The sequence below is a fragment of the Cheilinus undulatus genome, linkage group 6, assembly GCF_018320785.1.
Source record: "Cheilinus undulatus linkage group 6, ASM1832078v1, whole genome shotgun sequence".
In the NCBI taxonomy this organism is placed as follows: Eukaryota; Metazoa; Chordata; class Actinopteri; order Labriformes; family Labridae; genus Cheilinus; species Cheilinus undulatus.
Window position 1 is genome coordinate 38,663,552 of NC_054870.1, and position 52,136 is coordinate 38,715,687.

The window sequence follows — 52,136 nt, forward strand, 5'->3', positions numbered from 1 at the left end:
GGAAAACACTACCCTGCCATGATTAAGGGCTGTGTACTGCATTGAATTAAACTGAATAAAGCACGCTAACGAAAGTATGCCAGTCAGAACACACAATATGTCTGCTAATGCTGAGTTGTTTCTTAAAGACACTAACAACAATGTCATGATATTGGCTGATTGATTCATGTGTCATATTTTTTGGGCACCTTAAAATTTAAATCAAATTTATCCAGAACAAATGGCTTGAGCAAAAATAAAAAGTAGTCTCGGGTTGCAGTGAACCCACATTCACCCTTTAATAGAATTAGGCCTGCAGACAAAAGGAGGGAAGGGTGTGCATACAAGACTGCTCAGGAAGCTCTGAAACATCTGTTAACATCAGGAAAAGCTAATTTAAGAAAACTAAACAATAAATAAACATACCTACTCTCTGGCTAAAGCTGAAATAAAATGGTCTCTGCAATGTATACATCCAGATTAAACCCAGTTTTTTCTATTTTGGACTCCTTCCGCTCTGTTCTCCTGATCATTTCCATACAGAACAAATGTTTCTTTAACGTAATGCTCTTTATCTGATCTTCTGTCATTTTCTGAAAACCTTCATGGAGTGTTTACATTGTGCAATTGCTGTTTTTAGTTTAAATTTAGTGATTAGTGGTTTGAAGCAAAGGCAGAAAAATGCATTTGGATTATTCTTCCACATGGAGTGCATACCTACGCTCAATCCGGTCCAAACTCCCTTGAAAAGCACACGCTGAGCCTTGTGTCCCAGATTTCATTTTTCACAGGGACTTGTCAGCTTGCAGTTCATTTCAGCAGAAAGACACAGCTGGAGCTTCTGGGACGCAAACAATGCAGCAGCAGTGAACATGCCAGACGTACAAACACTCACTCTCTACACACACTAGAGGCATCTTTCCTTGGACTTCATTCAATGTCATACACTTAAAGAACCATACAGAGAATTTGTTTTAAACCTTACGTTGTCCTCACTGTAATCTGTTATTGTAATCACTATTGGATTACACTTTTTTTTTTAATTTGCAAAAATAAAATTGTCTGGAACAGTGCAGATTCAAAAGAAGACTTTAAATGTTTCTTATCAATGATAATAAAAATTTACTTTTGCAGTGGAAACATGTTAAGTGAATAAATAACAATAGGTATGCTCCATTACAGGTCAATGGTCACTGCATTTGATGGCGGTTACATCACACCAGAGCGTTGAAGGTTGTCCTCTTACCTGGTATGACTGTGGATCCACCCACTAAATCCCCCCGGGTTCAGGATGTCCCAAGATCCATTGAGCACTTTTTTTCTCCTTTTCTCTGAATCTTTACTTATAATCACAGTCTGACATTGCAGTCAGAAATTAAAATGCTAGTAAAACCCTAATTTACAGCATTGTTTAAAGTTGTGATATTTACTTCATTTTTAATTAAATTTTTTTTGGATATGATTGAAAAATGTAACAAATTTGAGTCTTGATTAGCAAGGTTATTGTAGTTAACAAAAGCTAACTGAATAACTTAAACTTCAGATCTGAAAATAATTTAAGTTGCCTGAAACTAAATAAAAACTAAGCTTTGCCGAAAAAACAAAAACTAACAAAAACTGTATAGTGCTCTTAAAAAAACTAACTGAAATAAACTACAAATAGAGACAGTGTGTAAAATGGCCTGATTTGATTGGTTAAGACTTCACACAGTGGTAGTTTTACTTCTGGAATTGTATTCAAACATGATCTCTGAATAAATAAAATGATAAGTGAAGTAAGTAGCCTGTTTGAATATTTTTTTTTAAACTGTATGATGTTCACTCAGACCCTGACATGTGTCTGAAAAAACTGAAACTAATAAAAACTAAACTAACAAACCAGCAGTGAAAACTAATTTAAACTAAACTGAAATTGAGCACAGAAAGTGAAAATGAAATAAAAATTAAAAACTAATGAAAAAATGCAAAACTTTTATAACCTTGGTGATTAGTCATTAAGAAGGTGGTAGTGGGTTCCATTGCGTACCGTCTGGGTGGGTAATAGAGTTGCTACGAGCCCCTGGTCCTGCTGTGGATGTCCCAAGGGCATGAAAACTGCCGGTGGTCACCAGCCATATTACCAGGTGTGAAAAGGCCTGAACAAAAGAGATGCCGTCAAGCTTGACCCTGATTGTAGAGCACCCCCAGGTTGTGGCACAACAGTCCTTACTAGAGGTGTAACGATTCATCGGTGTATATAGGTGATTTACACCCCTAGTCCTTAAATGCCTAAAACTTGTGCACATGATTTACATTTTTACTATTACATATCCTACTGCATTATATAGGTGCATATGTTTTAGGCATGTAAGATACAAAGGGGCTGGAACCCACTGCCACCTTCTTAATGACAAACCACGACCCAAATTTGTTACATTTTTCAACCATATCCAAAAAACATGTAAATGAAAAATGGGGCAGATTGAACCTGAGATGGAACAAAAGATGTGATGGAAACAAGAGACAGAGGCATATCCTTAAAAATAAAATCCCAACGTAGACTGTTGTCACATATTTTTTGCCAGGCAAATATCCTGGACCCACTGAAATCGGTTTTGCAATCCACTTTTGGGTCCAGACCCAACAGTTGAGAATCAAGGCCTTGGACCATGCTTACTTGTCACATCCATCTCTTACTCCAAACTTAAAGTGTGTTTTTTGTTACTTTTTAAAGAGATTATTTCCCCATGCTCCTGGTAATATGCAAGGACATCCAGAGAATGACCAGGGTTGTGTCAATCCTCCTTCTTGCACTCACCACGATTACTCACCACGTCTTGCTTCAGCCTCAATTTTTGGCCCAAACATGGCTAAAAAATCTGCACAGTATTGTTCATCTTAAATCTTGCCTATGAAGACATGAATCTTCTCCATCAATGTTTGTTCTCCTTTATTTTCTCCAGCATTACCTCAGGCTAGACTCCAGTTTGACACAGAAAGCTTAATATCTGAGTCTTGTGTAATTAAAACGAATTTGATCTGCATGTTTGTATGGGCATACTTAAACCTGTACTGTACACAGCATATAGTCTCACATAGCATGTACATGTAGTTGAGAGATGTTGCTAACAATCTTCAGTTGTTTCCTTTTCCTGTTCATAGACCTTGAAATTAGCTGAAATGTTTCAACCTATTTCAACACCTTTTTAGGAAAAGATACAAACTGGAGTCACACAACCATGTGTTGAACATGAACATTGTTAAGATTTTTGAGATTAAGAAGGAGTATGTGAGCAAAAGGGTCAAAACAGTGATGTCCTTTTTAAAGCGTGCACGTTTTATAATCACATGTGGATCTTATTGTTCATGCAAACTTTGGGCTTACACATCAGTCCTCTGTGATAAACTTCAAGAGCATGATTATAAAGAACTTTCATCTAGTCCTTAGAACATCTTTACTGTTGATCCTTGTTGACATATTTGTAGAGTGAACATTATAGAGTGTATTTACTTTTTCAAGTATCTCTCTTCAGTCTTGCTGAACTCTTCGCCGACTCTCTTTCCACAGATTCTTTGGCTTACACGCAGAGAGTATGACAACATCGTCGACGGTGATCCAGCAGAGATCCGTGGTGAGTCATTTTAATTGCTTTAACACATCCATCATCATTTGTTTATTAGTTCTTCATGCTCCGATGCCTCTCGGTCTCCATTAAAAACGTCTCAGAGAGACACAAGTCCAGTCTGTAAATCTCAGCGGACATGTTTGATATTTACAGGTGGCATCTGTGGTTTGAGTCCAACTTATTAGAGGACTCACACTGATGTCAGGGGATGGAGTTTGGTGCTTTTTCTTGGATGGAATGTGTGAGATTTTGGACTAAAAAAAACATCGAAAAAATATAACACTTCTCTCAGCGAGCGCTAGGGGAGAACAGAGGAATCACACAAACACTCACACAGTCTCTACCTCAAGAGGACCGTGCAGGCCAGCACTTGATGATGAATCTATCCCCTGCTGAGGCACTGATCGTGGGCTTACACTGGATAAATTTGGGGTCGTGTTGCAGAGAGGAAAACTGATGCTCCCCTTCAGAATACTGTAGAATAAAACACTGTCGGTTCCTGTGCTGTCAGCATGTTTTGAAGGGAAAGGTTTTCTGTTTTTGCTCATTTTTTTTCTGCCAAAATATTTATTTTCTCAAGACTTACAAGAAACATTTGGCACTGGTTGTATGATAAATGAAGGGTTCTGCGTGCTTTACTTCATTTTAAAGTGCAATTCATTGCGGGTTAACCGTGATGGATAATAAATCACTCAGCACACACATCTGGATCGTTAGGAGAATGAGGTTTGTTAAAGTTTACACAAAAAATTCACTAACTTCTCCTGAAAGTTCCACTCCTTCTTTCTGTCCCTATGCTTTTATCCTTAATCTAACTTGGATTGAATAAGAAAGGAGTCAAGTTAAATGTAATTCTTAATAAATCTGTTAATTTTTGAATAATTGAATTTTAGACCAACATAGTTCATTCAAAGTTAGAGGACATTATTCGTTTGGTCTACTGAAAGTACGGTGGATAAACCAAAACCTGCACTTTAGTTCTGTTTGGGTACAATTTAGTAGAGCTGCTGTTTCCAACACCTAAAGGAAATAATTTATCCTAGAAAGTATTTAAAAAAGGAAATTATATGTTTGTTTTGTTCATTTGGAGCCAATTGAACTTAATGCCATTAATATTAAAGGAATGTTAACTTGTTGACAGGATAATGCAACACATCAAAAGTCTTTTTTTTCCTCAAGATTATTTCTGACTTCACTCAAACAGAACTGCTGAAGATAGAGAGTGAATATGAAGTGAGAGAGAGTGGGGGAGGACATTCATCAATTATCATAAGGATCAGGAACTGAACCTGTGACTAGTGTGATGAGGACTGCAGCCTCTGTACATGAGCTCTACTGAGTAGGCAAAACCAGCACTGTGCCCATTACAGTGATACTGGTGATATTATTATTATAGCTTTGTCACAGTAGACAGTGAAATAAACAACCAATGGCAGTACAACTCTGATTCAGTGGTTCATAAACTAGGGTCTAGGAACGCTCAGTTGGGGCGCCAGAGATCTCAGGGGGGGCACAAGGTTTTGTCTGCTCTGAGGTTGTCCGAATTAGATTTGCAAATGTTAAATAAAATAATGACAAATTATTAATGAAAAGTGTATAAAATGGTCTTTTGGTTAGAAAAGCATGCATAGAGTCATTTGCTTATGGTTTTATCAATATAAAAATTAAATCGATGTTGAATTTTCTGAAAAAAAAAAGAAAATAATTAATGTGGGTCTTGATGGGCTCAGCTATATCATTTTTTGACTATGCATGGATATCCACGTTATTTTCTTATTCATCTTGTTTTTACTAAAGCCATTTTTATTTATTTTGTGTCTGCTTACCTTGCTTTCACTGTCTGATTGTATCATGCCGAGGTGTCCAAACTATGGCCTGTGGGCCAAATGCAACCCATGGTTTATTTTTAGTGACCCACAGCAAATTCTTAAAGTAAATTTAATATAGCCCGCATTAAATTGTTTAACTTGTGCTTGAGTATTGTACTTCTTAGTTTCACCACAAGTCAGTAGTGCTTTTTTTACTTCTGTATTCAAACATTTTGACCAGAATACCAATTGATGTGCTTTTTCATGACAACCTTGAGACAATGTAAATGGTAAAAATACTGACAACCAAGATAGCAAAATCTAAACCCCTGATGGCTTTATGAATAAAGACAAATTGACTGGGTCTGAATGTGGAGATGAACTATGTGAGTTTCCCATCCTGTTATTTTCACTTTAACCAGGACCAGACCAGAGCTGACCCAAGCCCCCCTAAAATGTGACTTTTCAGCCACTTTGCTGAAAACTCTAAATTTGAAACTTCTGATATTCTTCTTCTTTGATATTTTGATATTTTAAGTTGTATTAGGTACTTGGTACTTCCAGAGATTTCAGTGTTCGTTTCCCCTTTGAGAAGAGCACGCTGGGGGCACGAGCAAGAAGGCTAGGCCACACAGGGCTACTGATGACTACAGCTGCTTCACATAATTTAGTGAATTTTATGAAAAAAAAGCAGAAAAATACAGTACGTTGGCTCAAATGTATACTATATTGAAATATTTTGAAGCTTTTTGCTCCTCCCCCAGAAAGCCTCCTTGTTTGGCACTAGTTTGTGATGCACCTGTCATTTTTTTGTGTTCTTCCACTTCATCGTATCGCCATCCCCTGGTCAGCTGTTTGGATCTGCAGGCTTCAACAGAGACAACAACAAACTAAACTAAAACAACACCTTAAAGGTCACATATTATGAAAAATACACTTTGTCAGGCTTTTCTAGCAAAAATTTGTGCCCTTGGCTGGTCCACAATCACCCCAAGAATCAGAACCCCTCTCCCCCTTCTCCACCTTTCAGAAAATGTGTGCTGAAACAAGCTGTTCTCAGATTTCCCCCTATGATGTCATGTGGGGAGTTAGCACCGCCCCCCTGAGAGGAGGATCCTCAACCTGAGCAAACTCATCTTAAAGGGGCAAAGCACACTGAAATCTCTGGAGGCTAATGCAACTACCTGTGCCAAGTACCTTACACAACCCAACTTCAGAAATACCAGAAACAACTATCATGTTTCATTTTTGGTGTTCAAGACTGGCCACCTGTTATGGAAAATATGTTCTCCATGAGAATCCACATTCATGTCTTAGTTTTCCCCCTTCTCATCGGCCATTATTTTATTTAATTTAGGAAAATAAGCTCTAAATTCTAATCATAGAACAATCTTGTAGGCTGATATCTATTCTAAAGTTTTCCTTCAAGTAGCAAGTAATTAAAAAATTGCCAAGTCAGTGATGATGAGTTAATACTCACCTTTCAGCTTCTGTTCTTTAAAAAATGTAATTAGCTCCTGCCTGTTCTTGTGCTCTCACACACTACTGTGTGTTTACTCTTCACTCTGCTGTTTTTCTATTCATAGGTAACAAAATATTACCAAGCATTAGAGACAGATGGTCTGGCATATGTTCCTCCATCCAACTGCCTTTTTGGACGCAGCAAAACTCACTCACACAGTGACACACAAACACACAAAAACAAACAGGACCTAAAGCTTGGAGACCTGCTGTTTCTCAGCATCCCAGTTAGCCCATTATAAGAATGAGAGTGACATTGTAAGGATTAACATAGTGGCATTGTTGAGCTGCAGATGGGGCCTCAGCATGTCTCTAATCACTGTGGTCTGTGCAGCCAGTAGAGGGGTCTGCTGTGTGTGCAGAGGTTTATACACTGCAGCTCCGCTTATTGACTTGGCTTCAGTTCAGGTCCCACACAGATAAGTGCCAGGTGATGACGTGAGGGCTCTGCAGGCGTGACACAGTTAGCTCTGAACCTCGTAGCTCCCAGCGAGCATGCTCCCTGTTTGTGTCTTTATAGTCCAGAGGGGGCCGGGAGCCAAGAGGTGACACGTAGCAGCGATGAGGAGGGGTGAGACTGTAAATAACAGGTGGAAAAAAAGAAAAAGGTCCACAGAGAAGAAAGAGGAGGAGATGGTTCATGAAAAGTTTTCTCCAAGAGTTTCTGTACATCCCCGCTCAGGAGAGGAAGGAGTTGTGATAGGGAGAAGACAGCGACAGCTACAGTAGTCCAATCTGAAGATGAGTGGAGACGATGGGCAGTGCGAAGACCAAGAGCCGCCACAGAGAAAGACCAGGCCATTTATGTTCTCCAGAAGACCGTGTTCCTCCAAAGTAGGCCACCTGGGCTGCAGAGAAAAAGTCAAATGAGAGGATGAGGAAAAGTCAGCCAGCATCTAGGTCTCAAAGCCAATGGAAACCTAAATCCACAATAACCTCTAACCACACAAAGTACGGTCTTTGTACTTAGCAGTTACCATCAGAAATATTAGAACTCTGTTTGTGGCACTAGTTCTAATTGTGTTGTGTTTCAACCCTTAACCACAATGCATTATTGCTGTAATCCTTTTAAATTTGATATTTTGAGAAATTTAAAAAATGATTTACAGCTCCCATTAGCTTCCGTTGTTGTTCCATGCTCTCTGGGTCGGGATATTTCATTGTTTACTTGAGAGGAATTGAGTGGAAAAATGTACTTCCAGTTCTGCCAAAAAACGTAGGTGGTCACCGTTGAGCTCTGTGGTGGTGGTAGCTGGCACTACATGCTCCATTTGCCTCCATATCAGCCAAAATAAAAATCCAAATGCAGTGGCCAGGTTTAAGCCTATAGAAGATAGTAACTACATATATTTTTAGCACACTGGTTAATACAGCAATATGTAGAAGCTCTTTAACCCAAATAATATTTTTAATGCTAAAATAGAATTATTATTGTTATCCATGAATTTTCAAATTTACTGATTTACAAAAAAACTGAAAAAATAGTAAAGCACATTAATATTTCTTGATTATTATTAATTATAGTTATTTACTTGCATTCCTGAACAGAAAAATGAGTTTTAGTGGTTGAATGTTGTGCTTGATTCATTTCTGACTTCTCAGAGAAGCCCAGTGAGCCGGCTCAAATTTGAGTGAATTCAGTTTGAAATCCCTCATTCCTGTTCAAAATGGTAAAACGTGGAGAGCTGACTGAAAATGAAAGAGTCTGCATTAAAGCATTTCATGATGCTGGATGGTCTCTGAGACAAATATGAAAGGTGGTCTAATAAATTTGTTAAGCACGGTATCTGTAGCACTTCACTCTACTCTTCCATTCCAGCAAGAATCAGGACGCCCTACCCTGAGACAGGAATGCCCAAAACAAATGGGAGTAGGGCAACAGGGTAATTTATGCTTAACTTATGAAAATAGATCGCTCTGGTTCAAATATACCACATTGCCCTTATACAGACACACGTCTGTTATGTTGGGGTGGACGTTAAAAAAATTCATCTGCCTGAGTTTGCTGTCTCAGATGGAGGACCACCACAACTCCTTCATTGCTGCTCCATCTGCCCTCCACCCACCCAACATCATATTTGTTTATAGTTTCAAACAACTCACACAATATTCTGGGTATTTTCTCAGAAAGTGTAAGTTCTTCCATTTTTTAAATGATTCAGTGTTGTGTCCATCTTCTCTGGCTTGAACTGTTGGCTACATAGACACACACATAGACATAAACATAGAGGATAAATGAGCCTTGTGTGGTATGGTCAAGGGATGTATTGGGATTAGGCCATCATGTAGAATTTAAATACTTTGTACTCAAATTTCAAGACCTGGACCCTAATTGGTCAACTACTTGACAATTATGCACATATGTGTAGGGGTTTGTGCTGCACTGTCATCCTTTTGTTCATAATTTTGAGTCCAAATGTGGCTTCACAGCTAACTCTAAGCTAAATTCTGATAAAATGGTGACTTGAACCCAGTATTGTGTTATTTCCCCATCCCTTTCACCAATGAATGGGCATTGTTAATGAATCTTTCTCAGACAGCAGGACTTCTGTTTCCCGTTCTGCTTCTGACTCAGATGGCACAAACATAAAAGCCTAAACTTCTCTGACTGTCACATGGACTGTTGCTGTGCAGATGAACCATCTAGGTCCTCTATTGGTTCTAACTGAATTATCACTCAGACTTAGACAGAAGCTTAATGAGACTGCTAACTTGGATATCATTTATGCACTTTATTCTTTGCGACCCACATCTCTAGAGGCTTTAATGGCTGAGAGACAGCGTATTCACATAAGGGAGGTAGTCATGCAGGATAGCGGGGTGCAGCGAGGGGACACGGCCAGAGGAATGTTAGCACCTTTAAGCCTTTATTCAGAAACCTGAGTAATTAAGACAGCTTAAGGCATCTTATTCTCTGGCAGTGCTTCCTTTGTTCTCCTGATCTCAGTAATCCAGCTAAGTCTACCCAGGCTCTGCCAGGACCACTCACCCACGCAGGCAGACCCATCGTCGTTGGGCTCAAAGCCCTGGTTGCACCTCCTCTTGGCGCGGCACTTATAGCTGCCATAGGTGTTGGTGCAGACGGGACGGTCAGAGGGGCACACAGAGGGGAACTGGGTACACTCATCTTCATCTGAAGCAGGGGGAGGCAGGGGGGAAGAAACACGCTATTTGTCTTGATTTTAGACAAGGACAGAAGCAGAGACGGGGCATCACATTAATATGTTTTTTGACTTACCTGTGCAGCGGCCGTTCTCATTCAGAGCAAACCCATGACCACACTGAAAGACAAAGGTGGGCTGTTAAAAAAATAAGGTTTTCACTTAGAAATTTTTATTTACCCAGTGGATTTGGAGTTATTTACATGATTATGCAGATATATTTCATCAAAGGCCAAACATGACTGATAGAGTGACAGAAAACGCTGTGCCTACTTTGAGATCAATCAAAATGTGTCCTACATATTTCCTTTGTCCCAAGATTAAGTTCCTCCATGGTTTGATATTCTGATTATTTTTATCCAATTATATTTAATTTATGAGCTCCTAAAATTGTTGAGAACTTGTGTATGGATGTTAGAAGGACATATCATTTTGTTTCTTGCACAGTTACTGTAAGTAGATTTACATTAATAGCTCAATAAGAATTTTTAACTGGATTACCACCCTTCTCCCTGTCTACATGCATGACCTTTCTAGAAAGCAAGCAGTAAACTTTGCATGTTAAATGACAGTTTTGTTCATTCTGTTCATACTCATAATTTCTCCCTCTAGCTTATAGTGATCTCTGAAGGCAGATATCAACAGGACTTCTGTTATAGTTGGTATTTATGCTTCTTGCATTACTCCAAACCGTCACTGAGATGTTTGTCCCTTTGAGAAGTAACGTGTAGTTCGATTTCAGCCAGACTGCCATTTTGACATGCATTTTAAAAGTCCAGTTTAAGATGGACTAACAATAACTCCATGGTGGCTGTGGTTCATTTTGTGCTGTATTTAAACCTACAGTACATTCAGAAAGTTATCAGACCCCCTTCACTTTTTGCAGCCTGATGCTACATAAATAAATTCCTTTTTATTCTCATTAATTTGCACTCAGTACCCCATCATGACAAAGTGAAAACACAATTTTTGCAAATGTATGAAAAATTAAAAATGGAAAAATCACATTGACATATGATTTTTGCAGAAACACTTGATTGGGCATGATTTGGAAAAGCACACGCCTCTCTATAGAATCCTCACAGCTGACAATGTATATCAGAGTAAAAACCAAGCCATGAGGTCAAAGGGACTTCCTGCAGTGCTCAGAGACAGGATTGTTGCGAGGCACAGTTCTGGGGAAGGCTATAAAAATTATCTGCTGCACTTAAAGTTCAAGCACAGTGGCCTCCCTAATTCTCAAATAGATTTACAGTTTGTAGTTTGGTTCAACCAGTACTCTTCCAAGAGCTGGTCGCTTGGTCAAATTGAGTAAATGGGAGAAGGGTTTGTAAGAGAGGGGACTAAGAACGTAATCTTAACTCTGACTGAGCTCCAGAGATCCTGTGTGGTGAGGGGACAAATTTCCAGAGCTTTATGGCAGAGAGGCTAGAAAGAAGCCTTTCCTCAGTGCAAAACACATGAACGCTTCTTTGGCTCTTATGTGAAGTTTTATGCAAACTCTGAGAGAACAACAGATTTTTTTTTGCTCTGATAGCATTGACAGCTGTGAGGCCTTCTATAGAGAGGTGTCTGGCTTTCCAAATCATGTCCAATCAATTTAACCAGGTGGACTCCAATCAAGGTGTAGAAACATCTCAGAGAAATGGGAGACACCTGAGCTAAATTTCAAGTGTTGTTGCAAAGGGTCTGAATACTTATGTCAGTGTGATATTTCAGGTCTTCATTTTATACATTTGTTGAAAAAAAATATATATATATATTAGTCTTGACAATGATGTTGCTTAACTAGACTCTTGCAACTACAGAGTCCTATACCTGTAGGAGATTCCAAATGTCCTCAATTAAATAAGGGAGTTTTAGTTGTTCGTCTTACTTCTCAGAGCAGCACTACAACAGTTCACTGTTTGATATTTCCATTAGATAGACAAACACTTTTGTCAAAGTTTCCTAAAGCCTTGTGATCATTTAAGCCCTGAGAACTTATCACTGCTATGCTGTCATACCTCTATCTCCACTGTTGGCGTGACCTCCTCCTCATCTCTTGGGTAGTGGATCTCCAGCACTGAGTTGATGTCTGACAGTTCCAGGGGTCGGGCTAATGAGCGACCATCTGGCCAGTACACCTCCACATTGGTGGCCACATCCTTACCTGGTCAGCATCACACACAGACAGGAAAAAAATGTGATTATGCAGTTAAGTATTACTGTCAGGTATCATGGGTTTTTTAATGAGCGTCATCCTTCCCTGTGTTTATTCTCTGACAGTCTCACAGTGAAACACAGAGCGGCACTCTCTTCTTCTCTCTCCATTAACTACATTAATCAGGCAGAGAGGGAGCTTCTCTCCAGAGGGCCTCTGCAGCCTTAATTAAAGTGGCATTTCTAAGGTAAACAGAGCTTGAGTTACCTTGCCAGGCAGTGATGTACTCGGCAGGTGTGCTGCCTGAGAGCCAAAGAATAATTCACCTGTTCTGAACCCACATGACACACTTTCTCAAGAAGGAGTGTGTCCAAACAGTAGCCTTTTGAAGAGTGGAGGGTGATGCTGTGGAAAATTTGCTCCTAAGGAATTTTATAAGCAACAGGGCATTAAAATTGAGTCTCTCCAGAACAGATCAGGCAGGAGGGTGAGGTAGCAGTGCTGGATGACCACCAGCTGATAGTCCCTCTGGGGGAAGGGAGAGTCAGGGAGCTGGTTCAGGCTGGCTTCCAGCAGCAGCATCTGTCCCCCATCTGTCCCCACTTTGTCCAACCCACACCACCCTGCAGACAAACTCCCATGGGTGTCTAATTAAGCTGGAGGTAGTAAAACTTTTTTATTATATTCATTCTCACTGCTACTCTCTGTATAACTTATTGTATCCATTTCTCTTTTTCTGCCCATTCCTTACACAACTGAGGTAATGGAGGTGCTTAATTACATCGTTGTTCAATGACATTATTCTTCAATTTCATGAACAAAAGGTCATTAGAACTACCACCTATAAAACTGACAGATAGTAAAAGAACAGTGGTGGCTGGGGGTCAAGCTTGACTTTGTACCTCTAAAATGTGTTCAGTTGTTCCTTGAGTCAGAGTGGCCATTTGTGCAAAGTTTAAAGTTTGACACTTCCAGCTTCTGGCAGTGCGGCACTGCTGCAACACGGACTCCTGTCCTGTGTCGTTTATCACTCTGGGACTGAGAGATTTGCTTACTCATGTGATATTAATAACCTTGTGTTAAATGTTAAACAAACTGAGGGGAAAGTGTTTGATCCAAGATGCATGGGTGACCATCAGCCCGCTCTTACATGTACCTTGGAGTTCATGTTAACTACACACTCAGCAGGGGGACTCATGTTGAGAGTCGATGTTCAAGATCGCAACAGCGGGCATATTTTTTTACATTGGCTGAGAGTCTCTGTTATTGTTTTACACTGCTGTCCTTGAAAGCACCATTTATGGCTGTTATCCCGTTATGGGATAGCAGCCTGGGATGTTCACTAATCTGTTCAGTTGAAATCACAGATAGCATGTCTCATGGAGACTGTGATGAAAATCGTGGGTTTCAAAAAGCACCCATCTCTCCAAAATCTCTCTGAGCAGTCTGTTGTAAGGCAGGCACAGAAAATCATATCTGATCTGACCCACATTCTTTACTCTGAATATCAGCTTTTACCCTCAGGATGAAGATTTACGGTCCCTCAGACCAGGCTGAACTGATGTAAACATACATTGTGTCCATGCCCACTAAATTTCCAAACAACATGATAATGCAGGGTGAGCCAAGGGGCAATGCAGTATGCCACTATGTCACTGCTGCCCGTTCATTTTTATGTACATGTGTAAAAAAGTTAGATGGAATTGCTGCTGTAATGGGATGTACAATTATGTTTTTTGTATGATCTCTATGTATTTATTGATTTTGTAGCTGTGGGACGGAGTCCAGGACGTATTTACCTACAGGGCCATTAAAGTCTAATAAAGAAAATGCCTAAAATCATATTGAAATATTACATTCACAAACAAGAAATGTAGATGAGGCCCAATAAGCTTGACCTTTGACCAACAACCTCTGAATCTTATTAATTCATTTCTGTGTCATAGTGGACATTCCTGCAAAGTTTGAAAATAAAAAGCTCAATAATTCTTGAGGTTTCATTTTTACAAACAAATTCTTGAGTCGGAGTGAACATTTCTGTAAATTGAAGAAAATCCCTAAGGCGTTCTTTTGATGTGATGTTTATCAGGCCTAGCCAAAGAATTGGTTGGGCCCCTGAAAAACCCAAAGAATGGGCCGTCCCCAGCTGTGATTTACTGATGATGTCAGTGCATGTGTGTTGGATCAGTAGCATTGTTGCATGATCCTGGCTAACAGTTACCTCATTCTGGAGCTGAAACTCCTTCAAACTATTGTTGGGTTCTGATGTTGAAATTATTTATTTATTTATTTATTTATTTATTATTTTTGACCCTTCTAACCCATATTTGCCACTTTAATCAGTTTTGGCAAATTTTTGCCACTTTCAGTCAATTTTTGCCACCTTTATTCCACTTCTGACCCAAATTTGACACTTTTTGTGCAATATTTTTTGCCTTTTTTTCTTTTTTTTTTTGCCAATTTTTTTGCCTCTTTTTACACCTATTTTTTCCACCTTTTAACTAATTTTTACCACATTTTTTGGCCAGTTTAATCCATTTTCATTTTTTGCCCATTTTTGCCACTTCCCTTTGCCCATTTTGACCAATTTTTGCTACTTTATTGCCCCTTTAAACCCAATTTCACCCATTTTCTCCCCTTTTTGTGATTTAGTTTAGTGTGCTCATTCACATTGTTAACATTACCAAAAAATGATCATTCTGTTTTGTTTACAGTGCTTAACAAATTTATTAGACCACCTGTCATATTTGTCTCAGAGACCATCCAGCATCATGAAGTGCTTTATTGCAGACTCTTTCATTTTCAGTGAGCTCTCCATGTTTTACCATTTTGAACAGGAATGAGGAATTTCAAACTGAATTCACCTTTTTATACCTAAATTTGAGCGCGCTCACTGGGCTTCTCTGAGAAGTCAGAAATGAATCAAGCATAACATTCAACCACTAAAACTCATTTTTCTGTTCAGGAATGTAAGTAAATAACTATAATTTGACATATTGATCATGAAATAATAATAAGCTTTACTACTTTTTCAGTTTTTTTGTAAATCAGTAAATTTGAAAATTTATGAATAACAATAATAATTATTATATTTTAGCATAAAAAATATCATTTTGGTTAAAGAGCTTCTACATATTGGTGTATTAACCATTGCAGAAACATAAAAAATGATTTTGGTAATTACCAATGATGTTAATTTAGGGCAGCTGTGGCATAAACCTTAATTTGGGTGGTGGTCTAATAAATTTGTTAAGCACTGTACATACAGCATGAATGAATCAAATGCATTTTTTTTTTTTTTTTTTTTGCTTTGCTAAGACTGGTTATTATTTAGGGAAAAAATAAATTTGGTTATCACAGCTTAACCTGGACTATAGACTACTTCTGGAATGTGATTTTGCTGACCAGTGTTTGAAAAAACATCCTTCAAAGTGTTATTGAGATATTGCAGTACTGTATAAACCTATGACCTGAAAACATAAAACCTCCACTCCCTGGTTGTTACCAGTCTAGGGAATTTAAAAAAAAAAAAAAAAAAAAAAGGCATTTTTTTATTTTTTATTTCTCTAACTTAATATATTTTTGGGGGTTTTTAAAGAAATTGTTATAGTAAGAAAATGATAGTAACAATCTAAGAAACAACACTCCCATTTATATTCTTTGCTCTTGCAGAGAGCATGTTTAGTGTCTTCAGTGGTTAAAAAACAACAAATAAATTTTGATATAAAATGTACCAAGGCCAAAGTGTGCTACAGGTTCCATCTCACACAGGTACCCTGAGCCTCCATCAATGATCCTTGTGTGTGGCCCGCTTTTTTTGGTATACACCACCACTTTAGCTCCTCTGGCAAAAGCACCAAACTTGGTCCTGGGAATCACTCGCAGCCAGGCGTTTGTTGTGCCCTGAGACACAAACAGATCATGAGAGAAGGTTTGGTTAAGATTACACTTCACTGTCAAATAGTTGTGAGGACTTTAGGAAGTCTTACCAGATTGACTTTATAGATAGAGAGAGGCTGTGCTGCACTTTCACCATGAGACACCAGCAGCTCTAGACGGCCGTCACCATCGAAATCTGTGGCTACAGCTCCTGCAGATCCATCACAGTAATGATGCAAGTAAACACTGCAGGAAACAGCCTTCATAATGCGTATTATCACCATGCAGGGAAACATGGACAGATATTTAACTAATTATGTGAAACATAAGAGCACATGAGGGATTCAGAAAGATAGTGGAGCTCCAGTGCCATCTAATGGTAAGATATAGGAACTGCAGATTGTGGTCACAGATACTCACCGGTTCCTCGTCCATCAGGCTCTGATGCTTCTCCAACATTCAGCTCTTCTATCTGAGGGTCTCCGTGCTCTCTCCTGCTCACCCTGCAAAGCAGCATCACAGCAGTTACCACAAACTTTAACACCATGACCACTTAAATTAGAGAAGGGATGAACTCAAGTTCTTCAACTCAAACCTTCTGCTTTTTAAAGAGAATGGCAGCCATTATTTCTCTACTTGATATGCAGCACCTGTATGAACTAGTTACTCTACAGACTATGATTTTGATTTTTTGATTATGATAAATTAACATGTATCAATTTAGTTCAATTTAAGTGCAATTCTGTGATATATAATGTGCCATTCACTCACTGGCTACTTTATTAGATGCAGCTGTTTAACTGCTCAATAATGCAAATATTTAATCAACCAATCACATGGCGGCAACCAATGCATTTAGGCAGGAAGATGTATTTAATATGATCTGCTGAAGTTCAACCCAGGCATCAGAAAGGGAGAAAAAGGCGATTAAAATAACTCAGTTACTTGGTTGTACTGGCAGTTTTCTATGTAATTTATGGCAAATTCTGACTCAAACATTCAAATGTCACATCAGAAATCGAGTCTGTTTAGACTTTATTGTCCAATTTAGGTGAGCCTGTGTGAATTGTAGCCACTATTTCCTGTTTTTAGCTGACAGTAGGGGCACCCAGCATGATCCTAGCCAATGTTTTATTTTATTCAGTTTTATTTATTTAAATGTGTTTAACCAGGGAAGCCTCACTGAGGTCAAGAACCTCATTTGTAAAAGTGTCTTGGCCAAGACAGGCAGCAGTACAAACATAGATCAACCAATCCTGAGTCACAGAACAGAAAGCCATCCGTCAAAACATCAACAACCTGATGCATCTTCTTCCAATGTCTTGAATCTATTTTTTTACGTTTTAAAGAGACCAGCTCCTGCAACAAAGGAAAGTCAGATTCCAGGGTGCAAGAGCAGCAAAAGTAAATCTTGTGACTGAGTCACAGAGTGAAGACTAGCTTCCAGCACTTTTCACATGAATGGAATCACACTAGTATGAGGGAGTACGATCAAGTATAGCCTTGTAAACAAGGCTATGCCAATGATTTGTCTGTGTGTGGTCAATGTACCAACTCCATCAAACATAATACAACGATGACTTAAGATTGGCAGTGAACCTCGGTGCTCCAAGGTTTGCAGTATCTAAAGATCTAAGGCATTGGGAAGATGCATGCATACATAAAACATCACCGTAATCAATCAGAGGCGTAAAAGTCTATATGCTTCAAGCATTGACAGGTGTTCTTCTCCCCAGCTCAGTTGTAATGTGTGGTAAATTGAGTTACTGTTTCCTTTCTAATAGCTCTGACCCCTTATCATCCTCCTCTGACTCCTGCTTAACAAAGCATTTTGGCCTAGAGAACTGCTCACTGGATATTTTCTCTTTTTCAAACCATTTTTGTAAATCCTAGAGTTGGATGTGCATGAAAACCCTTTCAGATCAAAGTTGCCATATCGCAGTATTTCAACATGTCTCTTTTGCGAGGTGTTACTTAAAGAAATATAAAGATCGTTAGAAGATAACACACATTATATAATACCAGACCTTAAGTGGCAGTGTCTTTTTACTGCACATCCTTGTTACTTTAAATTCATACTTTGATTTGGAAGTGCATTAATGTGCTGATTCTGTCGTCAAAACCCCTCTGCTCAGCTAAATATTGATTAGCTGTATTGAATTAATTACCTAAAGCACAATAGTTTGAGCTTGTCTCTTCAGTGCCAGAGAGCAGATTAAAATGAGCTGATTCATCTTCATACTAGACAATGGTGGAGCCATGAGCTGTGGAGCAGTGACCCCTGTCAGCCCTTCATCGTGTGCAGGAAGACAAATTCTTCCTCCAGTGACCTGGCGCTGAGACATATTCTGATGCAGGAAATCTCTGGAGCTTACACTGATTATTGATATTCAGGATGAATTGACCCACCAGCTTGTGGCAATATTCATCATGACTTCTGCATCCTGTTCAGGAAAATACGCCAAATCTGATCTTTTTATTCAGCCAGGACGGGTTTATTCTACTAGTAAGTCCTAACAATTGAAACGTATCATATTTAGCATTTTGAGAGCAGACTTCATTAATATTATCAGGAGAGGAAGCCAAAGCATCAGCCAAAAAAGCAACCTAAAAGTGTCTTAATGAAAGATTCATCCATGTGTGGAGGTGGAGGCGGGATGCCAGACTAGATAAGTATCCTGGCTGAGGATTTAAAATTCTTCTCAGCTTCAGAATATTAAATCAAGACACAGAAGCAGTCTATTAAGCTCATCAACAGATTGCTACTTAGCATAACACTTGAGTGTATCTATGCGAGTGTGTATGTCTGTTCCTTTGTGAGTACCTAAAGAGCCTGTTGGCAGAGGGACCTCTGTAGGCGATGTTATTGAAAAAGACCTCCAGCTCGTTGTCATTGTCAAAGTCTGCTGTGATAACGGTGCGAACAGGGGATGGCATGGAAAACTTCTGGGATGCTATGTCCTTAGAGGAAAAAACATACAGAGAAACATCAGAAATGCACACATGCATAAGTGTAAAGTCATGAGGGATTTACTTAAGGCAACCTTTTTACCTGAAACCCATTTATTTGTAATGGACCCACACAAAAAAGTGGAACATTACGATCAAAATTTACACACATTTCAATTGTTTTTATTGGTAAAATCCCTAAAAGAGTGGGCAGACATGCACTTGTTCTTACCAAATCTTTGTTTCTTTGGCACAACCCCACAAATACCTTAAAGCTACGGTATAATACAACTAAAGCACTGTGCTTTTGATGCTACTGAATGTTGAAATTTTATGCAAGGCCCAACTAGGGACAAGAGATGGAAATCAGCAACAGTTATGAACTTTCATTTAAGCACCACTCATCTCTCAGACCAAAACAAACCACACAACTCCCACACCCCTCCCTCAGTGTTCCAACCAATCCGATGTTCACAGATATCCGTTGAAAGTCTGTTGGTTTTCCTTCAGCTGTACTCTTGAAACAAAAACACTGCCATTTGTGCCTTGACAAACAGCAGCCCCAAAAAGGCGAGGCCATGTTGCTTCCCCATTATAGTGGTCTTACAATTGGAGAAGGGCAGATTTACATGACATTAAAACACGTATGAAACATGTTTGTACCTCTAATCAAACATTAACTTAAGGAAGCATTGTAGTGTGAACACTGAGCTGAGGACAGCAAACCCGGATGAGGTTTGGTTTCATTCATTTGTGGAAAGTTATTTCTCAACAAAATATTAAAGTAGCATATATTTGATATCTGCAGAGATGGAAAAAGTACAGGATTATTGTATCCAAGTAAAAGTACAGCTCCTCTGGTTAAATTTTACTTAATACTGGTCTATAAATCTACTCAAGTAAAAGTAAAATGTATTTACTTTAAAGTTTACTTTGAGTACTATGAAGATACTGCAGAGCTGTACGGTAAAATGTAATCTTTGCTTATTTGCAGGAACAACAAGAGAATCGTTATCCAACCACAGGCAAGACACACCTCTATAATAAAATAAAATAAAATACACAACAGTATTAACAGTGTTAATTTCACTCTAATTGACTTAAATTTAACACTTTAGTGTCAATGTTGGCTCACACTACATGCAGTTAAACTGCACTTTGAAAGTGTTAAATATTTTGTTATTTGACCACGTAAAGTCACAGGCTTGAACTCGAACACGCTGGATAACTTCACTCATGGTGCAAAAGTTTCTCACATTAAAAACAACAACAAAGGAACCACAGCAGAATCACTGTACAACAGGAAACATCCAAATCCATATAAACACTATCTAAACACTCTGCCCAAAGGCATGATGGGGAGCTCCACCCACCCCCTTCAGATTTGAAATTGCAGTGAGTGGATCTTAGATTATTTGACTCTTTACAGAGTTGAGCTAACACTGGTGGATCAACACTGTCAGATAACTCTAACACTGGAGACCGTTTCACTCAGAATGGAGTTAAAATGTACTCTGAAATATTCAACCCTGAGATATCAGCACTCCATTTTTTGCTGTGTAGAATGGCTGTTTTGAAATGTGATCTGAAATCATTCTCTTGTTATGTGCTACTGTGTAGTCAACAGAGCTGGAAAAAATAAATGACTATTGTACTCAAGTAAAAGTACAGTTACTGTGGTTAAAATGTCTTTAAGTAGAAGTAAAAATACTGATTTCAAAATGTACACAAAAAGTACAAGTACAAAAAAACTACTCAACTGAAGTAATTTGAGTGTATGTTATTAGTTACCCCTGCAAATCTGCTATATAGTTTTTCAAAAGTCAAATCAGATGCCTTTGAAATATTATGAAGGAATGAAGGGGAGGTAGAGCATCAGCCCAGTCAGACCACCTCACCCTGACTCTGCTTCCCCCATCCTCTCATTAAGTTCTCTTCACACTTTTCTGTCTTTCTACTTGCTCCTGTTTTCCCTTTGCAGTCTTGTGAAATGTCAGCACTGGGAATAGTTGTCTTTTTGTGGTGGTATGAGTCTTGGTAAGGGAGAATCAGCATTGTTGCTGCCTGGAGCCTGGGTCTGTTGAAAGTGGCAGCACTGTTTGGGCTGCGATGGCCATGTGCTAGGGTAGGTTGGGTAAATAATATCTCTGTGTTGGCATGGTGGATGGTGAGAGCTAGCATGAAAGGAGGCAGCTGGGATGCTGGAGGTCACTGTTCAGCTTTCAGGAGGTGTCATGGGACTAACAGAACGAAACTTCAGTGAAGGGGGGGTTCCCACTTGGCAACCCTGGTGAAGTGTTGGCTTCTTGCTGCCTATCGGTCTGCACAGTTAACTTGTGGGGCTTAATTGGGTTTAGGGTCTCTTCAATGAGTGCTTATCCATTTAAAAGGGCACACTTGGTGAAACATAACCTGAAGCAAGCATTGTACTGTAAGTGTGAACACAGAACTGAAAACCACAAACCCAGAGGGAATTTGGCCCCCGTCTCTTTTGGAAAGTAATTTTTCAGTGATATTTTAAGTTTTACACACTTATATATTTGATTTTTTTATTCCAACATTTGAGTGTTCAACTTGTTTTACCCTGGCTTAATTAAGATCTGTTTATTTAGAGTCACTGATTCACCTAACAAGCATGCAGCACGAGAATATGCAAACTCCACACAGAAAGGTCCTGTCCACTAGGATTCAATTTTGTAATAATCTAATATCTAATAATAATAATAATCTAATAATCTTTTGTTACTCCGTAGTCATAAAAACACAGAAAATATCCTTTTTGCTGATGATAATGTATTCTACCTTTCTATTAATATGAACTTTGTCTTTAGTGTGACAAAAGGGTTGACACAAAAGTTTTATTTTGTCTTGTCTGATTGTCTGCTCTCCTAAATTTTAAGGTGGTTACTGTCTTGCTGAAAAGGATATATTGCTGGGTGCTGATTTATCTCAGTTGGAAGAGCAGGCACCTTGTGTACAAAGGCTACAGAGCCCATCACACTGCCTCCGGGTTCATCTGCTGATCTTGATGCTATTTGGAGCATGCCGTTTCCAACTCTCTCTCCCCTCATTTCCCATAAATTAAAGGCAAAAGCCCCTCAAAAAAGAAAAAATGTACAAATTTTTGCAGAAAATCTTAAAGGTCAGCTTATTTGCCAAAAGACCCTTACAACCCCTCCATAAGAACTCTTCCTAGACTGCTGTAAATCAGGAGATGATGTTGAAACAACAGAAAAGACTATTTTTACTGGAACCAGTTATAACAGCTGACATGCTGTATGTGTTCAGGCCAACATGTTGACAGGTGGAGCAAACTGAGCCCATGTCTTTAGAGACTCTTCCTTAGCTTGAAGGTCACGAGAGCAATTCCCTCAACATACAGCATGAATAATCAGCGTCCAGTCCTTGAGTTAGACACTGATCTGTCATCACTTCCTATAAGTCACGTCGGCTCAGAGTTTCCTCTAAAGCCTACAGATAAGAGCAGAGACCTTTTTACATCCTCTGGCATCAGAAAAGAAGACTGCAGCTTTGCAGGCCAAAAAAAGGGCTTCTCAGCAGAGGAGTTTTTGCACGAGAAAGTAACGGATATCTCCCCGCTTCAGTGACACGGTGATAAGTCGGGAAGAGTTATAGAGCGGCCCTTCACTCCCTCCAGTATTTACTCCCTGTTTTAATTATAAGGCTCATAAAGCCGCGGGGGAGGGGGAGGGGGGGGACGCACAGTGACCTTCTGCTGCTCAGGTGAAGGAGAGTAGATGGCCATTTGAGGCCACGAGAGAGGGAGGGATGGATCTGAATTTACTGTAGTACAAGGCAGGAGAGGAGAGAGGCCATAAGGAAAATGAAAGGGACTCTCACCAAACAGGGGGGCAGAGCCTTCTCCATAACTGCCCCAGAGGAACTTACTGAAAACTTATTTAAAACTTCACTCACCCATTAAATCATTATTCAGGATTTACCCATTTAAACAAGTTTAATGTGTGATTTTTTACATCAGCAATACTGTTATTAAAAAATAATGGATATGCAGGGAAAGTTCAATCACACATTAAAGAAGGTCAATTCAAAACTTCTTTTGACTTTTTATGACGAGGAATTATTTTTCATTGTCAGTAACTATCAGATCAGGACAATAATAAGCTGGAAGTATTGAAAGAAGGAAAAAAACATTTAAAAAGTACTTTAAAATGAGAGTAAACACCTCAACTTTCCATCTCTAAAAAAAGAGATTATTTTAATATTAAAAAAGTATTGACATTAGCATTAGTACTTTGTTCAAAATTAATATTGTTCTTCTGAAATACTATGGTTATTCCAAAAGTGTTAACTGATGGGTTGTGTAGGCACTGCAAGTAGCCCACATTTTTTCATAAATAGTCCTAAATACATTTTTAAAAAATTAAAATTCCTGTGAGGAAATTTTAGCTGCTTGTGAAAAAGATGGAAATTAATTTTGATGTCTGTTAATGTACTACAGAACAAACACGACCACCAGCAATAAGAGCCACAAAGTTGTTCTTAAATATGCACTACAATGGCTGTTTGTTAGGTGTCAGATGGTGAAGATTTTCTCCTTAAAGACTCTAAATAAGTGATGTGACTAAAGAAAGAAGGAAACACAACTTCCATATGTTGAAGACAGCCTAACTAAGGGAGGGGTCCCCACAGGACAGGCTGGGAAACTAGCACCCAACTCTATGGCCATCTGAGCAGACATCATCACTAATTAACCAAAAGGCCCTTTCTCCTCCTGTCTAGGTCAGCGCTGCTGTCAAATGTGTACAGTCGGCTTTGTGCTGGAATGGTCTGACTCACTATCATATGAGTTGTGCTGCAACTGGTCTGCCTGCTGAAGGTGTCTTTAAATCGATGCTTCACTTGTTTTATGTCCAGGATAGTAAAACAAAGCCTGAACAGTGCCATGAGATTGCAGGAATCGTGCACAAAATATTTCATTCTCTGCAGTCTGACATTCATTACGCAGAAAAATGCTTCATGAATTAATAGTAGACCTGTATGTCACACAGCAGAGGTTTGCATGGACGAGTAGAGGGCAAACTGGTCAAAAACAGAGTTAAATGAGCAACAGTTTGGATCATTGGTGCACAAACTCCCACTTAATTTACTGATCTTGATTGAGAAACAGGATCTTAAATAATATTCTATAATACTACGTACTAAAAAGCTGCTTGCTGATGTTAAAATAAAAAGGCTGGTAAAAAAAAAGTCAGTGACTGGTAGATGTTTGAATCCACCAGCTAAAGTGGCAGGTAGATGAAAATATTAATTTCCAGCCCTGCTATAGGAGCTCTAAAATGCCCTGTTTGAAACTTTTTCTTGCTTGACAGTTTGTAACATATCTGTGGGTTCTAATCAGCATTACATTCCTGTATACGTTTTTTGTTTATGAAGTAAATATATTGTGTAAATACTTTATCTTAGCTTTGAGTGTTGATCTGAGTTTTGTGATTATAGAAACATTTTTAAGATATAAATTCAGAGGGCACTGATGGCCTAGAGGTTAGGTAGCACCCAAGGTGTCTGAGTTCAAGTCCGTCCTAAGGCTCTTTCACCATGTCATTCATGGTCCTGTTTCCTGCTGTATTCACTGTCCTTTTTCTCAAATAAAGTAACAAAGTCCCAAATGTTTCCTCAATGTTTTATTTCAAACTTTTATTAATGTAAATCAAGAGCAAAAGACTTTGAATAAATTAAAAAAAAAAACTTATTTTGTCATTACGCAACACTGAAACCTTGGGTCAAAGATTACAGAAACTTTAAAATCAGCTCTTTAGTCACATTTTTAGATAAAAAGTACCTTTAGCAAAGAGAGAGAGCACTGTGTAAACTGCATAAATATAATGGCCGCTTTTTATTGCTGAGGCATTGCAGATTAATTTCTGTGATTTAGAAAGTGTGTAATGTGTAATAAATGGGATGTGTAATAAATACTAAAGAATCCATATGCACTTCAGCTATCACTGAATGAGTCAAAGTGGTGTGAGAGTATGGCAGTTATTTAGGCCAGTGCTTTTTTTCCTAAGGCACGCCTTTGATAGAGCCAAAATCTCAATGCACATTCATATCAATGCAACATAGCCTTTAAACATGTTATTTGTTGCTGTAGTGATAATGTGTGTTTGCAAATTTCCATGGCACACTCACTTGTTTAAAGCACACCTGTGCAATAGAGGGGCATCAGGCTGCAGGCTGCAGCTCTCAGACACCCCATCTTGTAGACCACTACTGTGAGATGCCACATCTATAAGGATCAAAATACATGACAAAACTTTAAAAATAAAATTTTGTTTAAGCTTTTGGTTAGTGTTTACCAAAGCCGAGTTAACAGTCTGCTTACAGGACAACACTGTAAGGCAGCTAATGAGCTAATGTAGCAAAGGCTAACAAAGCTGTGTTAGCTTCATAAGCTATGCAAGTAACAAAGCTGAAGACTATACACCTTTTACAGTTATGCAAATCTCATTTACTCATATTTTACTCACATCAAATAGCTACGTAGCTAATATAGCTAAAGCTAATGAAGCAACGTTAGTTACAGTAGCTTATGCTACATTTTCTAAAGCTAACTCAGCTCTAAAGCTACTTAGCTTCAATAACTATGTAGCTAACTTAGCTCTGTTAGCATTTGCTATGTTTGCTAAAGCTCACATTACTAATGCTAAAGTTAATGTAGTTAAATTGAATTTTGTAACATTAAGTATGTAGCTAGCATAGCTACATTAGCTGTAGCTAAAGCTAACAAAGCTAAAGTGAGCCAGTGTTCATGTAACTACCTCTGAAATGAGTCTATGCATAATTTCATCCCAGATTAGGCCTCTGATCTTTTTGTCTGTTATTCAATTGTAGCTTAATTCTTCTTTATTTGCAATGTAGTATTTCATGAATGTAATTGCCAGACATTGGGAATGAACAAAGCTGTCTTTTAAAAGAAAAACTTTTAAAGTGTAAAACACATTGTGCTGGCAAAGTACATAATTTCTGTCCTGACAGATGCAGGGTCCCACAGTAGTGGTCTGCAAGATGGGAGACCTGAGATCTGCCGTCTGCAGCCAGACCACCCTCAACCAGTGTGCCTTGGCAAATGGTTTGAGAACCCCTAATGTAGACCTCTATTCACCATGTTAAATATAGTTTACTCTGAAAGTAAAAAACATTGTTTCCATAAAATAATAATTCTACGTAATAACTCTGATATATGCAGACTTGTGGTTTGTTTAATACAAATGCTCATACTGTGATAAGAATAAAATTGTAAATTATTGTGCAGCCTGATTGTTTAGCACTTCTTTTGCTTGACATGATATCAAAACAGGTATCAAAGTTGTTTAATTTTTACTAGTAAGATGTTCAAGTTTAAATACTGGAATAATGAAGAGCTAAATACTGAGCACCTAACAGCAGACCCCCTGGCTAGGACCTTTTCTATCGCTTTAAATATGAATTAGGTATTTGTGTGCTTGGTGTGTGTGTGCCTGTTAAACCTATTGCAAGGGAAACCTCAGCAATAGATTTTAATTAAAGCACAAACGGGCCTAATCGGCACTTTCCACCATCCAGGCAGGCTGCTGTTTCAGCCCAATTTAATTAGCGGTTTAGTGGAGTGATACAACAGCTTCATTATGCATGCCAAAGGTCAACACGGCAAGTAGGAGTGTCAGCGTGTGGGGGAAAGGGGTCTTAAACGTGTTGTTGTGGGCTTGTGATTTAACAATCTTGGTTTAAAAAAACATCAGCTTGCTAATTCAATTTGTTTTCTGTGGGTTTGTGTGTGTTTGTGCTTTACTATGAGTGTGTGTGTCAGGCTGATGGAACTGTCTCTGGGCCAAGCATCACACATTAACCCCTTATTTGACCCCTATAAAGATGTCTCCTGTGACGTTTATCTCTTTGGTAAAAAATGCACCTGCAGGTGCTGAGAGATAGATCACTGAGCACCAAACCTCTACAGATTTACACGCTGTGTGGCCCGTCTCTGTCTCTCCTGCTCCTCTCTGTACTTTACAAACACAAGCACATGAAGCTGGTCTCATAGGAGTCGTCTATAGTGCTCGATCCTGTAAATCACTGCACGTCCGTCTTTAAATCCCACTTGATCCTAAAGCTGGCCGGCACTGAGTGGCGCTAATTCACTCGCCATTCATTAGCATAGATAGCTGTGTGATTCACAGAGTTAATGAGTGGGATCTGCTGTCTTTGTGCTGCTTGTTCATTAAACATTGATTCTACCGAGAGAAGAGAAGAGAAACAACTTCGCTCTAAAGATGTCTTTTATCATTTGCGATGCCTGAACTGATGGTCTAATCAGAGACTGTAGATAATCGATAAGTAGTAATTACTCATGGATATCCACAGACAGACTTCTGATCTGTATTTAATGGGGATATTTACTACTATAGAATGAATCCAAACTAAAACCAATAACAGCAGTCTTATATAGAGTAACTCAAAAATAAGACTTATTTTGTGAACCTTTATTTTGTCAATCTAATTTTTTCTCTTGTTCAAATACTGCTGACAGTTTGTCCTAATGGTAACTGTATTTGTATTTTATTTTTCACTTAGCATAATTATGAAGACATATTATTTGTTACTGTGCCTTTAAGGTTACTAGTAAGATTGTTGTAGTGATATTGGTTAGAAGTGAAGTGATGAATCAGTTATCAATGTTAAGCCTGTGTGTGTGGTTGTGTGGTGGAAACAGACATTAAAATGTTCATGAAAGCCACAGCAGAAGTTGTTCCCTTGCTCTCGCTTTACTAACACCCCTTAAGGTATACTTAGTTCAGTCTCTTCTGCCAAGAGAACCCCAGGTCCATCCATCCATCTAACCATTATCTACACTGTTATCTAGTTACGGTCGTGGGGGGCTGGAGCCAGTCCCAGCTGTCATTGAGCAAGAGGTGTAGTACAGCTAAGACTGGTCTCCAGTCACACGGTGTTGACATGTAAAGAAAAATAATCTGGCACACTCACACTCATAATTTAGAGTCACCAATTAACCTGACAGGCATGATTTCTTAGACTGTAGGATGAAGTAGGAGTTCCCATAGACAGACCCAGCCACTGAAAAAACCCAGAGACTGGGTGTCAAACAATTATTGGGTTCTAAAATTATTTATTTGTGCCACTTATGAACCTTTATCACCACTTTTAAACCCATTTTTGACAATTCTTTTTGCCACTTTTAACCTATTTATGCTGCTTTTCCCCCATTTCCCCACTTCTTTTTTTTTTTTACTTCTCACCAATTTTGCCACATTTCTGCTAGATGTAACCACTTTTTACTCATTTTCCACTTCTTTTTGCCACTCTAAACTATTTTTTCCACTTTTAGCCCATTCCTACCACTTTTCTGTGCCTCTTAACCCCTTTTTGCCCCTTCTTTTAGCCATCTGACACATTTATCCACTTTCAGTCCATTTTTGCTACTTCTTTTTGCCACTTCTTTTTGCCCATTTTGACCAATTATTATAGTTGTTTTTTTTATATTTTTTAGTTGTTTTAGTTGTTCTGCAGCAACTGGCCATGTGTGCACATGTGTACAAGTAAGAAGAGTCTGACTTTCCTCAAAAGGTCACTCTTTTGCTCTTCACCCACTGCTTCCCTCACTGTCCTCCAAAGTGTTATTGCCCATATCCCCAGTCATTTTATTTCGTGTGTGGCAGAGCTGTAACATCATTTATACCCCTTGTTCTGATCTATTACAGGCACATGCTGTCAATGCTTTGGTGTAGTGGTATGCTTTTCAGCTGTAGAACCAGCACCTTAGGTACAAACAGCCAGGCCTGGGTTTGCTTTAACAAGGGAGGGATAGGCAGGGCTTTATATGTGTGCAGTGTTGCCACTGCTGTTTATCACATACCTCCTGTATTCCTAGAATACAAGATGCTTGTTTTTAAGGTTTTTAATCAGATTTATGCTTAATCTAAGGTGACCAGATGTGGCCAGGATGCCTTTTGATGAGCTGTGAAGTGCTAACGCGTAACTCATAAACTAAGCAAATTTAAAGGCAAAGTTTTCATGGGTGTAACCCACGTACTCAGCTCTGCTGCTCATCCCACAAATACATGTTCCTTACAAATGTGGCACCATTTAAAAGGGAAATAAAAAGGCTTTCCAATGGTATAAGACGTATTGCCAATAAGCATTGTTACAACAAAGAAATAATCTACCAAACACAAATTTCCTTACTTTGTGTGCTGAGTTTAGTTGATTGCATTTACACATACAACGATTTTGACTTGGAGTTTGTACAGAACATGAAGAATGTAAGAGTTGAATGTAGAAATAGAAAGTTAGAGAAGGGTAGTTCTCCTGCTGTTGGAAAACTTCAATAAAATAAACAGTAAAATATTTAAAGCAAAATAATACTTAATATGGGTTTGTATGAATATAGAGTTGTAAAGTTGCTTAATCTCCATGAAACTCCTTAGCACTGACCTTGAACTTCTGTTTGCGACTGTTCATCTGCATGTACAGGCGATGAGGTCCATTCCAGTTTCCATAGACAATGTCCGTCTTCCCATCACGGTTGAAATCTGCCAGAGCGACTCCTCTGCCGTGCTGCATGGGGTCCTCCAGACCTACAGGTATCCAACAGACTCTTTATTATCATTGAAGCCGTCTCTTGTGTTTTGTTTCCACAGTATGATTTTGACTGTTCCTTTACCTGCCTGCTGTGCCACGTCAGTGAAAGTTCCATCTCCATTGTTCTTGAACAGGAAGTTGGGTCCGTACTCGTTGTCGCAGAACACATCAGACGAGGTCTGACTGACGATGGGCCCCACAACGACGCCACGCCCTCCTGCACAAAGAGAAAGATGCTCAGTGGTAAGAGAGAGTAAAGCGCTTTAAAAGAGGATGAACAGACAGTTCAAGGAAGAAGAAATAATGTGAAAGAAGTGAAAAAACAAAGAAGAGTGAGGGAGAGAGACCAGCTCCATAACAAAAATGAACAGCGAGAGATTATTACAGTCTTTCCAGACCATTTCCTCGATGCAGGGCAGGTCTTTTTGCTGACACAGACACCGACTCTGATGGGCTGCACACAAACAAAGACACACAGGCACACCTAGGAACAACAAATAAAAAACACATGCAGAGAATCTTTTGCATTAAACAAAAACCAACACTAATTTTCTCCTCATGAAAAGATCTTTGCTGCTTTTCAATTTACTCTCAATATCACTGCAGGATTTTCCAGTGACATTCTATAAAGTGAAGTGTCTCGGTGAAGTGTCTCATCTGAGACCGGCAGAGTCTAATTACAGAGCGGAGAGAGGGCTGTGATTGCCCTTCGAGTATGCGGAGTCAGTGCTGTGAGTCAGGACTCGCTGCTGATTTACTGGGCCGCTCCATCAGCCCAGACAAATATCACTCGCCCCCCTATGGCCATAAACCGCTAATGTCTCCCCAGAGATATGTAACCATTAGATATACAACTTCACCCACTGTCCCTCTGCTCTGATTGACAGCACTTTGATGACAAAGCCGACCGCCGTACATCATCCACAGCATTGTGAACAGGCCCCACTCCTTCTGCCCCCTCCTCACGGTGACTTAGATGACATCCTCTATGCAAAAAGGTCCACCGATGATGAAGATTGATTTCGCTACACTCAATCACAAAGTCATATCTCATTTCCAGAACTTAGTTGGACACCAGTGTCAAGGACATTCCAGTGGTTACAATAAAGTCTTACACAGACAGCTTTGGTTTTTATCAGGATCGTCTCTGATATCACAGAAACAGATCATAGTGAAATCGTTCACTTTGGCATTTATTGCTCTCCTCCTCTAAACCACAGCAGATATCCATCACAGGGTTAAGTGCATGTTGATGCAAGCTAGGGAAGTCTTGTGATGAATTTCAGTGCTATTTTTATAGTAAACAAATCTATTTCAAGGTCTCCCATTCAGTTTCATGAGTGTTTTAAGGCAGCTTTTGTCAACGTAATTCCTAGCTCAGTTTGAAATCTTTATTTTCCCACAGGAGCAAGAGCTTTTACAGGAGGGCAGCCTAAAAATACATGGCAAGAATTCAAAACGTGAATGAAACTATTGGCAGTGTGTTAGTTGGTAATAAAATATCTTTCAAAATGGCCACATTAAAAACTTACATATGGTTAAAAAGACATTTTAATTGAAGCTGAGTGGTAGTTTAATGTTTACATGTGAATGAAATTTAACATAGAATCAATGGAAACTTAAAAATAGCTGCTGTGATGAACTTTCGTTATGTGTCAGCTTTAGCATAGATATATACTGATAGTGAATGTAAGGGCTGAAACAGATAAACACTACAACAGTTTAGTTGACGTCTAACTTCAGTCCAAATTTCTTTTCTTACATCTCTGTATCTGTAATAATATGGGCAAAAGTATTTGGCTACCTGGCCATTACACCAACAGGGACAGTATTGACATTGTATTCAAACACATGTACTTTAATATGGAGTTAGTCCCCCTTTTGCAGCTATAACAGCCTTCACTCTTCTTGTAAGGCTTTCCACAAGATTTTATGTGTTTTTATGAGAATCTGTGCACATTCATTCTGTAGAGTTCAGACACTGATGTTGGAGAAGAAGGCCTGGCTTGCTGTCTCCCAAAGGTGCTTGATGGGGTTGAGGTCAGGGCTCTGGGCCAGTCAAGTTCTTCAACACCAAACTCATCAAACCATGTTTTTATAGTCCTTGCTTTGTGCACTGAGGTACAGTCATGTTGGAATAGAAAATGACCTTCCCCAGACCACAAAGTTGGAAGTATAGTATTGTCCAAAATGTCTTGGTATGCTGAAGACTGCCCTTCACTGGAGATAAGGGGCCTAGCCCAAACCCTGAATAACAGCCCTTTATCCCTCCTCCAGCAAACTTCACAATTGGCCCAATACAGTCAGGCAGGTAAGGTTCTGCCGGCATCCGCCAAACCCAGACTCAACTATCATACTGCCAATTAGAGAAGCATGATTTGTCACTCCACAGAACACGTTTCCAGTGTCAGTGGGCTTTACAGCACTCTGCCTGACACTTGGCATTGGACTTGGTGATGTGAGGCCTGCATGCAGCTGCTCGGCCATGGAAACCCACTACATGAAGCTCCCGCTGTATCGTTTTTGTGCTCATATTAATGCCAATGGAAGTTCAGAACTCTCCAGCTATGGAATCAGCAGAGTGTTGGTGACTTTTGCGCACCACGCACCTTCGCAGTTGTTGAGTCCACTCTGTAATTTTAAGTGGTTTTCCACTTCGTGGTTGAGTTGCTGTTGTTCCTAAACGCTTCCACTTTCTAATATAATCACTTACAGTTGACTGTGGAATAGCCAGCAGTGATGAAATTTCATGAACCTTCTTATTGCAAAGGTGGCATCCGTCACAGTACCACACTTGAAGTCACTGAGCTCTTCAGAACGACCCATTTTATATCACAAATGTTTGCAAACTTAGGCTGCATGGCTAGGTGCTTGTTGTTATACACCTTTGGTAATCTGCTTCTCTGAATCACTAGATGATTCAGGCAATGATTAATATATTGCAATTCAGTCATATTATGATATACCACAACATCTCATTAACAGAAAAATATAAAGCTTCCCTTAAACGGCAAAGTGTGTGATTAATGTATTCAGTCAGTGCTTTTGTCAGTTTCACCTCATCATAGCACATCCTCAAATTCCTTTTTTTACGGTCTTGACATTTTCCATTACCTTCTTTTTCTTTGTGATTGTGATTATTGTATCGACCATACATTACCATATTGACATTTTGTCTCCCTTTATTGACCAACAGGGATCACTCTGCCACTTTCTGAGCCTTGACAGAAAACCCAGACTCTGGTTGAAGTAGCTCTGGCTGTACTGACTGCTTATTAAAAACACTGTGCAGCAGTAGTGTCTATGTGTTGTGTTCACACCTTCAGATGTCTGGTGAACCTCACCAGGCTGTGATAGATGCCATCTCTGAACCGTTGAGTTGTGGCTCTGATGTATGTGTGTGCTGTCCTTCCTCTTTGCCTCCCATGACTTTGACTGGAGTAAACAGCTGACAGGGCCAAGAGAACCCACATACACTTCTACCTCTCTTTCTTCTCTCACACTAACACTCATCATGCTCTTTTTCTGTTTTGCTTTCTTTTCTTACCTGGCGCCCATCCAGCTCTCTTTACTGGCCTCACATCTTCAACCCTCTCTGTGCCTAAGTGCTATTTTTCAGAGTATGTCTACAGTGAGCACATGCTCCTCTGAAGATGTCTGTATAAATCAGACTGAAGGTCCACAAGTGCTGGATGATCTTTGAGGGAAGGTCTACGTCACACAGTCATGCATCTTTTCACACCTACCTGTGAACTTGTTGACTCCGGCCTGCTCTGCCACATTAGAGAGAGCGATGACACCCTGGGAGAGGTCGCTGGCTGCCTCATCCATTTCAATCAGACCGTGAGGACCCACGTTTCCACTGGCATAATTGGCTATGTAGATGGCATAACGGCCAGTGCCCTGGCAATGAAAAACAATTAAACATATATGGTCAACATTAGAGCTGCACAATAAATCTCAACATTATTGTTATCCCAACTTCAGCCATAATAATAGCATAAAAAATGAATTAATCATATCAACTAAGAAATGTTACTTCATAGAAACAAGTGATGCTTCTTCACTCAGTAGGTGAACATTTTACCTGTTGAATAAAGGCCAGCAGTGATCTTATACCATGCTGAAGCTCATCTAGCTATCAACTGCCACCAGAATTACTGGGGCCATTTTATTGATGAGAAAAGTTGTAAGCAGCTATAGCTAAACCTGATATAGGTTATTTTATATTAGTACAATATCCCACTTCCTGTGCTTAATGAACTAAATATTTGCTCATTACTTTTGATTTATGTAATGCAGGCCAGATAAAAATAGACTTAAGCCCAAAACACATTGGTGCCAGAGCGATGCTTCGTTTCATGCTGTGGCTCAAATGCCGTCCCTAGCACACAATAACAGCAGCGTGTCAACTGTCAAACTCCTCACCAGCCACTGCATGGCCAGTTGCTTTATACCAGAGCTCACTCAGCTCTCGCCTCCCAGCCTCACCAGGTAAGTGAAAAAAACAAGAGGAGCAGTGGTATTTCACCAGCAGCTAAACGCCTCCATACACCTCAGACAAAAGATGACAAGAACTTATTTTTCTGTGCTCTCAAGCAGAGCTGCTACTACAGCAGCCAAAACAGCTGTTCTCTCAGGAAAACCCTCCACCAGCCACAGCCGGCTGAAGGGGGAATACAGCGCCATGGCACATCCACACTGCTAGTGTGGGTTTATTCGTAGAAAATAATGGGAATGATCGTTAAAACGTACGTCGGATGGTGCCAGTGTGTTTTGGACTTTAAGAGTCAAATAATTGATAATTGCTATATGATTCAAAAGTTAATTATCCACATTCAAGTCTACATAAACTCAGTGCTTCCATTCAAACTAATGCATTTTTTCATATCACAGTATATCAAAGAAAGAAAAGATTTTACAATTCCACTTATATTCTGCTTTAGTTAGTTAGTTTAGTTTAGTTTTTGTAAATATTTTATTATTAACAGTTGTGTTATAGTGATTGTCATTATTATTATTTGTTCTGTTTTGTATATGGACTCTGCTTTGGCAATAAAGGTTTTAACCATTCATGCCATTAAAGCATATTTTTGAACTTTGAACTTTGAACTTTAGTTAACATTCATTTATATAGAATGCAATGCACTTTAAAGAAGCGCTGTTAATTTCAGCAGCCTTTTTAGAATTTTGTCTTGGTCTTTAGATTAACTGTTTTGAACTTTTAATCCCGTTTTAGACATCACTAACTTTTTAAGTTTTAGTCGATGAAAAACATAAAACATTTTAGTCTTTCCTTTTAGTCAAGGCATTTCTTTTCTTTGTAAACATTTAATCAACCAAGTTGTAAAATTAATATGAAACATTCATATTAATAAACTTTGATTACTTCAGTTGATTTAAAACAACCTAATGGAATTGCTATCATACCTTATATGCAAAGTGGAGAAATACATATGGCAAAAAGATAAACATTTTGGGAAATGTTTAGTTAAAAAGGCATATTAAGGGCCAGATTTGCTAATATTATTTGAATATTAATTAACATGTTTTCATCTAATTATGACTTCTAACTACACTTAAATGTATCAAAAGTAACATAATCTGACTGATAAATCATGCTGTATTTCATACTAAACTGATAAATATGACTATTTTGAAACAAACTGATACTTAAAATCTGATAATGTATAGCTATATTATGGCAGAATAATGACAGACTCCCACCATGGTAAGGCTACATCAGTGAGTTATTTTAAATCCTAAAAACTCACTGGACATAAACATCGATGGTTGAGCTAAAGGGAAATGCCTGTTAGCTCAGTGGTTCCCAGCCTTTTTCCTTGGAGCCTCCCTGTCTGATAAATGCTGACCTTCCAATGACCCACACAAAAGAAAAAAAAATTGCCATGCTGTAAGAAAATCAACATACATTTATCTGTTTCATGAACAAAACCCTTCGTTTTAAAAGGCCTTTGAATAAACTACTTAATACAAGATATTAGATAAGATATGTAAGGATCAATGAACAATCAATAAATGATCCTGAATTTTCCTCCTGTATTGCTTTGACTTGTTGAGTTCCCTGATGGCTGCTGAAACAAAGCTGTTTTTGTACCTCTTGGTCATATATCATGATTTAAAGTTATTTTACCTCTAGCTTTGTCATTTATCCATACTTGTATTTTGAAGTTATCTTAGAGAATATTTAGCAGACTCATCCAATAAAACCCTTTCCTCTCCCCTTCTCTCCTCCTTTTCCTTGTTTCCTACCCTTACTCCCCTTCTCTTAGCCTCCCTCCCTCCCGCCTTCCTCCGCCTCCCTTTGGAGATTAATTTCACACTCCATTATCAGTCAGAGTCCCTGCAGACACAAACTCACAGACGGAACCACACTAATAGACTACACACTCGATTCCAATGAGCTTTCCCACCAGGCCTAACATATTTCAATCAATACAAACACATGAACATATGCAAAGGCACACACAAACACACCATCCCACCATTTACGTGGGCTTTACTGTGTTTTCCTGAGACAAGAAAAGCAAATGAGTCTAGTTGATGTAAATGTCATGAAGCGGCACGTTATGGCCTGTTGTGGTGAGGGGAGCGGGTCGGAGTTACACACATGCACACAAAGAGGTTGAAAGAATGAACGACAATGTAAGACCTGAAGGCCACTGGCAGTTACTTAACAAACTTAAAAGTCAACGATTTTCCAATAAGTCTTGGCCCAAGGCTGATTTCTGTCACTGGAATTGGCATGGTGAGTAGTGGGACATGCATGCCTGCAGAGTGCAAGAGGGTGCAGGGATTTAAAGCAGCCTGAACAAGCTCCTACCTCTTATGTGGCATTTTTACCATAAAATAAAATAATGTTTAGCTTTCTATCAAACGTATTGCAATCATTCTAGCTTTTGAAATGGACCTTTTTCCACAGCCTCCATGCTGGCTTATAGTGCAGAGAGAACCGCTCCATCAGTTCAATGTGAGATCCCTCAATATGTCACCTTCATCAGTTTGTAAAAGACTAATGATGGCACGTCACTTTCAAGGAGACTGGGAGGGATGAAACAGTCGGGTGACTAATTATGCCTCTTTTTTCTTGAATGATAACACTTTATTTATGAGTAAAATCAGTTTCTACCTTGCAGACTAAACAGCATATTCAAAATTAGATCCATGCAACCTTGTGCTGCTGATGAAATTTATTGTAATAAAACTTGTTCAGCAAAAGGAAAATGTATTCATTCTTTTTGTCCATGTGCCTGCTGGAACTTGCATGGAAGAGCACACACTGGCTTCTTTTAAAAGCATTATGCCATTAAAAGCTGATATCTTTCCAATCGGTTTGGCTGCTGCACAACCTATCAGTGCTCACTGAGATGGGACTGTGGTTTTACAAAAAAAATCTATTGTAATCCCTACTGTCTTCTTCCCACTATTACTTCCTTTATCCCCTCCCCTGATTGGATGTAAGAGCCGTGTGTGTGAGATAAGAGACAAAGAGAGTATGAGCGTGTCCGTCACAGAGGAAAAAAAAAAGGGCGTAAAAGAAGGCAGAAAACAATGGGAAAGTGACTGAGAGAGGGAGAGAAAATGCTACGAGCAGAAAGCAGGAGTGTGCAGTCATCACTCCTCCCCTCATACGATGTTCTATAAAACAAACGAGCCCTGGCTTCTGTAATTACACTGGTGCGATGGACAGAAGAGAGAAAATGGCACACCATTCCCCCAAATGAACTGTCATAGCACATGCTGAGAAGGGCGGCGTAGGCAGGGCATGAGTTATCACTGGTAAACAAACAGAAGCATCCATGCATGTACACAGAAGACACTCTAGGGAGTTTGTGTATGTGTGGATCTGCATTCGGCCTGTGTGCATATTAGTGTTTGTGTATTTAGTACCTTTCTGTCCACACAGGCCACTGAGCGCCCAGCCATTCGGTTGGCTACATCTCTGTGTTCGTTAATGTCGTCGTTCAGCAGATCTTCAAAGCGTCCATTACGGAACTTAAACAGCTTGTCAGCGTATGTTGCTCGACCTTGATGAGGAGAAATGCAGAGTTTAAGAGAGGAAACAACTGTTTAGAAAGTAAAGAGTTTTACAGCACAGTCACCAAGTGGCCTTTTTTCAGTACATAATCAGCACTGTAGTTACATATGTCACTGCTGGTTTACATGGTGAAAGAGGTTAACATGTGGGTAATCTCATATATCGGTGTTGTTCTACTAACTCTAGACCTGGGGTGTCAAACTCAAGGGGACCAAATGGGGCCTGTGGTACAGTTTCATCCGACCTGCAAGATCATATCATATTTTTATTATAACTGGCCCACCAGTATGAGGTCTGCAGATTTCCGCCAGTATAAACGTATCAACTTAACCTTGATAATTTAACATGTCCTTCTTAAAACATCAAAGTCTGAAAAAAGTAGAATAAAAATAATTAGATAAAAAGTCAGGAAAGTGTGAAAAGATGTTAATTAATGTTTTCAGTTCATATTTTTAGTTTAGCATCTCAAAGTTCTGACTTTTTATTTCATATTTTGACCTTTCAGATTCGAAATTGAAAATTTTAAGTCATATGTTGACCTTTTCATCTCATAATTTTACTTTTTCTATCATATTTTAACATTTTACATTCACAGTTTAAAAACTGAAGTCATATTTTGACCCCTAACTTTGAGTTTGTAATCATATATTTTACCTTTTAAACTCATGATTTCAAATATATTCTCATGTTGACCTTTTAACTATGATTTGACTTTCCATCTTATATATTTGCCTTACAAACCATTGTTTTACCTTTAAATTTCAAATTTTTACCTTTTGAACTAAAAAGTTTGATTTTTTTTATCTCAGATATTTAGCCCTTAAACTTATCATTTTGAAATTTTTGAATCTCAAAATGATTTTCTGCCAGTGTTAAAGTTTTTTTTTTTTTTTTCATATTTTATTACTAGTAAAAATGAAGTTGACAGTTTATGGTTACATGTTGACTGTGTTAGGCTCTCAGGTTAGGCATAAATTCAGAACCTGGCCTCCGCTGTGACTCCTGGCCTAAATAGTCTGGCCCTCAGGATGTCTCGTTGGAGCAAACCTGGCCTCAAACTCAATATGAGTCTGACAGCCCTGCTCTAGACTGACCCGCAGTTGATGACTATTGATAATTTAATTCAACCAAAGCTAAGACATAGGGATGTACAACAGTACTGGCGTTATATCTCTCTGATAAAACTCTTCATAGTCCAAGTGTAGAACATACAACCTTCATCTCACAAGCTCCTCAGCCAGCTTAATGTAGAATATCCTGCTCCATCTCTTTATTATGTTACTGTGACTTAAATGCTGTCAGACTGTTCACAGTGGTGAAATGCCTCACCTCAAAGAATATTTTCACTTCACAGTTCATGTAAACCATCTTAATTAGTTATCTACCTCATGTAAATCTGCTGACATCCTTGCATATTTTTATACAATTGATCATCTCTATTCAGTATTCTTGCACCCTGTGTACACATACTATCAATGCACTTACTAGAAAAAAATACCTAACAAGAACTTGAACTGCCCGTATATTGAGAGCAAAGCTAATCAGAGTCGAGCCTTGTTGTGTACTTGGCCGGTAAATCTGATTCTGATTCTAAATTCTGATATTGGTATCAGTAGATATAGGTGTAACCCCTTAAAGTCTGATAACTCAAATAATAGAGAATTTTTTGGAACTGAAATGTTTTTTTTAACCTTCTACCGAAATCCATTAAATATCACATATACTTTTTTAAAATCAGATTTGATACATTAGTCGTTTTTTGGCAACTGATAATCAACTGAAGGGCATTTTTATCATTTATCTGATTGTATTCAAAAGGTTTTTAGTATCATTTATTGATCATATTGGTTTGATAGAGTTCTCATTGAAGTGTGTAATAAATAGGCTACTTTATGATAGGAGTTAAAAAATTAATTAACAAACTGGCTGATAGAAACGTTCCTTCCAATATTTACAACTGATATATCGTCGGCCGTATAATAGGTGCTGTTTCAGGTAGGACCAACAGACCTATGTTAGCTAAAGTCTTGTTCTTTTTTCTTCGTAATACATTAGCTAGCTAGTGGATGCTAACGTTAGCTAGCAGGCTAGCATGCTAACAGTACAACAGCCACTGTGTCAGCAGTATTGGGCTCACTGGGGGGTCAAGTGTCCAGGTGGACATTTTTTTTAAATGTGTGCCAGTAGTATACTTCATTTAAATGCACACTTGTGTTCTCAAAGTATTTAATACAGAAATATGCAATTTTGGACACACACACATCTATAGCTAGCAAGTGGCTGTATGTTAGCAGAGCATTGTGAATGTTCGCTTTGGTTTGTTTTCTTTTCTATGCTTTCAATAGTTTATCAGACATGTTTATTAAGCACAGGCATGTACTTCTCTGGATTTTATGAGAAACTAAACAGGATATTAAGAATCTATAAGGGGATTGGGACATATGACAACACAACCCATTTGAATTATAAGCTAGCATCTGAGCTAAATAAAATGTTATTGTGCACCACTTCCTAAGCACCAGCTAGGGATTTACATATATGCATCAAACCAGAACTACATAAAACCATTAAAATGTATCATTGGTATTCAGTGCATCTAGTTCACATAAACAGTAGTTGGAATTTGGTTGTATGACAACAGCTGTTACATGTTTTATGTTATATTAACAATGTTAATGAAATAACAAAAACTGCAAGGCACTGTCTTTGAAAAAGTTTACCTTTGTTTTCACTACATGGTCATGTAGACCCTAAAGCCCATTTAAGAATGGCTGTGTGTTTTGCAGCATACATATGCTGTGCATGTCTACTCCAGGTCTTGCTGATGTGGCTGCATGCTATCAAAGCCCTATCAACTCATAAGTTTTACCTCTAAACCCCCATACAAGTGAGTTAATTGAGGATATAGTAATAGTGTGTCAGTAACTATTCAAAATAAAAGCGTTTTGTAAAAATGAAGACAGTTGTTTCAAAGACATGATAGACTGGGCTTTTAATTTGAAACTTACTGTCCAGTTTTTTTTTTGTTTTTTTTTCCTTCAGCAGCTTCATATATGTTCTCAGGGAATGACTGAGATAAAACAGGACTAATATTGCATGTCAAGAAATAAGTGAAGATGTTGGGTTGCCAGGAAAACATCAGATGCAGTATCTCACAAGTACATATGAATGGCCAAATGTGCTAAACTAAGCTAACTTGTGCAGCTATTCAAATGTTTGTTTATATGTGAAATAACCCATTTTTAATCTAATCATCCTTTCTAACTGTTCACTTAAATCTTATAACTACCAAAATGATGGTACAGCACTGCACAGTGACAGATAATATACAGTGCTAACCAAAATTTATTAGACCACCACCCAAAGTAAGGTTTATGCCACAGCTGCCCTAAATTAACAGCATTGATAATTACCAAAATCATTTTTTACGTTTCTGCAATGGTTAATACACCAGTATGTAGAAGCTCTTTAACCCAAATGATATTTTTAATGCTAAAATATAATTATTATTGTGATCCATGAATTTTCAAATTTACTGATTTACAAAAAACTGAAAAAATAGTAAAGCACATTATTAGTTCTTGATTCATATGTCACATTATAGTTATTTACTTGCATTCCTGAATAGAAAAATGAGTTTTAGTGGTTGAATGTTATGCTTGATTCATTTCTGACTTCTCAGAGAAGCCCAGTGAGCTCAAATTTGGGTAAGAAAAGGTGAATTCAGTCTGAAATTCCTCATTCCTGTTCAAAATGGTAAAACGTGGAGAGCTCACTGAAAATGAAAAAGTCCACATTAAAGAACTTCATGATGCTGGATGGTCTCTGTGACAAATATGACAGGTGGTCTAATAAATTTGTTAAACACCGTATTTCTTATAAAAATGGTTAAACTGACTGTATTTCATATCAAGCTGATAAATATGACTTGTTAAAGGTCCGTTTTCCAGTTAGTAGGTTGGTCAGCGAGCACACTGTGATACAGTCTCTCAGACCACTCTACAATGAAAGTTCAACATTTTCAACATCGTTGCAGCACAGATATATTAAGAAGGGAGGAGTTTGGCAGGAATGTTGGACATAACTGAGACTCCCATAGGAATGAATGGACTTCCTGTTGACTTAACTCTGTAACCATATGTATGTGGAAACAAAGTGTAAAGGCAAACTTCAGTGCATTTTGGCATCAAGCCTTTTTTAAGGGAAAGGTTTGGCTTCCTCAAAGTGCCCCTTTCTACAGTTTGTGGAACATATTTAATCAAGAAATTTCTTACCTTGTTTTATCTACAACCAGCTCTACTTTATTCTAACAACATCTGAGCTCCAAAAGCTGAGAGGGATGTTATGTTAGAGCAGCCTGTCGCAAGCAGTTGCAAGTTTGGTCTTGTCTTGTGCCAGATCTTTGGTCTGAACTGGGCTTTAGAGGTTAGTTATGCAACACATGAACCTTGGGGGACTGTAAACAAGAAAAGGCTGAAAGTGACCTTTATTATTTTAATAAAAATGATGGAGGTAGGATGTTGCATTTTTGTCAGTATGTGCTCTGTAGTTCTGCGATTGATTTATAGCAGCACAGAGCCGATGTGTTATCTGATGAGGACTCAGATGAGATAAGCGAATATCTGCATACTGATCCTCCTGCTATGTCTCTGAAAAAGAAAAGAGCTAAACTAATACAGAGGCTGTGTGTCATCTACTGTACCAGAGAAAGCGTTATTGGTGTTGAGGACATAAATCTCCTCCCGACCATCTCCGTCGATGTCACACGCTGTCACTCCAATGGCGTTGCCTTGACGGTCTCTCAGGGGGTAGAAAGGGGAGCTAGGGTTGTCATCGGCGATGTTGACAAGCCTTTTCCTCTGCTTGTCGTACTTTAAAACCAGGTTTGGGCCGTTGTAGCTGTCAGAAAGCACCAGAGGCAAGCTGTTACATCTTCATTACATAAGACTGTAAGCAGGAACTTTGAAGCCTAAATAAAAGAGTCAGTCTTTTCTACTGTCAATGAGTAAATTCTGTTATGTAGGATTTTGTAAGAATGGATTTTTTTGTCCCTTAAGTACTTTGATTTAGATTGTTTCGCACGAGTCCACTGATTTAGCTTGTCAGGTCTTTGATAACGACTCATCGTCTGTGCAATGGTCCTGATGAACCTTATAGTTGCTTAAAGACGTTTGCCAAAATCTGTTTCTTGCCATAACTGCTTTAAAGCTCCTGCAAAAAAAAGTTTTTGAACCTAACTTATTACTGATGCCATTTTATGAGCTACAAATACAAATGGGACCAACAGTGACATGATCATTTCTATATATAATTTGTTAAACTGTTGCCGCAGGTAGGAGTCAGACAAGGCAGTTAACAGCAGAAGACACTGTCTGCCTTTTACCCTTACATAGAGTTTATAAATGACCTGAATCATGGTCAATATAATTAGGCTTTTTTTTTAACCAATAAACCCCTCTTTAATGTAAAGTCAAAACAGATGGCGTGAACAGCTCTTTTCAAGTCCAGCCACAAATCTCTAATGGATGGAGGTCTGGGCTTTGACTCAGCCACCCCACAACAACTCTTGACACCATTTCTGTGTAGCTTTCGCTGTATGCTTTAGGTTTAGGTTTATCTTGCTGGAAAATAAATCTCTTCCCAAGTTGTAGTTCTCTTGCAGACTGAATAAGATTGTCCTTCAGGATTTTTCTATATTTTGCTCCATTAATTTTACCTTCTACCTTTACAAGCCTTCCAGGGCAGCATCCCAGAGAAGCATCACCACAGCATGATGCTGCCACCACCACATTTCACAGTGGGGATGGTGTGTTTGTGGTGACAGTGTTTGCAGTGTTCGGTGTCTGATCTGATGGCCATAAAGCACCATTTTGGTCTCATCTGATCAAAGAACTTTCTTTCACTCGACCATAGAAACTCCCATGTGCCTTTTGGCAGACTCTAGGCATGATTTATAAGTGTTTTTACTTTGCCACACTCCCATAAATCTTTGACTGGTGAAGAACCCGGGCAATATTTGTTTAATGCAGAGTCTCTCCTATCTCAGCAGCTGAAGAATAACTCTTTCAGAGTAGTGATAGGGGTCTTGGTGGCCTCTCTCACTAGTCTCCTTCTTGCATGGTCACTTAGTTTGTGAGGACGACGTGATCTATGCAGATTTACACATGTGCCATATTCCTTCCACTTTTTGATGATGGATTTAATTGAATTTCAGGTGATGTTATTTGCCTTGGAATTTTTTGTATCCTTCTCCTGACTTCTACTTTTCAATAACCTTTTCTCTGAGTTGCTTAGAGTGTTCTTTTGTCTTCATGGTGTAATGGCAGGCAGGAATACTGATTAACCAGTGACTGGACCTTCCAGACACAGATGTCTTTATACTATAATCACTTGAGGCGCATTCACTGCACTCAGATGATTCCAATTTCACTAATTAAGAGACTACTAGCACCGATTTTCTGGACCTCTGTTGAATTAGGTCAGTCACTTAAAATGGGGTGAATATTTATGCAGTCATTTATTTCACATCGCATGTTTTTGTTTAATTGACATTACTTTGTAGAAACCTGTTTTCACCATGACATTAAAGAGGGTTTTCTGTCAAAAAAGCCAAATTATATTAACTCATAAAATCATTAAAGGGTAAAATATCAAAGGGGGTGAATACTTTTAATTGGCACGATACTATTGCTGGCAGGGTAAAAACAATAATAATTGAGAAAGTGAAACAGTAAATAAAATAAATTCACTGATTCTTGGAAGACAACTTTCCCATTCAGCCAGTCTAGAACACAGTGTATGAAAAAGTAAATTTATGTTTCTCATTAAATAAACATTTAATCAACCTTAAGTGAGTAAGTTTCTACAGCAGCAGCAGCCCAATTTACTGACTGAAGTTATAAAGTTATGGTCAGCCATGTTTAATGTTTGGTGTAAAAACACTGGTAACATTTGAAGATTAGAGGTATAATATTTCCATCAGAAAAATTCTGAACAACTTTGACTTGAACTCAACATCTGCACTACATGGAGCCACACCTGTGTGGTAGTTCAGGCAGACAACTCAAGCTGGGGGGATTTCACACTTGACATGCATCATTATCCAATCACTGGACACAAATCCTCCCAACTGGAAGTCTTTTTCGGTCTCTCCCCCTGCTCTGCCATTGCCTGTACTGAGCTCTTGCTTTCAACACCACCGACTCCAAATAAGCTTCCACCTGTAGGCTGTGGCAGGAGGTTTGAGAGGCTCTTTCATTACTCCTCTTGTTCTGCATGTAAAAAGTATCCGTCAAGCTCAGCTGCAAAACAACCTTAAAAATGTGGATGAAAATCAATCCAAACCATGATCTGTGCTTAAAATCATCTGAAGGCCACAAGCAAAAAATACAAACCAAAAGTTTTCATAGGAGACAAAAGTTGGCTGGGAGAAAAGGTTTCCAGGGCCTTGGATATCATTCCACAATTTCCAAAAAAGTATGTTTTTACAAGTGACATGGGGGTAACCCAGAATAAAGTGTTGACTAGAGATTGTCTGATTGTGCTTTGATTCTCACTAAATGTTGGTATGAGCATCAACCAACCCACAAAATGTTAAATAAGGCAACCCAGTTCTTTCATCGTGGTCTACTTGTGTCTGAAAACATGAACTCTGATGGTCTGTTAAGAATCTTCTCTCCTTGTAACATCAAAATAATCATTATAGTTAGAAATGTCAGCATTAATATGTTAATCATGATGAAATTAAGGTCCCTAATTGGTGCATCATCTTTAATCCTATACTTTATTGTTCCTTTCAGCACACTTTGGTTAAGCCACTGCAGCATCTCCTTACAGCCACAGTGATGTAAAATAAGTCCACCACTGCGTCCACACTGAGTCTATTGTTTTCAGATGTGTTGAGGTATTTCTGGGGCTGTAATCTGAAAAAAAGGCACCTACTTTAACCTTGCATGTGCAAAATGTGCAAAAAATCGAACGAAAATCAGACTTGGTGTGCAAAGGTCTTCAATGTCTCATTTCATTTTAAAGTCTCAGAGACAGCTGAGTGGACAAGTCAAAAGCCTTCTGCACCTTCTGTTATCAAATTTTTACCTCTTTACGTTTCTCTTACTTCCCCTTGCAATCCATAACAAGTCCCTTTTTTGTAGTAACTATTACATCATAATCATCGACCTAACCAAGATTTCTTATTTTCTTTCAAAATAAAAGCAGGCATGTGTTCAAACAAAGTAATAACCCTTAGTTTAAGACAGTATAAAAAGCCAGGATAAATCTACCATAGTTCTATGCAATATAGCATTGAGAAATGTAACAAAAGAGGAGATTAACCACAGTTAGATAAATAATCTTTATTTTCTATGTGTTATTTCTTATCAAGTGTGCGTTCTGACCATCCTTGGTTGGTTGGTTGCGTAAATGGCCAATGCAAACCGCGATTACGTTAATCCTGGATTCAGTCTGATCTTGAACTGCCGCTTTTCATTTCAAGAGCCTGTAAGGGGCCACTTTACCTGTTTCACACCGCCTTCCTTTGAATATTTGACTCCTTGAGCCTTCAGTGGCTTTTTAGTTCGGAATATAAGTTTCTTTTTTATCAGCCAAATGTCCATAACTGTGACTTTAGCTCTTTTGCTATCCAAGACTGGTAGAGTCTCGTTTTGTATTTTTATTATGGTGGTTATAAAATGTACTGCAGATATAAATGTGCCATGAATTACTTTAGGGAAGAAATTCTGAAAACTGATTTTGTGACCCCAAAAAAATCTCCCACTACCCACCTATGGGCCCCCACCCAGACTTTGGGAATGGGTGGTTTAGAGCGAGTCTATACAGGGCCAGCACTAAAGCATCCTCTTGTGCTTGAGCCATTCTATATTTTGAACAGAGCACGGTGAAGACATTACTTTCAGACTAGTGGTTCTCAACTGGGGGGTCGGGACCCAAAAGTAGGACGCAGAGGTCTTTCCGGTGGGTCTCGAATGTGTGCCAGGAACAAAACCTGGCCAAAATTCCATACACAGAAAACCTAAGTTGACACAGGGTAAATTCATAAATCTGTCTTTTAGGTTTTACTATGATTAAATTTCAGTTTTTGTCTCAAGCTTTCAGCTTATTTCTCTTCTTTTCTTTGGATAACACACAGCTGAAGACATTCCTCAAGAAATGATCAAACTTCTATGCTGTCTCTGGAAAATTGAGTAAAATAAGATGTACGCGTGTCCTTCTGTTATGGTGTGCTTTTAAACATGCTTGTTATGTCTTGTCTCTTTATTCTGTTTTTTTTTTCTTTTAGGGTCTAGAATCTTATTAAATAAACTGGAGTGGGAAATGTTTAAAATTCTGGGTCATGATTTCTCCTAAGGTGGTCATGATGGGTCCTGATGTAGGACCAGTTGAGAGCTACTGATTAGACCATTGGTTCTCAACAGGTGGAGCCTCAGGACCCCCCACCAACTTCCTCAATGAGAAACTGCAACCCAAACTTCTGATATATTTGTGACCAGTCAGATTTATTAAATGAAAAATAGCACAGTTTGGCCTGCAGAAACAGGATAAAACAAGCATGTTTTGAAAGTGTTTCATCACCTTTTGGCACATTTTTTTTTCATGCACAGATTCACGACTTTCTGGAAATGGCTCTGTGACCCCCTTTTGGGTCCTGACCCAGCAGTTGAGAACCACTAATTTGGACTAGAGTAGACTGCATTCATAGGTGGAAAAGAGGTACAATATGTCACCTTTAAACCTTTTTTTCTTATATTTTCCAGGAAGGATAAAGCATCAATTGCAGTTCGAATTTCTTTAAACTTCTTCTTGTGTACCTTAAACAATTTCTAAAACTCAAGGAGAAATGTTTCAAATGTTTGAAAATAAAAATTAGAGTCATCAAAATGATCCAGAGGGACAAAAGTTTTCATGACTCTGTCTAAAAGTTTAAAAGTCATCTTGGTATAATTCTATAACCTCTCCCTATCATGAGTAGATTTCCTTGAGCCTCTCCAGTCTAGGATCTTCTCACAGGATCTCGTGGCCTTAGACGTTTTTTAAGCAGGATCATTTAGGTCTATCTCTATTCTGTTAAGCATTGAGGAATTTATTACTGCTTCGCTGCAAGGAGGCAAGCTTGCCAAACTGTTCCCATCAATGCGCTCTGTCCAATCACATCCATTTTCATCAGTTGAGTGAGCTGCAGGGCGCCCTCACCATGTCTCCTCTTTTTGGCTTTCGTCTTTAACCTTTAGCTTTGAAAATGACAGAGACATTTTACTTCAGACTCTGAATGAAAGCTGGATATCACTTAACAGCTAAGTAATTGCTCTAATGGTCCATAGTGAAAAACAAAATAAGAGTGTTGTTACACTGCGGGAGAGAAAAAGACATTTCAAGGATACATTAAGCTTGCAAAAACAGTGTTTAACACAATCTGCTGTCTCCTCTCTCACCCCGCTACAAACACCTCCAGGTCTCCATCCCCGTCCACATCAGTGACAGCCACGCCGTAGTTGAGCTGGGTGGGGTTGTTGTCGTAGTCTGGAGGCAGGACGGTCTTGGTGATAGCTGAGAACATGGGCTCTGATCGCTGAGCCGAGGAGAGGGCAGGCAGCAGCAACACCAGCCACAACATCCTCACCTAGAGGGAGAAACACACTATTTGCAACACCACAGCTTGAGACAGACTTTTATCATCATGCTGTTTGTCTCTCTGCAGCTCCAGAAATCAAACCTCTGGTTGCACAAAAGAGAAAATGTGCAGAGTGAATGTGTGACTGTATTTTGAACAATGCAGCTGCACATCTTTGGTAAAAAAGCACTCAAGCACTACACTCTTGGGCTGATCTCCAGCTCACTTTAGCCCTGGGAGTCGGCACAAATGAGAATCAAATGAACTGTAAGTCATAAACATCTTAAACTGCAACATATGCCCTTGTTGCAAATTCTCCAAATCCATCGCAGGGCAAACATCAGCGGATCGAGCTTTCTGCAATACTCAGACATAAAGATGAAGATCTACCACTGCAATCAGCAGCGCTCTGCAGGGTTAGATCCGAACAACCCATCACAGCCGGACAGGCCGAGGAAATACAGGACAGAAAATCTATACATGGAGCAGGGCATTAGCCCGAGGCCAGAGGGGGAAACCAATATGGCCTGATAGAACGGACCTGAGGGGCTGTTTCCTCACAGACAGTGACCAACTCTAAATCAGAAAGCTTTTTGGGATAAAGGGGCAGTGTAATATGTTCATGTCATTTTGGTAGTTGGTGGATAGAAGAACATGGAGGGATTGATCTAATGTGTGTAGGCAGGTAGAGCTGGGGTTTGACACCCGAAAACAGAAGAGAAACAACCAAGGAGGAGGAAAGAAAGAGGAAGGTCACCTCCTTAAATAAAACGCTCATCCTCTACAGCTCCGCAAAATTTTACACACAACACACACACACACACACTAAATGGCATTACAAGCTGACAGCTTGATTTGCTCTGCCCGTGGATTTATGAACGCAGCCTTCATCATCACGCTCGTTCCACCTGTAATGCCATTGAGCCGTTCCCATCTGCACTCCTGCACCGCTGCAGATTCTCCCTCTCTGCTCCGAGTGTCCAGGTGATGTATGGCTCTTTAACATCTCGCTCAACAATTCAATTTGAGATAAAACCGCATTGCTGTTTGAGTAATACTCTGAAAAGCACAACGGCAGGGAGAGGAAGCACCTCCGCTGACACCTGCAGAAATATGGCCTCGGCTAATGCTAGCTCGCACGTGGAGCGGAGCGGTGATAACGCTGGTTTGTAGACTGTGTGTGTTAGCAGAGGGGTTAATTAACAACAATGGGAGCTGGAGATGAGGCACTTTTTCCCCATTAGAGAGGGTGTAATGACAAATGAGAGGAGCAGGACCTGACTAAAAACAGCAGCTTTAAAGAACTGCTCGTATTCTAGATGGGGTAGTGAGCTATAAATTAAAAAAGAGGAGAAAAAGTCAACCTTTAAGCAGGACAAAAGAGCCTTTCTGATACAAAAATGCACTTTGAAGGTCAAGAAAGTTGACATTTGCTGGACAGAAATGCAAGTTGTAAGAATACACTGTCTTCTTCAACTTAAACTTGACCGGCTCAACCTCAGTTTCCAAGGTTTACTTCAGTTTACCCAAAAAATGATGTGATAAATATGGCAGGTCTTGTTTTCTTTGTACTATAACGGGACAGTGAAGGTGCATTTGGCCCACAAATCTTAAAAACAGTGAAAAAAGTGACTTATTCCGAACATTTTAGCCATAAAAGGGCATGTGAGTGCTTGAAACCATTGGGGACCAGTCTGATAAAATGGCAGATTTCTACATTACCAAGTCAAGGACATAGAGTCGTTTTACCCCGCATTAACTGCAGTCTTAAACCAAGACTCCCCCTTTGAGACATCAAGCAAAGTTGCAAATGTGACTTTGCACACACAAGATTCTTCGTGTGCTCATTGTTTTTGGGTGTAACATCTGCAGGGTCAACAGAAAGCCGTCCCACTATCAGAGCAGGACGCCTCAAAATGAGGTAATTTGTAGTAAAACAGTCAGAGAGCATGAAATAAGTGTGGAAAAAAAGAGTCTGGAGTTTGAAGCAGAGGAATGTTTTTCGATTTGGTTATTTATGTTGGCATTAAGAGGCCATTATCACAGCGTGCAACATCAGCATGTGCCTTCTGGAGCGTTCAAGCCCAGCTCGGATCCTGATAACACTGCGACAAAGAGCCAGCAACATCTTTACTTCACTCACACACAGTCACACACTGTATGCTTCCAGAAAGTCTCTACTCTGTGAAGGACACACACTGCAGAACACACACACTTTTACTACTTTAGAGGTCCAAATGAATCTCACTGTGAGACTTCAACCATTCCTACTGATGTTAAGCTCCAAGATCATCCATCATTTTTAAAATAAACATAAAAAACACTTTATTATAACAATGAAGCACAAAAATCACTCAGTACAACCATGACAGCTTCACAACTTCATATCAACAGTTTGAAACATTAATCTGTGAGAACAAAACTTCATCAAACATTTGACAGTAAAAAGTCAAACCATGAAATTTATCACACAAGTGATAAAAAAGACGCTAAAAAGCTTTAAGATGATATATAATGAAAAAAAATCAAATCTCCTGCTATTTAATGGCAATAAAATGTTTTAAACTTTTAGTATTATTATAATAAAAGCAAAATTATGTATAAAACGCAAAGTTAAGAGCAAAAACCAGCATTAAAAACATGTCAATTTTTAAATGGGAAATCTGTTCGTGCGTCTTTTGAGCGTATTTACGCGCAGGATAACGCTTACGCGGATCTTGAACAGGGTTTTAGATGGATACTCCAGCATGAAATTACTATTTTTTATATCAAAGATAAGCTTGTAACTCTCTTTGTTCACTGGCATGATATTAAAGAAGCAAACACCTCACAGTGAGGCAGGGTGCCAGCGATAGATGACCATAGAAATGGCATTACGGGCTCAGCGGCTCAAATATGAAAAGTAAGCATTTTTCTCGCTATGAATGTTTGAATTTGAGTCCAAAGTTACACTAAAATCACAACTCAGATCAACTTTCTGTCGACTCCTTGTTCTCTTGTTCCAGATCCCAGCGGAGCTCCACACACATCCTGAGCCACACTAACGCACACATCCACACACACACACACACACACACACACACACACATCCAGCAGCTTCAGAAGCTTTAGACTCAGGTTACTCACAGATGCAGAGACGCTCAGAAACTCCGACAAAATCCTCCAGCGATTAAACGAAGAAAGAAAGAAAGAGTGAGAGAGAGAAAGAGAGGGAGGGAGAGAGGGAGAGGAAGAGAAGAGAGAGGGAGAGATACAGGCAGATAATTGTGCTGTTGATCCCGCAGTTATCTCTAGGGTTTTTCCCACTTAGCCCCTTTACACAACTTCCAAAAGATTTGCTTTATGAAATCACTTGTGTGATGTTTGAGCCAATCGCCGGACGGGCTGCGGGATGTTTAAACAAAGAGCCAATAACGGAGCAGGAGAGCGGCAGGTGGGCGTGTCCGCAGGTGTTCATTATGGTTTGGCAGCGGGGCACAGCTGGGGCTGATGGTGTGCAGCTTCATCGGTTCAGAGAGGATGATGTGAGTCCTGCACACATCTACATACAATGGAAAAAACGCAGTTGCATCCCCATTTTAAAATCAAGAATTAAAACGATGACTTAATCTTTGTGTTATCTCAATATTCTAAAAGAGTCCAGAAAATAACTCCAAAATAAAGCAGCCTGATTGAATTTAAAACAAAAATGTAAGTTGCATGAAAAAACAGCCTTTTATTTATTATAAAATTATGTTATTATTAGCTACAGCTATTGCACTGTTGTACACAAAATTTTTGTTAGTGAGAATATTTGT

General features: G+C 39.0%; 1 protein-coding gene across 1 annotated transcript; it reads right to left on the bottom strand.

The window, feature by feature from the left end:
• Positions 1–6,897: 6,897 nt before the first annotated feature.
• Positions 6,898–51,636, bottom strand: crtac1b (cartilage acidic protein 1b). Its single transcript, XM_041789718.1, has 15 exons — positions 51,466–51,636; positions 48,161–48,348; positions 42,418–42,614; positions 37,568–37,704; positions 33,403–33,559; positions 29,739–29,873; positions 29,510–29,652; positions 18,921–19,057; positions 16,517–16,599; positions 16,207–16,307; positions 15,952–16,120; positions 12,081–12,226; positions 10,152–10,194; positions 9,903–10,046; positions 6,898–7,761 (listed from the first exon to the last, which is right to left on the bottom strand). Exons 2-15 carry the CDS (start codon positions 48,340–48,342, stop codon positions 7,634–7,636), a joined length of 1,902 nt encoding a protein of 633 aa, XP_041645652.1. The 5' UTR covers positions 48,343–48,348; positions 51,466–51,636; the 3' UTR covers positions 6,898–7,633.
• Positions 51,637–52,136: the final 500 nt, after the last annotated feature.

Coding starts and splice junctions, on each gene's coding strand:
- crtac1b (XM_041789718.1), bottom strand. CDS start 48,342: ATGTTGTGGCTGGTGTTGCTGCTGCCTGCCCTCTCCTCGGCTCAGCGA. Junction 12,227..15,951: donor TGTAGCACACTTTGGCCTTG/GTACATTTTATA, acceptor GATGCTGACCAG/GTAAGGATGTGGCCACCAAT. Junction 10,195..12,080: donor CGCCAACAGTGGAGATAGAG/GTATGACAGCAT, acceptor TTTGTCTTTCAG/TGTGGTCATGGGTTTGCTCT.